Source organism: Pelophylax lessonae (assembly GCF_965119305.1).
Source record: "Pelophylax lessonae genome assembly, chromosome: 4".
In the NCBI taxonomy this organism is placed as follows: Eukaryota; Metazoa; Chordata; class Amphibia; order Anura; family Ranidae; genus Pelophylax; species Pelophylax lessonae.
Genome location: NC_138771.1, coordinates 128,687,265 through 128,755,133, shown reverse-complemented (window position 1 = coordinate 128,755,133; position 67,869 = coordinate 128,687,265). Strand labels below are relative to the sequence as shown.

Sequence of the window (67,869 nt, the reverse complement as noted above, 5' to 3'; positions counted from 1 at the left end):
TAAACAGAGCAGAGTAAATGTTTCTTGTGACTCTTATAGCACCCTCCTAGATAGGTGCTAGGATGTAGATAGTTTAGTATACTGTGGTCTCCTGCTTAACAGAAGACTGATAGGTAAAACCTAGCAGTTTGTCTGTGTAACAGAAAAGCTACAACTGTTTGGAGAGGGTATCCTGTGTGACTCAAAGTGCTGCTGCGATTGGCTCCTCTGTATCAGCTGGATGCTGGGATATATATTCAGTGAGCGCATGAAATCCGGGTCTTTTTCCACAGAGGAGAGGTCCAGTTGGCGAGGGGGGGCCTAAAGCCTCTCCCCAGCAATGGCTGCCATGCAGCCTCAGATGGGCAACCTGAGGGCCTGAATGCTGAAATCCAGGGTTCTCCTGAGAGCTGACTGAGGGTGGATGTCAATGGATCCTGTCTGGTGTCACAGATGAAGGTGACCTGCAACCAGAGCCTTGTGATTACAGACCCTTCTAAAGGGATCCTAGAGACTGGTGCTGCTGAATCCCCCTCTGGGTGTTAGAAGTCAGCTACTGAGTGTAAGCTAAAGGGGACAAAATCAATTAGCTGCAGCCACCGATCAGCACCCGCAGCTGTCAGATTATAATATCCCAGTGGAAGATCCTTTATCCACCTCATTTGTGTGGTCGGAGATATTTATTCCCTTTTCATTCGGCCTGCTAGCTGCACAAAAAAAAAAAATTAACAGTGTATAGAAAGCTTTAGAATAGTATCCAAACAAAAATATATCTAAACATATAATGGCACAATTGTGTAACAAACCACACCGAAGTATCAAATGCACTTATAACAATATAGTCCAATACAATCCATAGATATAATGGGCTTTTGAACTTAAAAGTATATTCCATTTCTTGGAGTCCATTGAGGTACACAGGAATTTGTATACAGTCAGGTTATACTGCTGTCTACAGGAAGAGGTTTGGAAACTGGCAAACAGAAATTTTTAAAGCGGACCCTGTATAGCCCCTCCTCTACGCAAGTATGCCTCGGTTTGGTGGAAAAGCAGTACCAGGGAAAAGAGCAAAAAAGTACAAAAATCTAATTTTCTTTGTCATCCATTGAAGGACACATGTATTCAGATACAACAGGGGTGTCTAAAGCAGTCCAACTGAGAGGTGGACAACTGCCACTTCCTGGCCCACAGGAAAGGTGTTGGGACTGTCTGCAACTCAGAACCACCTGAAGGATCAACATCCAAATGTGAAATAAACGAGGAGAAGCCCCTTTAAGATAGAATAAGCTGCCAACAATCAAAGGAATGACAAAGAAGAGCCAGCCTACACAGAAAGGCTCAGTGCTGGTGATATTCTCTTACTTAGTTCAGAATCAATAGCTCATAAAAATTGTGAAGTGAATCCTGACACAGATAAAGAACTAAAAAGAGTACAGTCCCATGAACTCAGACTGACTGAAAGGAGTAGAGTGCATGGGGAACACATTCACAAAAGGTAGGAAGGGATGGAAGTTATACCTCAGAAGGGTAAAAGGAGCCAAGATAAACAAAATACATCCACTTTGACACTAAGAGGTGTCTCTCAGACTTGGCAGAAATGTTTTGTAGGACCTATTTAACCCTAACCAGAGAACATGGGTATTAGAATCCAATCATGGTCCAGCAAAGTCTCCATAACCGACGAGTAAGAAGCAGGAAACTGAGCCTCACTACTAAGAACAACACCCGATGAAGGGTAGAACCAGGGAAAGTATCTGGAAAATCTTTCTAAAAAGGGTGAGGATCAGCCTGCTGACAATCCAGAGAGGCATAGAACCCTCCAGTGATATTTTCTGCCTGCCAAGCGAGGAGTGAGGGGCACCCAGGTGCCAAATCTCTTCATTCAGTATGGAGGCTACCGGTTGAGGAGAGCTAGATTCCAATGCATTGTCTTTAGGGCAGACAGTGTGGCCAAGAGTAGTATTCTTAGCGTTATCCAACCTAGAGACTAAACTGCTTGTCCTGTCACATAGAGGACTCCCATTCCTTCCTGGGGGTGAAGGGCCTGTAACACCTAGGTAATGTACAATGGAGTCCTGAAATGAAAACTGACCCAAGGCAGGGTTTCCTGAAACCCAGATTGTAACCCCAGGAAGAGAGACACTCCAGAAAGTAAAGTCCTCCAGAAAGGGGGAAAAGACTACCCCTACCTGGTTTAGAGAGACAATTTGGTTGTCACTCAGAACCCAGACCCATAGCCATGGAGCAGGGTGGAGGGGGGACCAACAAGGACTGAAAGCCAATTAGGAAAGGAAAGACCATGTCAATCTACATTGACCTGGTCACTTCTGGGCACCAAAACCATCATCAGCACCAACTGCCCAGATACCTGAGGCCTTGCTTCTCATTTCGGCCTAGTTGCATGATTGGTGAACAGTGCAGAGGAGTTTTCTGTCACGGGTGGAGGGAAATATATTGTGCTGCAGTAGGATATCTTTACCTGATAAATGCAGAAAAGGACATATCTACAACAGGTTATAATGTTATAAGTGCATTTGATACTGTGTGGTTTATGTTAAAATATAACTGCTATAGTTTTATATATATATAAGAATGCATATACATACTAAAATCATATGCATTCTAATTTAAAGTCAGTTATCACCTCATTCACAAAATGATGTCTCAATTTAGTACTGGATTTCTGTAAGCACTAAAAAGTACACACAAAAATTGTGCTGTTATAGGGAAAAGGGCTTTTGATGCGTATGTGTACAGTAGTGAAAATAGTTTGTGAACTGAAATTTCCTGCTTGTCTAATTGGCAAACTGATTTTCCCAGAAGTCTGCACCAAGATTCATTTGGGTATCCTATCACATGACGGCTATGTCCCATCACAGCCGTCATGTGATGTCAATACAGCCGTTGTAACGGCGATCGGCTCTGCTTCTCCTCACACAGCCGGGGATAAGTGAGTATTAAACTGTTTTACTGATCAACCAGCTAGTGTCCCCAACTCAGTAAAAAACACCTGTCACACATCTGTCCCAGTAAAATACTCTGTTACAGTGAACATCTGCCACATCTGTCCGTGATCATCTGGCATACATCATCTGCCAGTGATCATCTGCCACACCTGTCTGTAATCATCTGCCACATCTGTCCGGGATCATCTAGCGCACATCATCTGTTCGTGACTATCTGCCACATCTGTCTATGATCAACTGCCACATCTGTCCCGGTGAACATTTACCACATCTGAGTGATCAACATCTCTCACAGGGCCTTCAAAAATGTGATAGGTACTCAGGAAATTAAATGTGTAATTTATGCCTTTAGAATGCCTGACAGTGCTACTTGGATCAATATAATTATGCGGGTGAAGGCGTCTGGTTCTACTCCCTGGCAGTAATATGTTAGTACCTGCTGCCCCTTTTTATTGTGTATACCACAAATAAACCCAATATTAAAAAATGAAGAAGGCGCTGGCATTGGTGAATCTCTTATTTTTTAGGTAAGTATGTAGTTATATTTACTGGATGTGCACTACTGGTGTAGGAAAATATATTCAAAACCAAATTCCTAAAATGTGATTTGAGACTTACTAATGACGCTTCATAGCGAAATGCATTGTGGTCTAGATCATACCCGGAAACACTGAGAGCCAGCGACGTCACTTCCGCCTATCGGCTGGATCGCACGCCGACCGCTGCCACGCTACAAGGGCGGCACAGTTTTACATGTACAACTGCAGAGGGATACAGAACTCATATTACCATCACCCTTGACAGGTGGGCACAATAAAATGTAAGCAGCCAATTTTTTTTACTTTATTTTACTTATTTAAATAAAACGGTATTACACTATATTCTGGCTTCCTACTGTCTTTATATATACGGTATATACCTGCCTAAGACCAACACTTAATGGCTCGGAGATAAGGAGGAGTGAGGTAAAGGATTTATCCCTGTGGCAATATCAAGTCCCATTGAGATCATTAGCCAGAAGAGATTTGATGTGGAGGAGATTGGTGGAGGATTGATCCATCCTAATTGAATACGGATCAAAAGGCTTTATAGGTCTGTGTGACCTGATGCTATTTGGTAAGCAGGATTGATTACCACTATATCACAAGAGAACAAAGTAGAGCACCCGAATTGAAGATTTATTTATATATACATTTTTTGTGCTACATTATTGTACGGACTAAAAGTCACCATTTGCACAATATATTGTCATTATTGCCCATTTTTTGTTAAATTTTTTCAACACGAATTATAGTCACCTATTTGCACAAATACTGCTATATATTGTCCATTTTTTTATTTTTTTGGCCGATTATAGTAAAAAATTGCATATATTATTGTTATATATTGGCCGCTCTTGAGCCATTTATGTGACGAGTACAGTCACCTATTGCACTATTTCTGTTATATATTGTTTATTTATTATTTGGATTTATTCATTGACTTTCTCACAAAGATTGGGCCACTGTAAATATATGTCATATACAGTGCCTTGCGAAAGTATTCGGCCGCCTTGAACTTTTCGACCTTTTGCCACATTTCAGGCTTCAAACATAAAGATATAAAACTGCAATTTTTTGTGAAGAATCAACAAGTGGGACACAATCTTGAAGTGGAACAAAATTTATTGGATATTTCAAACTTTTTTAACAAATAAAAAACTGAAAAATTGGGCGTGCAAAATTATTCAGCCCCCTTAAGTTAATACTTTGTAGCGCCACCTTTTGCTGTGATTACAGCTGTATGTCGCTTAGGGTATGTCTCTATCAGTTTTGCACATCGAGAGACTGAAAATTTTGCCCATTCCTCCTTGCAAAACATGGATTCAGGTCTGGACTTTGACTTGGCCATTCTAACACCTGGATATGTTTATTTGTGAACCATTCCATTGTAGATTTTGCTTTATGTTTTGGATCATTGTCTTGTTGGAAGATAAATCTCCGTCCCAGTCTCAGGTCTTTTGCAGACTCCATCAGGTTTTCTTCCAGAATGGTCCTGTATTTGGCTCCATCCATCTTCCCATCAATTTTAATCATCTTCCCTGTCCCTGCTGAAGAAAAGCAGGCCCAAACCATGATGCTGCCACCACCATGTTTGACAATGGGGATGGTGTGTTCAGGGTAATGAGCTGTGTTGCTTTTACGCCAAACATAACGTTTTGCATTGTTGCCAAAAAGTTTGATTTTGGTTTCATCTGACCAGAGCACCTTCTTCCACATGTTTGGTGTGTCTCCCAGGTGGCTTGTGGCAAACTTTAAACGACACTTTTTATGGATATCTTTAAGAAATGGCTTTCTTCTTGCCACTCTTCCATAAAGGCCAGATTTGTGCAGTATACGACTGATTGTTGTCCTATGGACAGAGTCTCCCACCTCAGCTGTAGATCTCTGCAGTTCATCCAGAGTGATCATGGGCCTCTTGCCTGCATCTCTGATCAGTCTTCTCCTTGAATGAGCTGAAAGTTTAGAGGGACAGCCAGGTCTACATAGATTTGCAGTAGGGATGCACCGAAATGAAATTCTTGGCCGAAGCCGAATAATAATAAAATGTTTGGCCGAAGGCCGAAGGCCGAATACCGAACGCGGTGTTTTGCATTTTTTCCATTTATTTTGCCAATTTTTTGTCCTCTCTCTTGTCCTCTCGTGTCTCTCTCTCTCTCTCTCTCTCTTGTCCTCTCACTCTCTCTCTCTCTTGTCCTCTCTCTCCCTAAATGTTACTGTAGGGAATGGGATTCAGTGCACACTGCAGCCTTGTACCATAGGGTTAATGTTAGTGACACTGTAGGGATTGGGAATGATGCTGGGAATGGAAATCAGGAAGCATGCAGGCAGCCTTGTAAATTTTAATTGCAGATACAGGGCACTGGGCAGGTCAGGGTTAATGTGGTAACATCAATTACTCAGTGACAGTCAGTCAGTGTCAGTGTGGACTCGATCAGATTATACAGTGACAGACAGTCTCTCATAGTGGTGGTAGTAGGAAGCTGGAGGTGGACTAGTAGTAGCCTGGAAAGGAGCACAGCCGCATACATACATTACTCACTCGTGCACTGCAGCCCGCCCCACACATTCAGTGAGTCTTACTCTCCTCCCTAGTTTTTTCAATGGCACATTCAGGAAGCCAATCACGCCGTGAGTAGCGGCACAGCGGAACCAATCAGGTGTGCAGGCACGCGTGATTGGTTCGCTGTGCAGCTAATCACGGCGTGATTGGCTTCCTGAATGTGCCATTGAAAAAACTAGGGAGGAGAGTAAGACTCACTGAATGTGTGGGGTGGGCTGCAGTGCACGAGTGAGTAATGTATGTATGCTCACCGCTGAAGTGTCCCGGCTTCCCCTGCCTAACACGGAAGTCTGTGAGTCCTCCTGTCCTCCTCCGAGTCCCTTCCCCCTGTAAATATCGTGACCTCGGCGATATGAATATCGCCTGCGGCCACAGAACGATAGTCAATATCATATCGACTATCGTTCAGCCCTATTATTCGGCACAAAATTATTCGGCCTTTTGACTTATTCGGCCGAACACCGAAAGTGCTATTTTTTCTATTTTCGGCCGAATAATGTTTGGCCGCCGATTATTCGGTGCATCCCTAATTTGCAGTGGTCTGATACTCCTTCCATTTCAATATTATCGCTTGCACAGTGCTCCTTGGGATGTTTAAAGCTTGGGAAATCATTTTGTATCCAAATCCTGCTTTAAATTTCTCCACAACAGTATCTTGGACCTGCCTGGTGTGTTCCTTGTTCTTCATGATGCTCTCTGCGCTTTAAACGGACCTCTGAGACTATCACAGTGCAGGTGCATTTATACGGATACTTGATTACACACAGGTGGATTCTATTTATCATCATTAGTCATTTAGGTCAACATTGGATCATTCAGAGATCCTCACTGAACTTCTGGAGAGAGTTTGCTGCACTGAAAGTAAAGGGGCTGAATAATTTTGCACGCCCAATTTTTCAGTTTTTTATTTGTTAACAAAGTTTGAAATATCCAATAAATTTCGTTCCACTTTATGATTGTGTCCCACTTGTTGTTGATTCTTCACTTGTTGTTGATTACAGTTTTATATCTTTATGTTTGAAGCCTGAAATGTGGCAAAAGGTCGAAAAGTTCAAGGGGGCCCAATACTTTCACAAGGCACTGTATATCATTTTGAACACACCCAGATGTGTATTCATCGGGCACAAACTCACATTTTAGGAATTTGGTTTTGAATATAATTTTCCTACAACAGTAGTGCACATTCAGATATACCTCAGAAAATATAACTACATACTTACCTAAAAAATAAGAGATTCACCAATACCAGCGCCTTCTTAATTTTTTAATACTAGTGCTACTTGGATGTTGGGCCTCTGTATGTGGCCAGGTTGTGGAAAAGTCTCACACACGTGGTATCGCCATACTCAGGACGAAAAGCAGAATGTATTTTGGGGTGTAATTCTTGCTATGTAAATGCTATGTGTTTGAAATATCTTATAAATTGACAACTTTGTGTAAAAAAAAAAAAAAGTTTTCATTTTCTTTCCACATTTTCCAAAAACTTGTGGAAAAAAATGACATGTTCAAAAGACTCATTATGCCTCATAGAATATACATTGGGGCGTTTTCTTTCCAAAAATTGGTTCATTTTGTGGGTAAATCCATTGTCCTGGTGCTCCAGGGCCTTCAAAAATGTGATATGTACTCAGGAAAAAAAATGTGTAATTTATGGCTTTAGAACGCCTGACAGTGCTACTTGGATGTTGGGCCTCTGTATGTAGGCTGTGAAAAAGTCTCACACATGTGGTATCGCCATACTCAGGAGGATTAGCAGAATATATTTTGGGGTGTAATTGCAAGTTTATCTATGCCTTGTGTGAGAAATAACTTGTTAATATGACAATTTTGTGGGAAAAAAATACATCTTTATTACCCAAACTATTGTGGGCAAAAAGTTGCAACTTCAAAAAACCCACTATACCTCTTACTAAATACCTTGGACTGTCATATTTACAAAAAGGGGTCGTTTGGGGGGTATTTGTAAGGTCCTGACATTTTAGGGGCTCAAAAAATGAGATAGATAGTCAGTACATCAGGATTGAGCAATTTTCAGTGACACGTAGCCTAGCTTGTAGACTCTATAACTTTCACACAAACCTATTATCATACACTCATCAGGATTTTTTTTACCGAAGACATGTAGCAGAATACATTCTGGCCTAAATTTATGACGAAATTTGATTTTATTGGATTTCTTTTGAGACAGAAAGTAGAAAAACTGGATTTTTGACTTACTGTAAAATCCTTTTCTCTGAAGTTGATTGACAGACACAGCTTCCTATTCTTCTTACCCATTGGGTTATGCTGCCCCCTACAGGAGTAGGTCACTAGGCAGGAAAAAACTTTTCCACGCCTATAGGGCAGTCCCTGAAGGAATACACCCACTCACTCTGCTATAGGATTCAGTTTTGTTGCAAGCAGTGTCAGAAATAAAAAAAAACCCAACCCACTCAGAAATAGAGGGGCGGGTGCTGCGTCCGTCAATGAACTTCAGAGAAAAGGATTTTACGGTAAACCAAAAATCCAGTTTTCTCTATCGTTCATTGACAGATGCAGCTCCATATTCTTCTTAACCATTTGGAAGTCCCTTAATCACAGGGAAAGGTGGAACCTGGCCCTTAAGTGAATACGCCTGTACCACCGTCTGCCTGATCCATCTGGAAATGGTCGCAGCAGACGCAGCCAAGATCCTTCCATGAGGACAAAAAAAGAGAGTCTGATTTCCTGAAAGACACAGTAACCGCCAGGCAAACCCTAATTACCCCAACCACAGCCAAAGAATGTAAGGCAATTTCCCTGGGATGCTTGGGCTTGGGACAGAGTTAAGACAACACAATGTTTTCATTCAATGGAAATCAGAAATCCCCTTAGGAAGAAACCACTGATTAGGTCAAAGTACCACTTAATCTCTATGGACCACCAGAGAAGGAGAACGGCAGGACAGCGCTGCCAATTCAGACACTCTGCGGCAGAGGTAATAACCACCAAAAAGGCTACCTTCTGTGACAGTGTAAGCAGAGGAATCTTCCTAAGTTTTCAAAGGGAGGTTTTTGAAGAACAGACAGTACCAAGTTAAGATGCCACAGAGGTAATGCCACATCGGAAGAGCCACATGACGAACTCCCTAGATAAAAGTGCGAATCAAAGAATGCCTAGCTAAAGGGCGTTGAAAAAACATCGCCAAAGCCGACACCTGGCCTTTAATAGTACTCAAGGCTATCCGATGCTAAACCCCTCTTTAAAGGAAAGCCAATATCCTAGGCACTGAAAAGGAGCGTGGATGCACCTTAATCAATTCACACCTTCAGATGTACGTTTTCCACGTACGATGATAAATCTTCCTGGAGGTAGATTTTCTAGCCTTCAACAGTGTTGGAATCACTGAGTCAGAAAGACCCCTATCCTTCAACACCTGGCTTTCAACAGCTACGCCTTTAAGCCAGCGACTGTAAAGCAGGATGGAAGATCGGCCCTTGAGACAACAAACCTTCCCAGAGAGGGAAGTCTCCAAGGAGCATCAGCAACCAACCTTACCAGATCTGCATACCAAGACTGGTGAGACCAGTCTGGGGCCAACAGAATGACCAGAATAACTTCCACCTCTATTCTTTGCAGAAGCCGACTCAAGTAATCCGCCTGCCAGTTCTCCACTCTGGGGATATGCACGGTGGAGAGGGCTGGAACAAAATGTTCTGCCCATATTAAGATCTTGGCCACCTCCAGGGCCGCCAGGACTCTCTTGGTGCCCCCTTGATAATTGATGTAAACCACAGCCGTGGCATTGTCTGATTGAACCCAAACTGGACAACCCTGCATACGATTTATCCAGTGACTCAAGCAAAGCTTTATCGCTCTGAGTTCTAGAATATTGATCAAAAGTCTGGACTCTTTCAGAGTCCACGTCCCCTGGACACACAGCTTTCTAAGTACTCCCCCCACACACCCAGCCAGACAGGCTGGCATCCGTGGTTAGCACGGTCCAAAACACGGTCCAAAACAATGGAAGAAAAGACTTGCCCCGATGCAGGGCCAAGGAACAGAGCCACCACCGAAGAGCACTTCTGGCATTTTGACTCAACCAAATCAGATTTTCCAAAGATTTTGGATCCTTGTTCCACTTGACAAGTGGTACCCTAGTACCCCAATCCCCCACTGTCACAGTAATGCCAATACTGGAGCCAACACATTGGTGAAGACCCTGGGGGCGGAGACGAGACCAAAGGGTAATGCCACAAATTGATAATGTTCCTCTCCTACAGCCTAGCGAAGAAAATGCTGGTGTCCAGTGTAAATAGGGATGTAGATATACATCCTCGATATCAATAGAGGCCAAAAAGTCCCCTTGGAGTAGAAACGCCACTACCGTGCGAATGGACTCCATTAGAAACCTCTGTACCCATGCAAAGCGATTCAGAACCTTGAGGTCAAGAAATGGACGCACTTTCCCTTCTTTACTGGGAACAGTAAACAGGTTTGAATAAAAAATCCCAAGAGGGAAACGGCACAAACACCCTTTGCGACAGCAGATCTTGTACCACCTCTCGTAGATCCCTTAACCGATCTGAAGATAGGCGTAGATTGGGGGGGAAGAATCTGTCCGACGGTCGGAACCTGAATTCGATCTTGTAACCCGATCGGAGCAGCACATGGGCCCATGCATCCTGAATAAAGGAGGTCCGGACAGAAAACAAAGACATCCCCCCACCCCAGATACGGGTGAGGCCGTCTCTTTATGCAGACAGAGATTTGTCCGCAGATCTGGAGGGGCCTGTTTTCGGTGAACCCCCAGATGACCTAAATGGCTTAGGCCCTTTCTCCTGCATGCCGGAGGCACCAAGGGGCCGCCAGTGTGCTCAAAAATAATGGCCCAGTCTATTACGCGGTGACTTGCCCTTGGCGGACAGAGGAAGCAGAGTACTCTTCCCACCTGTGAGTCCTTTGATCAGTTCATCCAACAAAGACCCAAATAGGCGGTCCCCCATAAAGGGGAGATCTGATAGAGCCTTTTTAGAAGCCTGATCCGCAAACCAGCTTTTTAGCCACACCATGCATGGTTACAATTATTGTTTTAGAACAATTCCAATGACTCGCGACAATTTTGTTACAGTAGGCGGGAAAAGGGAGTACCTTTTCCGCTTTTAGGGGATCTTCGGCCCAGAGGGGACCAGCGCCCCCCATATTAAAATTTTCTGCACCGATACAATCAGTGCATCCACCAGTGCCCTTGCAGGTGAAGTAAAAAGGGAATCATCCTCACCACAGAGCAACCGAAATGCGTGGACGCAGACCCAGTAGAGTCGCTTTATGCTAAGCTTACCCTGAGAACATAAGCAGGGGAGGTCACCATTTTAACAAAGGTTCCCTTTAAAATAATAATAGCAGAGTGAGTGGGTGTATGCCTTCAGGGACTGCCCCATAGGCGTGGTAAAGTTTCCCGGAGCTCAGCTGATGGGGATGAGTGCCTATTGGGAAATCCGGCCCTGCTGACAACTCCCTAGACCTGCCGTCACGGGAAACTGGAAGCTCGCTCTCCTTGGGCTCACGTGACGTATTTCCGAGGTCCCTCTGTCTGTCCGGGTGGCTCTTCCCATTGGCTGCTGATAGCACAGATACAATGTAACAAGGGAGTCCCTGCTGCCTCCGGATGCGGAGACAGTAATGGCCTTGGAACTGGAGGAGGACTCGGGATCAGTGCTCTACACAGTCAGGGAGCAGCCAGTCGGCCACAGGACACAAAATGCTGAAGAAGAAGCCAGTCCCCATCCAGCGCCTCAACTCCACCCCAGACGGAAAGGACCCTCATTGCAGAATGTCAGGGAGGGCCTTAAAGGGGGAGATTCCCCAACTCTGTCCTTAAGAATTGCAATATTTCCTGGTTTCCCCTGGTGTTCTCCTTGTCTCCCTCAATCAGAGATGCTGCCAGTGACACGCCCCCCCCCCCCATCCCCATGCCTATGGGGTGACATCTCCCCGCCTGCAGCACATGATAATACAGACATTGGGAGTTATTGCCATTGACATCCCACTGTAGGACAGTGACACCCCCACCCACCACCATGGTCATCCCTTTGGGGTGACATCTCCCTGCCTGCAGCAAATCATAATATAGACATGGGGTGGGGGGACTGCCAGTGATACCCTACTCCAGGACAGTGACACCCCCTATCCACTGCCATGGTTATCCCTATTCATCACAATGGGGTGGCATCTTCCTGCTTGCAGCAAATAATAATATAGACATTTGGGGGGGGGGGGATTTGGGTGAATGCCAGTGACGTCCTACTGCAGGACAGTGACACCCCCCCCCCCTCCACAACCATGGTCTTCTCCCTAATGCATACTCATTGCACTCTATGTGGGGGGACATCTCCTGCTTGCATAAAATAATAATACAGTCATGGAGGGGTTTCTTATCTGTGCAGGAATTGGGGGTCCTGTTCCATTTTCTGATGGGGGGGGGGGGTTAATACATGGACTCCTCAGGTGTCATCCACACCACTGCCATGGACATCCCTATTCATCTCTATGGGGTGACATCTCCCTACCTGCAGCAAATATTAATATAGGCATGGGGGGGGGGGGGATTCCAGTGACATCCTGTTGCAGGACAGTGACAGCCCCCCATCCCTCAGATATCCCTATTCAATACATTCATTGCACCCTATGGTTTGACATCTTCCCCCCTTCCCCATAATAATACAGACATGGGGGGGTGTGATTGCCAGTGACAGATCACCTCTCCACAGAGATGGGAGGGGGGCTGTGGTCACCAGAGCTCCCCCCTACTATAGTGCAAGGGGACCTCTGCAGATCCTGATGTAAAGGGGAACGCTGATGTAAGAGGGAACACTACGGATTGTGATGTAAGGGGGAGGACTTTGGTTATCACAGACCCCCTTACATCAGAGTTTCCCCTTTACTTCACGGTCCACAGTGTCCCCCTTACATCAGAGTTCCCTTTACATCAGGGCCTGCAGAGGTCCCCCTAGCATCGTAAGGGGGAACCCTACAGTGTCTGATGTAAAGGTGAATTCTGAAGGGGTACTCTTGTTTAAGGGGGTGAAGTCTGTTGACCAGAGACCCCCCTACATCAGAGTTCCCCTTTACATCACAATCTGCAGCGTTCCCCTTTACACATATAAAACATATTTTATCATACAAATTGTCTGTTTTATCTCATGCTCAAGATAGTAATTACCAAATATTGTCTAGGTGGTACCGCTGTCCCACAATCTTACATAAAATAGATCCTTCTATCCCAAATACCTGCAGGCGATGTCTGCAGGCCCCTGGCACTATGACCCACATTTGGGGCACTTGCCCATGGATCACCCCGTTTTAGAATGCTATACTGCAACTACAGTATCTCACAAAAGTGAATACACCCCTCACAATTTTGTAAATATTTTATTATATCTTTTCATGTGACAATACTGAAGAAATGACACTTTTCTACAATGTAAAGTAGTGAGTATACAGCTTGTATAACAGTGTAAATTTGCCGTCCCCTAAAATAATTCAACACACAGCCATTAATGTCTAAACCGCTGGCAACAAAAGTGAGTACACCCCTAAGTGACAATGTCCAAATTGGGCCCAATTAGCCATTTTCCCTCCCCGGTGTCATGTGACTCGTTTGTGTTACAAAGTCTCAGATGTGAGTGGGGAGCAGGTGTATTAAATTGGGTGTTATTGCTCTAAATCTCTCATACTGGTCACTGGAAGTTCAACATGGCACCTCCTTGCAAACAAACTCTCTGAGGATCTGAAAAAAAAAGAATTGTTGCTCTACATAAAGATGGCCTAGGCTATAATAAGATTGCCAAGAATCTGAAACTGAGCTGCAGCACAGTGGCCAAGACCTAACAGCGGTTTAACAGAACAGGTTCCACTCAGAACAGGCCTCGCCATGGTTGACCAAAGAAGTTGAGTGCACGTGCTCATTGTCATTTCCAGGGGTTGTCTTTGGGAAATAGACGTATGAGTGCTACCAGCATTGCTGCAGAGGTTAAAGCAGTGGTGTATTTTGGTTTTGTGCTGCCCTAGGCAAGACTAATATTGGGCGCCCTCCTTTTGACTCTTATGTAAATTTGCCCCACTCCTTCCTTTTTAATGGATGTGACTCCCTCCAAAATTGAAGGACTTCAAGTCCCAGCATGAATCCCTGAGAGGGGGGTGGGTGAGGGAGGGAGAGAGAGAAAGGGGGGTGAGGGAGGGAGAGAGGGGGGATGAGAGAGAGGGGGGTGGGTGAGGGGAGGAGGGAAAGAGAGAGGGGATGAGAGAGAGGGGGGGTGGATGAGGGGGGGGAGAGAGAGGGGGGTGGTAGAGGGAGGGAGAGAGCGGGTGGGTAAGGGGGGAGGGAGAGAGAGAGAGAGGGGATGAGAGAGAGAGGGTGGGTGAGGGGGGGTGAGAGTGGGGGGGATGAGAGAGGAGGGGTTGAGAGAGACGGGGGTGAGAGAGAAAGAGAGGGGGGTGTGTGAGAGAGAGGTGAGAGAGAAAGGAGGGGTAAGAGAGAGAGGGGGGAGAGAGAGAGGAGGGGGGTGTGAGAGAGAAAGAGAGAGGTGAGAGAGGCGACTCTAGCAACCAGTGGCCAAAAGAGTCTCCGGTGGAGGGGGGTGGCTTTTTTGCTGCCCTCCTGCAAAATGCCGCCCTAGGCCTGGGCCTTGTTGGCCTAGGCCAAAATACAGCACTGGGTTAAAGGGGTGGAGGGTCAGCCTGTCAGTGTTCAGACCATACACCGCACACTGCATCAAATTGGTCTTCATGGCTGTCGTTCCAGAAGGAAGCCTCTTATAAAGATGATGCACAAGAAAGCCCGCAAAAAGTTTACTGAAGACAAGAAGACTAAGGATATGGATTACTGGAACCATGTCCTGTGGTCTAATGAGACCAAGATAAACTTATTTGGTTCAGATGGTGTCAAGCGCATGTGGCGGTAACCAGGTGACAAGTATGTCTTGCCTACAGTCAAGCATGGTGATGTGAGTGTCAGGGCTGTATGAGTGCTGCCAGCACTGGGGAGCTACAGTTCATTTAGGGAATCATGAATTCCAACATGTACTGTGACATACTGAAGCAGAGCATGATCCCCTCCCTTTGGAAACTGGGCCGCAGTTATGATAACGACCCCAAATACACCTCCAAGACGACCACTGCCTTGCTAAAGAAGCTCAGGGTAAAGGTGATAGACTGGGCAAGCATGCCTCCAGATCTAAACCTTATTGAGTATCTGTCTGACTCAAACGGAAGGTGGAGGAGTGTAAGGTCTCTAACATCATCCACCAAAGCTCTGGTGAACTCCATGACCAAGAGGGTTAAGGCAGTGCTGTAAAATAATAGTAGCCACACAAAATATTGACACTTTGGGTCCAATTCGGACACTTTAACTTAGGGGTGTACTCACTTTTGTTGCCAGTGGTTTAGACATTAATGGCTGTGTGTTGAGGTATTTTGAGGGGACAGAAAATTTACACTGTTATAAAACCTGTACACGCACTACTTTACATTGTACCAAAGTTTAATTTCTTTAGTGTTGTTACATGAAAAGGTATAATAAAATATTTACAAAAATGTGAGGGGTGTACTCACTTTTGTGAGATACTGTATATGACAGGCTTGTGGGTGATCAGTTCCCCAACTTTCCCCAAATGACTGTGTCTATGCTGCCAGGTTCCTATAAACAAATCAAAAAGAGCTTGATTAGACATTTCTTTACTGCTGCTCGATCTGTAATATCCAGACATAGGCAACAACCACCTTCGCTGGCTGAATGGGCTAGTGAAATGGACAGAATTTACCATCTGGAACAAATGAAAGCCCAGGAAAAAGACAAAAAAGAGTCATACCGGCTCTCATGAACATAAGGTCATATTTTCGCTAGTCCTCTGATTTTACATCTTTCATATCAGGCGGGACTTGAGTGTTTGGCCCCTTTCTGTATCTCAGCGTTTGCGTTCCTTTTTTCTTTTTTTATACTTTTCTTCCCCTTGCCTTCCATATCTATCCATGCTTCTTCCCCCTCATCCAACAATGTGCTGACTGCCCCATAATGCCCACAATAGTCAGGATAAATTTTTTGAGAGGGGGTCTCCCCTACTTTACTCTTCTTTTTGATAAAATCCTGGGCTACTGCATATTGGATAAAACTTTGTGTTTTTTTTTAAATTCATGATCTTGAATATCCTTCTCGGTCTCATGATTCTAATGTGCTATTTGGAATTACAGATACAGTGCACCCGGAAACTATTCACAGTGCTTCCCCTTTTCCACATTTTGGTATGTTACAGCCTTATTCCAAATGGGATTACATTCTCCTCAAAATTCTACAAACAATACCCCATAAGGACAACGTGAAAGCAGTTTGCTTGAAATCTTTGCACATTTATTAAAAATAAAAAACATCCCATGTACATAAGTATCGCAGCCTTTGCTCAATACTTTGTTAAAGCACCTTTGGCACCAATTACAGCCTCAGGTCTTTTTGAGTATAATGCTACAAGCTTGGCACACCTATTTTTTGGCAGTTTCTCCCATTCTTCTTTGCAGGACCTCTCCAGCTCCCTCAGGTTGCATAGGGAGTGTTGATGCACAGCCATTTTCAGATCTCTCAAGAAATGTTCAATCAGGTTCAAGTCTGGGCTCTGACTGGGGCACTCAAGGAAATCCACAGAGTTGTCCCGTAGCCACTCCTATGTTATCTTGGCTGTGTGCTTAGGGTTGCTGTCCTGTTGGAAGATGAACCATCGCCCCAGTCTGGGGTCCAGAGTGCAGGTTTTCGTCAAGGATGTCTCTGTACATTGCTGCATTTATCTTTCCCTCTATCCTGACTAGCCTTCTAGTTCCTGCTGCTGAAAAACATTCCTACAGCATGATGCTGGCACCACCAAGCTATACTGTAGGGATAATGTTGGCCCGGTGATGAGCGGTGCCTGGTTACTTCCAGACATGACGCTTGCCATTCAGGCCAAAGAGTTCAATCTTTGCTTCATCAGACAAGAGAATTTTGTTTCTCATGGTCTGAGAGTCCTTCAGGTGCCTTATGGCAAACTCCAGGCAGGCTGTCATGTGCCTATTACTAAGGAGTGGCTTCCGTCTGGCCACTCTACCATAAAGGCCTGATTGGTGGGGTGCTGCAGAGATGGTTGTTCTTCTGGAAGGTTCTCCTCTCTCCACAGAGAAATGCTGGAGCTCGGTCAGAGTGACCATCAGCTTTATGGTTACCTCCCTAAGAGGCTTCTCTCCCCCCCCCCCCCTTCCCAATCGCTCAGTTTGACCAGGCTAGGAAGAGTGCTGGTGGTTCCAAACTTCTTCCATTTGCAAACGATGGAGCCCACTGTGCTCATTGGGACCTTCAAAGCTGCAGAAATGTTTCTGTACCCTTCCCCAGATCTGTGCCTCAATACAATACTGTCTCAGGGGTCTACAGACAATTCCTTGGTTTGTGCTTTGACTTGCTTTGTTAACTGTTGGACCTTATATAGACAGATGTGTCCCTTTCCAAATCATATCCAAACAAATGAATTTACCACAGGTAGACTCCAATCAAGTTGTAGAAACATCTCAAGGATTATCAGTGGAAACAGGATGCACCTGAGCTCAATTTAAAGTGTCATGGCAAAGGCTGTGAATATTTATGTACAGGTGGATTTCTTCATTTTTTATTTTTAATAAATTAGTAAAGATTTCAAATAAACTTCTTTCACGTTGTCATTATGGGTTATTGTTTGTAGAATTTTAAGGAAAGTAATGAATTGAATCAATTTTGGAAAAAGGCTGTAAGATAACAAAATGTGGAAAAAGTGAAGCACTGAATACTTTCCGGATGCACTGTATGTGCTGTACCACTGTACTTTTACATTTTCTTGCCCACTCTGTTGCTCTGTGTACTTAGTTATATTGTATACGAATACTGTCTTTGACCTGTATGTTCCGAAACCTTAATAAATAGATTAAACATAAAAAGATTTTATTAAAAAAAAAAATCTGAAATCTGAATTCTTCAAAAGACTGTGCCGATAGGCTCCTGAGATGTAAATCTGGCCCTGCTTACAAGATAAGGTAAAAAAAAAAACATTTCTAAAAACTCAGGATTCCATCATTCCAAAGTCAGACAGTTTACACATGGCAGAAAGAGAGCTATGTGACATCTTACCCTAAATGGGTGCCATATAAGGATCACATGAAGCTCTAAAATATATGTTTAGTTCTAGCCTGCAACTGGAGTATGTCATTTTATTTCTGTCTGCCTCCCTATTAGGCCCAGCTTCTTATCTCTTTGGTGGTGATTACCGAGACAAAAAGTAAAGGCAAGATTGTCTGAAAGGAACACAGGCAATAATAAATAAATAGAAAAAAAACACTTTTTTTTTTTTTAGTAGAGTGGGGAAAGGGTTAGCACTTTTGTCAGCTTTTAAGTGCTGCCTGTGGTCCTGTTGATTGGATTCTCTTTACTTTCCTTCTATGTGACAGTAGAAGTGCAGGAAAATCTCAAAAAAGGATGCAGAGAACAATAAAATAAAAGCACCTACCTTCTAAACTTTTTTCCATTCTTTAGAAAATTAAATTTGACTGGAATTTGTACCTTAATCCTTTGCTTGCCAATAACATATCTCATGCGCCATGGCTTTGTATTGGATATTTATTTGAAATTAATAGCCTAAAAAAAAAAAAATCACAGACGAGCTTGTTTTAATGTAACAGCTCACCAATTTCTGCTGGAAGTAATACAGAGGACTGTAAAACTGCCTGGTCAATTTTGCCCACCAACAAAACAACGCCCCCCCCCCCCTGTTGTCTTTACAGTGTTCCTGTGCCCAGATGTCCTTTAAGATCGTCTTTCGGATCAAAATGAAAAACTGGAGCGGGGCTTTAAGAAAGAAAAAGAAAAACATAACATAATAATTCATACAGAAATATATAAAAAAAACTTTAAACCTTTAACTACATAACCAACCCATACACAACTTACACATACACTATAAATACAATACTAGCAATGAGATGAATATACCTTGTTGTGTTTGCAAGACACTTTTCCAAACTGCGCCAAAGTTTGAGTGTAAATCTAAACCCGACTGAAGTCAATAGGGCCAAATCTTTGAAATTGCACGTGGAATCATTTTGTTTACTTTTACATTATTATTTGGCTTACATACAGCGGCAGCAGCCTAATATAGATTGATTTGCACTCAAAAACGCTTTTGTTAGTTATTTCTTGGCAAGACAACGGATTTTGTGTGTAGTATTGACAAGCCAAAATTGAGAGATGGAAGGAGTAGACAAAATGGGATTGACTTAAAAAAGGTAAATAGGCTGTTCACTTTCCAAGAGAAGCTGCACTTTGCAAGGGAGAATGCCCAAGAGAGTAGTCAATGGGTTGAAGCTCTGCTGACTTCCATCCTCCGAACATGCACATGGAAATGCTTTTTTTTTTTTTTCCTTGCATGTAATATAAGATATTCTTTGCAAAGTGAAACTTGACCACATTCACTATGATCTAGGGCAGGGATATGCAAACTGTGGCTCTCCAGCTGTTGCAAAACTATAAGTCCCATCATGCCTCTGAGTGTCATGCTTGTGACTGTCAGAGTCTTGCTATGCCTCATGGGACTTGTAGTTCTGCAACATCTGGGAGGGCCACAGTTTGCATATCCCTGCTCTAGTGCAACTTCCATTGCATAGTGAACATCCTATTTGTCTTTAGTGACTCAATCTCAAAAATCTATCAAGACTGCAAAACTAGTTTCATGGCACAGTTTGTGATCCTCTTTTCAGTAACGCACTGTACTGTGTACAAAGTTTAAAAAATTGCCAATACAGCATCAATGAAAAGCTACTATTTTCTCCAAAGGCTCGGCTCTGGGTGGCTGCTAGTCCCAACTTAATAACCTACAACTTGTTCAGACCACTATCTCTTACTCTTTACAGCTTACTTTGAGTTTGGGACAGGTAGAGAAATAGAAGGGTTTCAAACACACTCCTCCCATTCCTATCTTGGGCAATTCTGAGTTTCATCCTGGCACAACCCACAACCCTTTCACTGGTGGGATAATAAATGTTTCATATGTATGGAGGAGAAATAGGAGAAGATGTCCATAAGATTACTTTAAAAAGGACATTTACTCCCATCTTTGGAGATCTTTCGCCACTAACAGACCACTTCCTAGATATAGACCAAGCCTAAAGAAGCCATACATAACCACAACATTCGGGTCTTCTGTAGGAGCCTCTACTGCGTCCACCTCACCCTCCTTGATATTTTCTTCAAAGAGGTTAGGAGGCTCAGGTCTATACTTCTGAATAGATTCAGGTGTTGGAGAGGCAGAAATGCACTTTTGGCTCTGGATATAGAAGTCTGCAGAAGTGCAAAGAAATTCAACATTATTGCAGTAAAATCTGCCTTAGTCATAAAAGCCATTTGCTGCATCCCTTAAAGTGAGCTACAACTTGAGGAGGGTGCAAGGGAACAGTTATCACCATGAGCATATTTCTGGTTTTATTTGGTGTTGTCTGGGTTACAAGTGCTATTAGGTCCTTTTCCCAGCTTCTCTGTACCTTGTTTCCACTATTGTGGAGTGAGGGGATCCCTTGTGGAGGGGAAGAAGAGGATGCAGAAGAGAGGGTATATGCATGTCCAGGAAAGGGGCCGCTATAACCCAGGTGCTGACCGATGTCCTGTGTGTCTATCTCCGGTGAAGCAAGTAGCTAGGAGCAGACTGCTTCTTGCATTCTCGGCAGAAATGGCGGGTGGAAATAGCTGGAAGACATTTGCAAACATGTCACCAATTACGTCTCCACCTAAGCAGCAATGTTGCATGGGAAAACCCCAACAAATTCAATAGGGTAAACGTTACTTACCAGCAATGCAGCAGAGACATTTACCAAGATGGGTAACCCACTAAGTGTTCTAATGCCCCACATGTAAAAACAAGACACAGTCACAATTACAGGCAAAACCTGCCTTACATTATCCACATGGCAGATTCCCAGGGGGGACCAAATTTCACCCATTAAGGTGGGCATAGCTCCAAAAAGGATTTACGGTTCTGGGTGCCATAGGACTGGGACACAGCCCTGGACCTGCATAGCACCCTGTAGCTAAATAAACTTATTGCATCATGTGCCAAAGTGAGTGCTGGAAGCAGAATCCAGTGCCTAAAGCAAAGATTACAGGCCGGCCTCACTATTATGGGGTCTGGGTATGTTTATCAAGATGTACATTGAGGGCAAACGATCCAGAAACTGATAGTGAGCCTTGAGGCAATGAGAAACTGTAACTTGATAATAGTGTCAGTCAAGGTACAGTAGTGAAGAAAAATAGAAAAGAAAGAGGAGAAGAGGTCTATCATCTAGGTACATTAGCAAAAAACTGGAGTCCCACATAGTGTGTTGGGTTATATGAGAGTGTACTGGGGGCTATTCCCAGCAAAGCTTTTGCCACTGTCCAATCACATGAAGGTAGCCCTTATCATATAACCTGGTCTGTGACTACAAGTCCCGTGTCCTGTTGTGTCTTTTCACAGTGAATACAGGTGGGATAACACATTTCACTCGCTCTAGCCCCCAAACTGCAATTCAATGTAATGTATAAGTTGCAATATACAACACAGAATATAGCACTTTATAGCTCTGTGGTAGAGCACTAGTACAGTACATTAGCTCTAACTGCCTCTCCATTGAAACTCTGTCATTGGTCGCAAACCAACTCAAACACACACTGACAAGGGCTGCTGGGAGAGCTGTCTTTTATAGTGATGGGGCTGGCACATTGAGCATAACACATTACTGACCACAGTATTGCACCCGGCCACATTTCAAAGTGTACTGCAAGTCGATATCAAACATTAGTTTTGGTGCTCCTGCTAAATGTCCATGAAAATGAGAAATTTGGGGAAATGCCGAACAGGAAACGTTTGCACTGAATTTAACATCAGTTCAAACCAGAACCTCATACAATACATTAACCAATTCAGCTCTGGAAGATTTTACCCCCCCTTCATACAAAGCCATTTTTTGCTTTTCGGCACTGAGCTACTTTGACTAACTGCCGCTGACATCACCAGTGACATTGATACAGTAATCGGTGATAATACTATACACTGTCACTGTACTAATGACACTGGCTGGAAAGGGGTTAATATCTAGGGCGATAAAGGGGTTAAATATTTGGCTACTATGTGTAATGTGTGTAAAGCGTGCTGCTTTTACTACTAGTTGATATCTAAGGTCCTCATCTATGCTTTGCATAGATAAGAAACAGAGAGATCGTTCCCTGTGTACAGAGCTCTGTGTTGAATGTCAGCACAGAGCTCTGGGCTGTGAATGTACATAGCCGATCAGCAGGTCAAAGACGGGACATGATAACAGGTTCCCGCTGTGACCAGCCATTTAACATCGACAAGGGTGCTTACAATGATGAACTTTTGTCCAGTTAAAACCTTTATCCTGAAAAGAAAAAAAAAAAAAGTTTTGATAACTTAAAGCGGAGTTCCACCTAAAAAAAAAAAAAATACATAAAAATACCCTCATGACAGTCAGGGCTAGGGCATTCCACATTGGATAGCCTCTGAACTGTCCCGGGTTGCACTTACCTTTTAGAAAAAATACTTACCTTGAAAATGTCTTGTCCAGCGCTGCCATCTCAGGTGTGGGCAGCTTGAAGCCAGCGCGATCCTCTTCTGCGTCCTCTTCGGTCCCACGATGCACTGCACCGGCCCCGCCGTCACTTCCAGGGCTGCAGCGTCATCCCTGCACAGCTTCTGGGCATGCCCAGAAGCTGTTTAGCAAGGTATGACGGCGCCTGCACCGGAACTGACGTCGGGGCCGGTGCAGGCGCATTGATTCCTGGGAGTGATGACGTTCAGCTCCCAGGAATCATTGCAAGCCAGGAAGTGACGACTCGCCGTGGCCACCGAGGTTAGGAAGAGGAAGTAAGGTGAGTATACTTTCTTCTAAAACAAGGTAAGTAAAAAAAAAAATTGAGATTATCCATTTGTGTTTCAGGTGACCCGGAGCAAGAAGATGGACCAAACTTCAATTTTAGGGTGGAACTCCACTTTAACAATTTTAGCTGGAGTTAGACACTTATGCAAATCCACCTACAGTAAATCTACCAGTTCATCTAACACTACTTATACCACAGGATGTCAATGCTGCTGTCCAGTGATGTCTATGTTGCTCCTCCATAGATACAGTGCAGGGGGGTGAGTGTAGCCACTCTAAGACAGGAAAGGTGTTACTGGCAGGATCACCAGGTAAAGTAATGAAAAAAAAAAAACAAACACAAAAACAAATGTAGCCACCACATCTAAGACCTAGTAAGCTGCAACATATATTTTTTATTTTTGGAGTTTAGAAATGCTTTAATCTACCAAGGGACAAACAAAATCACCAGTACCATATATTCTACGGCTATATATAATTTGTGGAGGTTTTATTCAAGTCTGTAATGTGCAAATCATCAATGCTACCCACAAAGAGACAGAATATGGTTTAGCCAACTGAGGCCATCTGAGGTACAAAATTTGAGGCAGTCCACAACAGTGCAAGGGTTAATAAATGGGCAACATTGGGGTTGATTTACTAAAGGCAAACAGACTGCACACTTTGCAAAGTGCAGTTGCACTCTGCAAGAGCAGTTGCTCCAGAGCTTAGTAAATGAGCAGAAGCTCTGCTAAATTCCATCATCCAATCATGTGGTAGCAAAAATGCAGTTTTTCTTTTCATCTTCCTTGCATGTGATTGGGTATTTATTTTTAAAGGTGAAGCTTTACCTCATTTACTAAGCTTTGAAGGGACTGCGCTTTGCAAGGTGCACAGTCTAGTTGTCTTTTGCAAATCAACCCCATTGTGCCTTATTTAGCAAAGTGTCTTAAATAAGACTAGCCTGTATTTCTCTATTACCACCAACCCAATTGAATCGTCTGTTGAAAAATGAGAAGAAGTTGTGAATCTGACTGGAGGGTACAGAGTGACACAGACAGTGCTGCAGTATGCATGTTGATAAATAAGGCCTATTGTATTACCTATCCATAAATGAGTTCTTTGTGTCTTAATTATAGTACATTTTTGCCAAGATACAGATTTCTACTACTTCTGATATAAAAATAAATGTAGAGCTTTGTTTTACAAGATAAGCAGCAACCCACAATTTAGGAATGATTTCACAGAAATTTGCAAATGTCTGCTCTCTACGATTATTAACTGTCTTGTTCAAGAAAACAGTTTGTATGGATTTTCTGCACTGTTAGTTACAGTTCACAGACCACCACATATTTGCAGTTGACATGACATGCGATAATAAGCTGTGACTCCAGTGCAGAAAGGACACTGACGGAGAACTTAACAAAGCAGTTATGACACTTTTCCAGAGTTATGGTCCCTTTACAAAGGTCTGTCCTCTTTGCAATGGTAATTCATAAAAGTATTATGACAGTTGTTAGGAAATCCAATATGCGGGTCTGATTCAGGTAGTTATTTTTTCTGCTACATTAAGAATCTGCCACTATGGTTGTGACAGATTAAAAACGAATTTGCACAAGTTCACAGATAAGCAGACTGACAGTTGGTGTTCAGAGAGATGCCAGTGCTCAGAGAAAGGCATTTTGTATTGGGTAGGTATCATGCATGTGACAGCTTCCCACACAGGACTCCCTGGTTGCTAGGAAGCTTGCGGCCGACTGCGTCATACTAACCAATACCTAAACCTGGACCACATACAGCAGCTGGCTGTGAGATTCCCCAGCCAACAGCTGAAAGTAAACAAAAGGGCGGTGTTACTGGTTGACACTACTCAAACATGGCATTGGCCATATTATGACAACTATGTCAGACAGCATTCCCACTCCTTTGTTTACTTTTATCTGTCAGCTGGAGAATCTTCCAGCCTGCTGCTGAATGAGGCCCATGTTTAGTCATTTGCTTCTGGGACACTGTTAGCTGTATAGCCATTGAAATTGTAAAGAGTGTCTACGAATTCCAGGGTAAATGTCTTAATCGAGTGGTTCTCAACCACCAGGCCTCAAGCCAGCTCCAAATCCCCTAACCTGCCACAGTGCCTTCCAGTTCCCATAGTACTAACCAACCTCTCAGTGTGGGTTGCAGTGCCCTTAATCTACAATAGTGCTCCCAGGCCCCCTGAGATTCCTCAGCCCCCACAGTGGTACTCAATCACTCACAGTGCCCTCTAGCTTGCTGCAGAGCATCTAGCCCCCAATAGTTTCTCACAGAGCACCCCAGCCTTCACAGTGCCCTCCTGTCTCCCACAATGCCCCTGCAAAGGCCTCCTAGAAATAATAGCCTCCACATTTGCCCCTAGGGCCACTAAGTCTGCTGCAGTTACCTAACCCCCTTACCTTGCAGCGCAATCCAGCCCCATCCAGAGCCTTTCAGAATTGAATACATATTTTGTTTCCCCATACTTTCATTGCACAAGTGGAAACTTTTTTTTTTATTGGGGGGCCATGGAAGGTTTTAAAAGAATTTACCAAGCTCTGGTCTCAATACGGTCTCAACCACTGTCTTAGTCCCCATTAGGCTGATAAATTGGAGTGCATCCAAAACTAAATGACAGCCAAAAAGTGCACCAATCCTCTCAATTTAGTGTATTCATTTTCATGCTTTTCACGTACTCTATCTTACAGCCATCCTATCATCACATAGGTGCACAGCTCCTATTGAATGCATATATGTGTTCTACAGGAAAGCATGTTACAACCCACACATGAACTGCACTGACCTAATATTTTAATCTTGTGCAGGTTCCTCTAGTAATGTCAGGGAGTCTACTGAAGAGTTTGGTGCTGTGTAATGCTGTGTGGTTGTCTCTCTTACCATTGCCTAGCTCTGAATGGATTGCATTCTTCATGGGTGACATCACTCCCTCCGGGGCACACACAGTGTGTGCGTGTATGCAGGCAGATCTATACAAACACTGACTCAGTCTACACCCTGCCCATGACACACAGTCACACCCATCACTTCTGGGGCCATTGCGTTCCACTGGCTGAAAATCTGACTGCTTACAAACCTAGTTCCTGGGACACACCAGGATGAGAATATACAATACCTTTGAAAGGACTGCTTGTACCAGAATACAGGGCCATATGCCTGAGAAACAAATATATTATTAAATACTGTCACACAAAAATACACAAAAAAACTGTGAAAGTAATTCATTATTGTATTATAAATGTTTTCATGTTCAAAATGAAATTTAGATTGCATTGAAATTTGAAGTGATTTCATCACATCAGAAGCAGCCATTCTGTAAGGTGCTCATCTTAATATTAGACTTCAGGCAAATAATGCACATTAGATCGCACTAAGTACCAAACCGACATGTTTATACATGAGTAATAAGCATGCCAATATACACTTTCTGAACTGTGGAACTGCGGGAGGTATATTTGCAGGAACTGCTGGATGGGAATGGGCAGTCATCTACCACAATTGCAGAAAGGAAATGGAAGACTCTGCATATTGTGTAATATGCTTGGAGAGGCTTCCAGTGACCCCCACAGCCCACACATAGCAGAAACATGCACAGAGACACTGGATATAGGCAGGCTATCACTTTCTGCAGGCAACGAAGTTATCTCACCAAGGGGCTGGATTGAAACACTAAAACTCTGAATTTTGATCAGCGAAGAGAACAAAATAGAGAAGATGACCACAACAAGCAGCCATATACTCTGGCTATTCACTATTAGATTGTTATAGTTTTGGGCATACACAGTCATCTCCAAACTGTGGCCCGGGGACCAGATGTGGCCCTTTGCTTGCTTTTATAAAACCGTTGGGGTACTATTCCTCCCACTGACACCAATGAAAGGGCATAATTCTTCCAATGACGCCACAGATGGATGGCAATTTCTCCCAACGACACCAACAATGGGGCCCGATGACATGATGAGTCACAATTACTCCCAATTACTTCAATGATGAGGCATAATTCCTCCCATTGACATAAATGATGGGGCACTATTCCTCCCACTGACACCAATGACGGGGCAGTATTCCTTCCATTGACACCAATGATGGGGCACTATTCCTCCCACTGACACCAATGACGGGGCAGTATTCCTTCCATTGACACCAATGATGGGGCACTATTCCTCCCACTGACACCAATGATGGGGCATAATTCTTCCCACTGACACCAACAATGGGGCCCAATGACACCACTGTTGGGGCTCAATCCCTCCCACTGACACCAATGATGGGGCACAATTCCACCCATTGACACCAATGATGGGGCACAGTTCCTCCCACTGGCACCAATGATGGGGCACTATTCCTCCCACTGACACCAATGATGGGGCATAATTCTTCCCACTGATCCCAACAATGGGGCCCAATGACACCACTGTTGGGGCTCAATCCCTCCCACTGACACCAACGATGGGGCACAGTTCCTCCCACTGGCACCAATGATGGAGCACAATTCCTCCCACTGACACCACGATCGAGCATAATTCCTTCCGCTGACACCAACGATGGGGCACAATTCCTCCCACTGACACCAATGATGAGGCATTGTTTTTTCCAACTGACATTGGGACCTTTTCTACTCCTAAACTCCCAATGGCCACAGTCTGCACACCAACCCCCCCCCCCCCAAAGTTTGAAGGACAGTAAGTCGGCCGTTGTTTAGAATGTTTGGAGACCCCTGTATAATAGATATCTTTTATTCAGCCTGTGGCCAGATCACTCCAACTCCAGCCACACAAATGGCATTGATGACTGATTCCTCCACTCCCCCCCCCCCCTTTCCTTCAGGCTATTGTATTCTAACAGTCACTAATGCCGGCTGTCTGAATACCCAAACAGTGTCTGCAGTTGATTGGCTGCAAGCACTGTTTGGTCAACAATTTTCCAACCCAGCTCTTTTGACAAAAGTCGATTAAGTAATCAAGTTTAGTTGAGCTGACAGGGCCAGCCACTGTTAGAATTTTGGCCCATTCTACTGTACAAGTTGCAGTTCTAACAGTGTATGGCAAGTTTACCAGAGTCTTCCATTGACACTGTTCTTCACAGATGGATGAATCTCTCTGCTGGGCTATTGTACCCAAACAGCAGCAGCTTCAGACTACATGCAGCGGCTATTCATTTGACAATTTTCTTCCAGGCTACTTCAATTTTTCAACTGAAGAATGTCGGGTTGGAGGGCACCAATGGGGCCACCCACAAAACACATTTGGGCCAGTTCATTAGGTGTACAGCTAGCTTTACATTAATTATCTAGCCCACATTTAGGAAACATACAGTCCAAAGAACCTTTACTATCCTTAAGTCCAGTTTTCATACATGAAGCCCTCTAGTCTTAGTCAGGTGAAATGTTTGAAGCTGAATGTTAATTTAGTTCACAAAATGTCTGTAAGTGATGATTGCACTTCATTTCCAATGACACTGTAACCACAAGTAAGATCCTAGCAGTTTGTCAGTGATTCCCTTATCCTCCATCGTAAATAGTTGACCTCTAGAAGTATAGGATAAAGCTTTGATTTATTTTTGCTCTTTTACATAAACAGCAGCACCTTTTCAAACATATATTTTTACCAATATTTTACACCTGCTAAAAATCACATTATTTTTAAAAGTTTTTCAAAACTTAAAGATATTCTCTAAATTCCATCGATTTTAGTTAGTTCCATTCATTGTAAAAGGCACCCAGGTTTGTACATGGTAATAAAAAAAGATGGCGTTTGTAATCAGGAATGTATCTGCTGGACAATGCCGAACCAATTGTTGGCTAAAAAAAAAAAAGCCAAGGCAAATTCCCAAAAATAAGAGAGATGGTGTCACATGTTTTCATACAACTGTAAAGTCTTCTCTAGCTCCTGGCTGACCCTCTGATAGAAGAGAATCTGTTCCTTTATATATTGTTGGATTGTCTGCTTGAAGTCCAGCAACCTCCTCTGGTGAAAATGGTTAATCTCTGCTTGCAAAGCAAATCCCACTACACGGCACCTCTTCCGGATTCCGTCGGCTTCTTCCTGCTCCATTTTCCCTTCATCGCTTATTCGCTGGCTGTCCTTCACCTTAGCAAATGCTCCTGAGTGAGACAGCCAAAAAAAAAAGGGTAAGCAGTAGTATGAAGCTCGTCTCCCTACAGTCACTCCCATTAAGCCAAAAGAAAACCTGTCCTTTTATGAAAAGATTTTAATCTGCCTACTTTACTTTAAGGAAACCTGTAACGGGGGACCTGGAATCTGCCATTGTTGACGTCTCCTGCTGAAGCCGACTGGCCTGTAGGCTGACCCTCTATTATTAATACCACGGGGCCCAGCAAAAGTAGCACTATGTCCTGATCACAGTCATACCGCTGCTTAAACAAATAACTGTTAGCTTCAGAAATTGGAAACAAGCAAAGCTTCATTGGATGTAATGAATAGGGGAAAAAATTAATGTGACTGAGCTCTTCTCCTATCAAGAGGTGTCCTCTGAAGAAACATGTAGAAAACACTCCCACATAATCCACCTGATACAAAGCACAGCCTGCAGTATGAATAAGGCCAAGCTAGGATCCAAACAGTAGCTCCTCTGAAAAGCCATCTGAGTTTGGATCACTTTTCAGAGGTGATTGACAGGCAGTGAGGAGGCAATGTGACCCCTCCTCACTGCCTGTTTTAGCCCCATTAATGCCCAACAAATATTTATGGTAGGGATGCACCGAATAATCGGCGGCCAAACATTATTCGGCCGAAAATAGAAAAAATAGCACTTTCGGTGTTCGGCCGAATAAGTCAAAAGGCCGAATAATTTTGTGCCGAATAATAGGGCTGAACGATAGTCGATATGATATTGACTATCGTTCTGTGGCCGCAGGCGATATTCATATCGCCGAGGTCACGATATTTACAGGGGGAAGGGACTCGGAGGAGGACAGGAGGACTCACAGACTTCCGTGTTAGGCAGGGGAAGCCGGGACACTTCAGCGGTGAGCATACATACATTACTCACTCGTGCACTGCAGCCCACCCCACACATTCAGTGAGTCTTACTCTCCTCCCTAGTTTTTTCAATGGCACATTCAGGAAGCCAATCACGCCGTGATTAGCTGCACAGCGAACCAATCACGCGTGCCTGCACACCTGATTGGTTCCGCTGTGCCGCTACTCACGGCGTGATTGGCTTCCTGAATGTGCCATTGAAAAAACTAGGGAGGAGAGTAAGACTCACTGAATGTGTGGGGCGGGCTGCAGTGCACGAGTGAGTAATGTATGTATGCGGCTGTGCTCCTTTCCAGGCTACTACTAGTCCACCTCCAGCTTCCTACTACCACCACTATGAGAGACTGTCTGTCACTGTATAATCTGATCGAGTCCACACTGACACTGACTGACTGTCACTGAGTAATTGATGTTACCACATTAACCCTGACCTGCCCAGTGCCCTGTATCTGCAATTAAAATTTACAAGGCTGCCTGCATGCTTCCTGATTTCCATTCCCAGCATCATTCCCAATCCCTACAGTGTCACTAACATTAACCCTATGGTACAAGGCTGCAGTGTGCACTGAATCCCATTCCCTACAGTAACATTTAGGGAGAGAGAGGACAAGAGAGAGAGAGAGTGAGAGGACAAGAGAGAGAGAGAGAGAGAGAGACACGAGAGGACAAGAGAGAGGACAAAAAATTGGCAAAATAAATGGAAAAAATGCAAAACACCGCGTTCGGTATTCGGCCTTCGGCCTTCGGCCAAACATTTTATTATTATTCGGCTTCGGCTTCGGCCAAGAATTTCATTTCGGTGCATCCCTAATTTATGGCATTTGTGGTGCTTCCCCATTTGCTTGACAGGGTAATATTAGGCAGGCTTTCCAGGACAGGGTAATATTAGGCAGGCTTTCCAGGACAGGGTAATATTATTAAGCAGGCTTTCCGGGACAGGGTAATATTAGGCAGGCTTTCCAGGACAGGGTAATATTAGGCAGGCTTTCCAGGACAGGGTAATATTAGGCAGGCTTTCCGCCCACCGACATGTCGGATCATTTTTGCTGCTAAAATGAAGCATCGTGACTGGCATGTGAACACCCCTGTTCGCTGTCTAAGGGGGAGGTGATTGGGGGCTAAAAACGCAGCTCAACTGTGGGTTGATAACACTCCCAAAAGCTTTTCTAAACAAAGCCTAACTTGTAAGTATGAGAGCCGGTTCACACTACCACGACCAGAAAGTCGCCCCGTGACTTGAAGAGACTTGTTTAGAGACTTGTTTAGAGACTTGGAAGAGACTTGGAAGAGACTTGGAAGAGACTTGGAAGAGACTTGGAAGAGACTTGGAAGAGACTTGGAAGAGACTTGGAAGAGACTTGTGCACTACTTTGAAGAGACAGGCGACTTTGTCTGTGGGGAATGCCTGGCTAATCTCTTTCTTCTTCCTGGAAAGTCTGATAACAAGTCGTGTCAATTAAGATAAGGAGGCGACTCCCATTGAAGTATATGGGACAAGTCGGATCACAGGTGGCCTCAAAGTAGTACAGGACCCTTTTCTGAAGTCGGAGCGACTTCAGTAGTGCCAATTAAGACGGCACTGATTGATTAACATTGCTTTTGTTATGTCAAGCGACCTGGGGCTACACAAGTCGCCTCACAAGTCGTGCTAGTGTGAAGGGGCTCTTAAGGCACAGTGTTGGAAAAAAACAACACTGCAGATTGTAGTATGTGCTTTCTATTTTAGATTGGGCCCTAAGCTAGCCATACACACACATGTAATACAGTATATCTAATAGTTTTCTCTATCCATGCTAAACAGTGTGGATGGAGGAATCTCCCTTGTCAAACAGTGACGGTTTGGATGCAATCACAGTTTAGCCAACAATTTTCTACCCAGCTGTCGAGTCATTTGGTGCCGACAGGGCAACCCATGGCTCAAATGCTGGCCAGTTGAGCAGAAACTGGGCGAAATTCAAGTCTGGTCAAGTATGGCCAGCTTTGGTGTTTTCAGATAAGAATGTCTGCGTTTCCTGATCTGCATACATCTTACAGGGCAGGTATTTAGAAAGCGCTGGAGCCATAAACTCAGCACAGCAGCCAGGCATCTAGCATTTTCAGAATGAAGTTGGCAATGGCAGGCCCTTAGTGCCTTCATGAAAAGTTTATTTTACATTCCACTTTAGGTTCCCATGTGCATGCCATGATGCAGGCCTAGGCATCTGCTCGGACTCCATAGTAATGTCCCACAACTCAGCGAATGTGTCATTCTTGGAAGTTCTCTCACTGGAGAGCGTGTTGAACGTTTTTGGACATAACAGGAGTTGAAGTCTCCATAACAGCATGTGTCTAGGTTTGGGGGCTTCTTGGGTGTACAGGACAGGATTCAGAACCTAATGTGAAGTTGTCAGCCATGATAAACTATCAAAAGTAAAATTCCTGCCTTAGATTAAATGTCACACAATGGGGTTGATTTACTAAAGTCAAACAGACTGTGCACTTTGCAAAGTGCAGGTGCACTCTGCAAATGCAGTTGCTCCAAAGCTTAGCAAATGAGGTAAAGCTTTACTTTTCAAAGAATATCCAATCACATGCAAGGAAAATAAAAACACAGCATTTTTGCTTGTACATGATTGGATGATGGAAGTCAGCAGAGCTTCTGCTCATTTACGGAGCTCTGAAACAACTGCACTTTGCAAACTTTATTTGCCTTTAGTAAATCAACCGCAATGTCTGCTATTCATTTTTACAGCCAATAAAAATAAAAAATAAAAATGATTTACATTTCTCTCAAATTTTATTTTGCTTTATTACGGGTGTCTGACTTCTAAGATAAGCCCCACCCACTTGCCTGCACTCTGTCCAACAGAAATGCTCTTACTGACCTGTGAAGTACCCTCACTAGCTTAGGGGACGGTAGTTTGGCATGATTTATCCCAGTCATCAGACTCCTCATTGCAAAACTAAATAAGAGAACACAGGATGATATGATCTGATCGGATGTCAGCGGGCGTCATAAGGCACCCGCCGCTCCATAGAGGAGACTAGAGGGTCAGATTGGGTCCACCTAAGAAACTGACAGGTGGACCTGCTCGGTCCGCTAGTGAGAAAGGGGCCTAATACAGTAGTTTGATTTTTACATCTTTAAAATGGCGGTCCAGAGGGTACCTGTCCTTGGAGTAAAATGTTTGGCAATGCCAATGAGTTAGGCTTAAACCCAAACAATTAACTTTCTTTCATTTGTTCCCTTTTAATCTATTAAAGCTGAACTCCAGCTCTTTTCTCCCAACCCTGACTGTCCCTGGCCTGCCCCTTTCATTCATTGGATTTCAAGTTTTTTTTTCAACCATATAGGCTCAGCATCACATGTGGATAGTCTGTATGGAAATGCAGTCTGCTTAGGAAAGCCCACATCTCAGGATTGACATTCACCCATCAGGCATGCAGTCAGTAAAGTCTATAAATTGATATCCTGTATATTTATTCCAACTCAATGTCTTGTTAGACTGGTATATTTATTCCAGCTCAATGTCTTGTTAGGGCCCTTTCACACGGGCGTTCCGTATGTCCGCAAATCATCCTATTTTTTTGCGGATGATTTGCGGACATAATGTAAGTCAATGGCATTGCGGATGTCAGCGGAATACCATCCGCTGACATCCGATTTTCTTCCTTTCAGTTCTGTTCCGTTTTTGGAACGGAACAGAACCCTATTTTTCCTCCATTCAAAAAACGTTAAGGAAGGAAAATCGGATGTCAGCGGTGTCATCTGCTGACATCCGCAATGCCTATAGACTTACATTATGTCCGCATATCATCCACAAACAGATACGGACACATTTGTGTCATCCGCTCCGTGAAAAAAAAAAAAAAAAAAAAAAAGTCCCGCAGCGGAGCAAAACATCGGAGCACTGTGTGAAAGAGGCCTTAGACTGTAAAGCCAAGATCAGAATAGCCCCAGAGCCTGTATGTTTAAAAAGAAATCAGCAGTAGCTTAAAAATTCCCTTCAGAAGTCCAACTTTGCTTTATCTGGCAAAAGAACATTGTTAGGCAAGAAAAAAAAAAATGAATAGCTTTGTTGTATTTATCATCTAAAATTGTTCCCCAATGTGAATTATTCAAACTGTGCTTGTTACACTGGAACCTGTAAACGCATGAAATGAAGCCATAAGTAAAACATTAACATGTCACCGCATGTGACTGATAATCTAAGAGCCATATTAAATAACAGAACAAGTATGGACTTCCATGTTTTCAATATGTTTACAACAGCTTTAAAACTGATAAAATATATAGTAAAATAAAGTCATTTATTCTGTGTTACATCATACTCATTTTCTTCTGCTTCTTCTTTTCCACTACCTGTTTTTGTACTAGCCTTGCTGTATTTTTATGCTTTTTAGAGCATCATTTTCTATTTAATGAAGGCAGCTTGCAAAAACAAAAAACAAAAAAACAAATAAACTGAAAATAGAAGTAACCACAGCATGTATATACAAAAAAACTCCAAACCTCATATGCAATTACCAACACCAACAAAAGTCAAACAAGCCATCTATTTTACTGTGTGTGTGTGTAGGAGACCTAACAAATTGTATTTATTCTGTTACTGCTGTCCTATTTTATAGTACTAAAATGGTCAGAAATATCATAGGTTTATTCTTTCAAGATTCAGCCAAAGAGACTCCTGTGGTTTTAGCCTTAAATAAATTGTAATTTCTTCTCAACACCTCTATTATATTTTATTGGCTTCTCTCTCACCCTCATTAGTTTCCCAAGTGATTGCTTTACCTTCCTTTATCTGTTTTTATGTCCATTAAGGGATGACTGTACAAACAAAATAAATTTATCATTAGCAATAAAAACTTAATGATGGTGCTCTTATAAAAGCAGAGGTGAAGGAAACGCGCTTCATCATATAACTTGCAAGAAAACTGTTCTGAACATACCTTTCTGTAGGTGGATGATGTCAGGAAAGTTAGATAGCAATCCTTGGTACAGAGAAAGAGTATCAAGAAATCGAAACTGATCGTTCTTGGGCTGCTCAGCAAACATCTCCCCAACCTTTTCATAAGTTTGCCCTGTGTGAGCAATAGCACCAACGAGTGGTTCTGTGCCATACGGGGGGTCTAGCTGGAAGGAATAACTAAGACCCTGAAGAGCATTTCCAAGTTTCTGAAACTCCTTACGAAAGCCACCCATGTGTTTACGTGCCAGTTCAGACACCACACCGGTTAACTGCATAACGCTCTCATCCATCTTTTTTGAGAAGGCTTTGAAGGCATCTACACGCTCTTCCACATCCTGCAGGTCCTGGTGTTCAGTAGGTATCTGCAGAGTCAGCAGGAAACTGGCACCAACCATCTCATCTTTCTCTGCCCGTCGTTTGCCTGCTTTCCATTGTTTTTCATCTTGACAGGTTAAGAAGTGCTGAAAACCATCATACTGAGAAAGAACTGGGTGGCTGGTCATATGATCCATCCACAGGATTAAACGACGTTTGCGCTTTTGGATGAAGTCCTCTTCAAAGCGTCCTGTAGCTTGCTTTTCGGGCAAGTGTGGAATGGAGATTACTGTAAACTTATGCAGAAGTCGGTTGTATAACCAGTCAAAATGCTTGTATCTTCGGTAAACTGGAGAGTTGGTGTGCCCTGGTGTAAGCCTGACAAAATAATAAAAAAATTAATAAAATTAAAAAAAGAAGTTAAAGACAGGAGAAAAAAACTACAAATAGTGAAAATCACTTTAACATAAAAAATGGGATTTTTGCACTTACCGTAAAATCCATTTCTCTGAGTTTGACGGACACATCGCTCCATAAATTATAACTACTGGGTTATATTGCCTCCTCCAGGAGTAGGACTAGGCAGAACAAAAAACACCTGGCTATGCCCATGGGCCGTCCTCAGCTTGGTATATATAACCCCTCGCTCTCTGCTCTAGGTAATCAGTTTAGTAGCCAGAAGTATTAGAACTCCATGGGTGGGTGCTGTGTCCGTTGATTAACAAAAATCCAATTTTCTCTGTTGTTCATCGATGGACACAGCGCTCCTTAAATCATAACTACTGGGACATCCAAAAGCAGTGCCAAAAGGAAAATGAGGGCTGGGGAAAAATAACCCAAAGCTAAACATAAGAGCCCTTAACCAGGTCACAGGAGCCCCATCTGAATAAATAAAAAATGTAAAGAAAAAACACCCCTCAAGAGGGAACAGCCCCTCTTAAACAGCAGTCTGCAAAAGAAGCATCAGCAGATGCCAAAATATCTACTTTGTAGAATTTGTGAATGTATGCACCGACAACCAAGTGGCTGCCTTGCAAATTTGCGATATTGATGCTTGATGACGGAAGGTTCAAGAAGTACTCAGCGCCAGTAGAATGCGCGTGACAGGGAAAGGTGGAACCTGAGGTTTAATGGAATAGGCCTGAGTCACCATCTGTCTGATTCATCTGGAGATAGTAGCCAAAGAAGTGGCCAGCCCTTTCCTTGGTCTGTCCGTAACCACAAAAAGCCAGTCTGACCTCCAAAAGGATTCCGTAGCTGCCAGATACATCTCGAATTGCACGAACCACATCCAAGGTATGCAAAGCAAATTTCTTGGGATCAGCCGGGTTGGGACACAAGGAAGGCAACACAATCCCTATTCAAATGGAAGTCAGAGACAACTTTGGGCAGGAATGATGGACAGTGATGAAGAACTACTTTATCCCTATGGACCACTAAATAGGGACTATGACAGGATAGTGCCGCCAACTCCGATACCCTATGGGCCGATGTAATAGCCACCAAGAATGCCACCTTCTGGGACAACGTAGGCAAGGGAATCTCCCCAATATTCTCAAATGGAGGTTTCCTGGAGAAACGAGTGCACTACGTTTAAATCCCATGGTGGCTAAAGAGACCGTACAGGTGGAGCCACATGTCAAACCCCCTGAATGAAGGTTTGAACTAAAGAGTGTGTGGCTAGGGGTCACTGAAAGAAGATTGCCAAGGCAGACACCTGATCCTTGATGGTACTCAAGCCCAACTTCTGATCAACGTTGAAGAAAGGCTAAGGTCCGAGCCACAAAAAGGATCGAGGATGAGTGCCAATCGATTCACACCAAGAAATTTACGCTTTCCATGTACAATGGTAAATCTTGCTGAAAGAAGACTTCCTCGCCTTCACCATAGTAGGGATCACTGATCCAGACAAACCTCTATCCCTCAGTACTTGGCTTTCAATAGCCAAGCCAATAAAACCAGCGACTGTAAAACAGGATGGTAGATCAGCCCTTGAGCTAATTGGTCTTCTCTGAGAGGAAGCCCCCAAGGGATGTTTGCGGCCACCAGAAGGATTGGAAGATCCTCTCCCTTGATTCCTCAGAGGAGCAGCAGAAGAAGCAAGAGCGGAGGATGATGCTGGCCTTACAGTGTCCCTTGGATGCCTGCGGCATCTGCCGGAGGAACCCATGACCTCGCCATGAACTTCAGTATCCTCCTGTGGAGCCGAACCTGCTAAAGTAACTGCATGTAGGACTGTGCAAACAGAACTGTCTTGAAGGTGGATACTACCAGACTCATAACCTGTATGCAAGTCAGGAGAGAAAACTGTCTGTGTAACAGCAGCCGGTTAATCGCGGCCTGTGGTTCCTGAAGATTGTGCAGAGGAAGGACCACCCTGGTCAGAATTAAAATCAGACCTAGGAAATCCAATTCCCTGGACAGCCATAGGGGACTATAGGTAGTTCAGACGTCACCTGAACCTTTGCAGGAATTATATCCTCACAAGAAGACTCAGGGCCTAAAAAAACAAAAAAGGACAAACTTTGCCCCCATTTCTGGGTACCCCAAAAGAAACATTTTGTGGATCCCCTTGACGCTCACAAAGGAAGTCCACAGGGCCGGAAACCAGCGAAGATGTCCCCCCACCCCAATAATGGGTGAGGGCAGAGCTTCATGCTGAAGGGGTCATGTCTGTGGGTCCAGAGATGCTAGCTCTAGGCTTACCAGACCAAGGTTGCTTGAAACCTCCCAGGGAAGATTTGAAGGATCTATTTCCCTTATTCTTACTCCCAGAAGCACAAAATCATTTTCTATGGGCTGAGAAGGAGGGCCCCCATCTGAGGCTCCTTCCCTTTCCTTGACTGTGGCAGGAAGGTACTCTTTCCCCCGGGATACCCTTAATGATGTCGTCCAGGGTAGCCCCAAACATGCGATCGTCTTAAAAGGGCAGATCAATGAGAGCTTTCTTAGAGGTTTGGTCTGCCGACCAATTCTTAAGCCAAAGTACACACCTAATCTCCACTGCTGAAACAAAGTTTGGCCAGCAGAGGAGCTGTATCCAAAGCTGACTTACAAATAAACTGCAGCTCACAGACCAACTGGTCCAGAAAATCCACATAAGCAGCGGAAACCTACTGATTCCCCAGATCCTGGCGCAAAAGCTTGGCCCGTTCAATTAGTGTCTGAGACACCAGGAGTGAGGCAAATACTGGCCACAATGCCGAACCAGTCATAGTAAACATGCTGCGTGCCATAGCCTCTGCTTTTCTGTCAGCCGGGTCCTTAAAAGGACGGGGATTCTTCTACTGGGATCATGGTTGCTTTATTTAACCTGGAAACAGGAGGGTCCACCACCGGTGGACTAGTCCACTTTTTTAAAAGTGACTCCTCAAAAGGGTAACGTACAGCAAAACGGTTGGGGTCCACATAGGGTAATTTTGGTTGTTTACCTTCCTTACGGGAAAACCTGTCAAAATAAGGCACATAAGAAAACACCTTTGGAGTGCGAGGTGACTTATGCGTAACAAATGACACATCCAAGTCCATGGCTACATCAGCCACATCCTCCAATTTTAAAGTCTCAGGCACTGCAGTGATAAGTAAGTCTACCAGCTCTTTTTCATTCGCTACTGCGACCATGGAGGAATCACCCTCTCTATCGGATGGATCTGGGGGTGTGATTTTAAGCACCCCTGGGCGAGCCGCATCAGGTTAAGAATCAGATGAGACAGACTGAGCAGGAGAAGGTGGGGGATGCTTCCTCCTGGGCCGTTACCTACATGCCACTTCCACATGGGACACTAAGGACTGCAGGACCGCCGTCAGCGCAACCATGGGAAGCTGGGGTTCTGAGGGACCTGCTACCTCCATGAGATGTCGTGAACGACCTAGCGCATAGCTGAGGTCTGCAAGTGCTCGCTGGCTGGGCTGGGGGGGACCACTGGCTCTAGATTATCCAGCCCATCGCCCAGCCTGGCAGTTGATTGTAGGGGGGGAAAAAAACAATAAAGATGTACAGAAGAAGAAAAAATTGCTATGATCAGAGATCCCAGCTGGGAGTCTAGGTCCTTACTCCTAACTAGACAGAATAAAACTGATAACCTAGAGCAGAGAGAGGGGTTATATACCAAGCTGAGGACGGCCCTTGGGCGAAGCCAGGCATTTTTTTTCCTGCCTAGTCCTGAAGGAGGCAATATAACCCAGTAGGTATGATTTATGGAGCGCCGTGTACGTCGATGAACGAAAGAGAAAAAACACAAGCCTGGCAACTGTAAAGAGCAAGTAGTGCCCTGATGCATTTGGCCCCCACCTACCGGGGCTTAGTAGACACTATGACTAAGCACCAGTGGGAGGCGAAATGCATCGAAATGAGTGTATGGTTTGGAGACATGTAGGCCCGAGGCTACTCCTTATTGTTTATTCACCTGGGGTGGGCAGGAGTAGCAGCGATCCTTTCCTATTTACATTGGATCTCACTTCCTTATCCAGCCATGTGCTCAAGCTCTGTGCTCCCTCCCACAGTCTGCGATCAGCGCTGCCACTACAGAGAAGGCATCGGGTATCAATGCACACTGCCAGTTTTGACTGTCAGCGCATATAAAGAACAACACTAGAAACAAAATTGGGCGGTATACATCCGCCACAATATTGATTTGCAGCAGAACTTCAGGGGACCATCAACATTTTCTCATGGACCATCAGTGGTCTACGGACCACTGGTTGGTGACCGAAGCTCTAGGACACAGGGATATGCTTTGACCTCTTCTTTGAGCAGCACCAAAAGCAATATAACAGGTAGTAACGAGGCTGACAACTGTTGAGAATATTACTGTAACCAAGTATGACCTCAAATTGAATCTCCCTGGAAGAGAATATTACTTTACCCTCATGTATGCCATCATAAAGTGTACATCCCTGAAAGAGGAGGAAGGAATGTTCTTCTGCACAGCTCATGAGAGCATTCTCAATGGATTTGGGATGCTCGGCTTTCCCAGGATCCTGTTAATAATTTTCCTTTGGGATCAAATAATAAAATTTCCCTTTGGGATTAGTAAAGTATTCTGAATCTGAAAGGCTGAATGTTGTCACCCTCGCCTAGCAACCATGCTGCAAACTGGGGTGTTAGGTGATTACTTTTTTCTCCCAAGGTTTTATTTTTTGCTTTAACCTAGTATTTTCTTTTTTATTTAGGGTTTGGAGGATGGGTAGCTAATAGGTGGACCTGCATTTTAATGCAAACTCTGCTTTCATGAGCACTTAAATTGACATGTGCAGACAAAATGTGTTATGATAGGACTGTCTTAAAAAACTCAAGTTCAGGAATACCCCCCCCCCCCCTTTCCCCATTACACTTAGCGGTGCCACCTTGCAGGTCCTTAATTTCCTACTCCAATGGCTGTGGCAGGCTGCCTGCACCACAGCATCAGCATCTTGCAGACTTGAAAGGGAGACTTGCAGGAACAATTAATTCTATGAGATGTTGGTGAGCAGGCCTGGAGAGCACAATACTACATGTTTACCAGCTAGACTGCAGACAGTTTGGAAAGGCCACAGCCATTGGAGTAAGGACATGCTGGGATGGGAGTGGATTGCAGAGCTGTGTATACGGAAAGGGCAAGGGAGGGGGTAAGGGGTATTTTTTATATATCACAATACTTGACCTTTACAACCCAACACCAGGAAACCTAAAAATTCTCCCTTGCAGATGTTATGTGCCCTCACTGCTGTTAACTGCTCACTTAAAGTGATTGTAAAGTTATTTAAAAATAACACACATGTTATACTTACCTGCTCTGTGCAGGGATTTCGCACAGAGCAACCCAGATCCTCCTCTTCTCGGTTCCCTCTTCAGTGCCCCTGGCCCCTCCCTCCTGTTGAGTGCCCCCACAGCAAGCAGCTTTCTCCATTCAGACACAGAGCCACGACCTGGCCCTGCCCCTTTCCCTCTTCATTGGCTAATTGACTTTGATTGACAGTAGCGAGTGCCAATGGCGCTGCTGCTGTTTCTCAGCCAATCAGGAGAGAGAGAGTCCCAGACGGCCGAGTCTTTCCTGCAGTGTCGCTGGACAGAAATGGGTCCAGGGGAGTATTAGAGGAGCTGAGGGGGGCTGCTGTGCACAGAAGGCTTTTTATCCTAATGCATAGAATGCATTAAAGTGGAGTTCCACCCTATTTTTATACTTACCTCCATCTTCTCGCTCCGGGTCACCTGAAAAAGAAATGGATAATCGCATATTTTTTTTTTTTTTACTTACCTCGTAGCGAAGAAAATATACTTACCTTACTTCCTTCTTCCTCCTTCCTCGGCCGCGGCCCGTCGTCACTTCCTGGCTCTGCAATGATTCCTGGGAGCTGGACGTCATAGCTCCCAGGAATCATTGCGCCTGCACCGGCCCCGACGTCAGTTCCGGGTCGCGCTCGTCATCCCCTTCTAAACAGCTTCTGGGCATGCCCAGAAGCTGTGGAGGGATGACGCGCGCGACCCGGAAGTGACATCGGGGCCGGCGCAGAGCATCGTGGGACCAAAGAAGGCGGAAGAAGACGCCGAAGAGGACGCGCTGGCTTCAAGCTGCCCACATCTGAGATGGCAGCGCTGGACAAGACGTTTGCAAGGTAAGTATTTGTCCTAACAGGTAAGTGCAACCCGGGACAGATCAGAGGCTAGCCATTGTGGAATGCACTAGCCCTGACTGTCCCAGGGGTATTAAAAAAAAAAAAAAAAATCCAGGGTGGAACTCCGCTTTAAGATAAAACAACCTTCTGACTTACAACCAATTTAATCTCGGTTCACAGTAAAAGCACTGTTACATATGAGATCCTCTACTCTACCAGCAGAGGACGTTCCTCCATGCTCCCTCAGCTATGGACCCTGCATAGGTCTTTACAATATCAGAGGAACTTAGGCCACTGGAGCATGGGTGAGAAGAGGCTGTGGTTACTAGTCTAACAGCGCAGGGGAGTCTGCAGGAGCAATGGATTGGGTAGATAAATCTGCTTTTCTAAATCCCTTAGACAAGCAGTTAAAGGATAAGTTCACCTTTCATAACTCTTATATCGATATTCAGGGTGTAACATGTTATGAAAGGACCAGTCCCAATCTGACAGCGAGTGGGGATCTTCTCCCTCCTGCCTGCCACGTCATTCATTTACAGTGTTATGTGAACAGAAAACTACAAGCTCGACAGCATTAGCAGCTGTCAGCTTGTAGTTCTCAATGAACTATCACAGCACTGGGTTCGCTGTGGTAGTTCACTTACTCTTCTGGTCAGAGTGTATCGACTTGGTCGTACGAGGTACAAGGAAGCAGATGCACTGACAGGTCTGCAGGAGACCTGCATGGCAACAGTAATCTGCTGATCGCTGGTGCAATGCTTTACAGGCTCCTGCAACATAAAAAATAATAAATTACATTTTTTTTACCTGCAACAAAAATGGGCATTTATAATTTAAGGTGAACTTTTCCTTTAAATTAGAACTATAGGCAAACGTTTTTTAAAGAAGGGTTATCACCCCTGTAAGGTTTATTTTTGCCATCTTTGTCCCATTGGGGAGATTTCCCTTCACTTCCTGTCCCATAGCCAAAACAGGAAGTGAGAGAAAATCCCTACAAATTAAGGACATTTATTGGAGACCCCCAGGTCACCTGAACTAGTATTCCCATTGTAAGATTTCCCCTCTATTAATTTTTCTGGGGACAACCCAAAATTTGTCATTTTCTTTTACTTTCACTTTCAATGATGAATAAATAGAACACATAGAAAAGGTAAAACTAAAAAAATAAAAAAAAAGATTTTACTTTAGTTATACTTTAATCTGTGCAGTGCAGGCACAGCCCTACCACAAGGGAAACTTTTTAGGTTTTCTGGAGTTAGCTTTAGATTTTTGTAGATGCTAACAATTTCAACCACCTGACAGCTTTTGAATCTCCTAAAGACTGTCCAAGATGTCAAACTTTTTTATTTTATGCTACACAGAATGCAACAGCAGATGGTCAACTCCCCCGCTCACACACACAAAGGTGGACAGGAACACCCCAAAACTTCCAACTGGATAGGAACAGGATCAGAAACTATGGCAGGTATCTTTATTGCAGTATCAACAAATACACAAAACTAGGAGCTGACATAGCCCACCAGTTTCTGTCTACAACCAAATTATTAATTTTGGTGGACTGATTCTAGTAAAGCTGCTCAATCACCCAAAAAAAAACCAAAGACAGATGGAACTTGTTACTGAGTCTGCAGGGTTACAGAGAACCGATTCTGTTTTTCTTGGAATCACACCCTCCCACACCCTTTGTTCACTCTCCTTAATGACAGAGTGACCTGACGGCACAAATAACGCACAAGCAAATTGCAGTTCATTGTTTATCGCACATACTAGTGTACATTACGGTTGTGTACACTGACATCCGGACTCCTCTTACTAAAAACGAATGACAAACATTTTCCTTAGTTACGCAAAGCGACAAAACATAGAGTATGTCACATTTGCAGATTCCAGACATTGTTCAGAAAATGCATGTTTAAAAATAGTTGATTCTGAGTAAACACTGGTTTGAGCACTTTCCTTAAATACACATAGACCTTTTACCAACACTACAAAGACTTTGCTGACTGTATTTTTAAAGACTGTTATACCTCCATATGGGAACACAGTTTCTTACCTGTAGGAAATGTAACTTTTGATTCCTTTGAACTTTGTCTGTTTGGTGGGTGCCTCCACAGAGCAACCGAATGGATTACGATCGGCCTGCCACTGTGGACCCATGGGTCCCATTTCAATACCATTAGTCTCAGGCACTCTGCCCAGCTGGGGAACATCACCAAGTATAAAAGCTTCGACACCTGACCTTACAAAGCTAGAAAATCTGTTTAAGTTCCTCCCCACAACACTTCCCCTCTTCGAACTTGCCACACTGTCCTGACGTTCTAGTTGAGGCCGTGGTCGGTGGGTATATTCAGCTCTTGGGTAATGGGGGCGTGGGGGCTGATTGTATGCAACACCATTTGGACCACTAGGTTCTTCTGCAACAGACTGTCCATCATCCCATTCATCCCAGTCATCATCATCCTCCTCGTCATCATCGTAGCTCCCATGATGTGTAGTATCTGGGTAGTTTTGATGGTGGGCTGGGTAGTCAACTTGTACAGATCCAGAACGGGGCGGATGAATGATTTCAACGTATGATGCTGGAAACAGCCCAGTCTGACCACGGCTATTTGTGCCCTGAAGCCACCCATCTAGCGAATCACCACTGAGCAAACGCAGCTCTTCATTCTCCAGGATGTCTATTTCCTCTTTGTTCTCGCTCTGGAAGCTGTACAGAGCTCGAGCTTTCAGTGCCATGATAAAGACGACAGGACCAAAATGCTGCAACGGTAAAAAGCAATATGATGAAGGGATCCATCAACATTTACATCACATGAAATATACATTAAAGTGGTTCTAAAGGCAGAAGGTTTTATGTTAATGCATTCTATGCATTAGGGTAAAAAAACATTCTACATGTAGTTTCCATCCAGCCTCCCCTATCCTTATCTGAGCTTGATCTAGCGATGTGCGCAAGAACAGAGGCTCTCTTTGCTCTCTCCCTGCCCATTGGCTCAGAGACCGCAACTAGAGCCATTGCCTCCTATGCTGTCAATCATAGCCAGTGACGAGGGAGCGGAGGGCAGGGCCGAGTCCCATTGTCTGGGTCAATAGAAGCAGACAGCAAGGCTCGGGAGTGAGCCCGCACAAGTGCCCCCATAGCAAGCAGCTTTCTATGGGGGCACTCGCAGGGCGAGGAGCCAGGAGCGTCAACAGGGGACCTGAGAAGAGGAGGATCAGGGGCTCCTCTGTGCAAAATGATTGTGCAGAGCAGGTAAGTATAACATGTTTATTATTTAAAAAGAAAATTAGAATTGCTTAAATAACCAAAGATCCCTTTCTTTTTAATTTTTTTTTTCCATTTTGAATAGAGTAAGGGATGGTTTTAAGCTGTCAGTTTTTCTTTTGTCATCTGTGTCCCATAGGGGAGATTTCGCTTCAATTCCTGTCCTATAGTCAAAGTAGGAAGTGAGAGAAAAATCACTCCAAAGTAAGGGAATCCCTGGTTTTCACCGGAACTAGGGTCCTCATTGGAACATTTTTCCTCTATTACTTTTAGTTTCCATGATAAATGGTCAACAGGACAAATAGAGAGGAAGAACCTCCCTAACAGGGGCACAGACAGCAATAAAAACTGAAAGATGTTCCAATCCCTCGCCACTCTATCCAAAACTAAAAAAGAAGTTTTGCCTTTGGTTACACTTGGTGACACTTGTATTTAAATACAGTCAAGCTGCAGACTGGCAATTATGCCTTTGCGTTTAGTATTGCTCACGGTCTAGGGATAGGGTTAGGCAACCTCAGTACTCCAGCTGTGTTGAAACTACAAACCACACGAGACACTGCAAGACTAACAGCCACAGGGATTACTCTCAAAAGCATGATGGGATTTGTAGTTTCACCACAGCTAGAATGCCGAGGTTGCCTACCCCGGGTTTAGGATCACATAGCAGTTTGACACGGTTACAGAAAATTGGTCAATGACCAGTTTCCACCACCAAAATAAATACAGCGCTTCCTGTTATGTTAGGAGAAGACAGAGGCATAAAGGTTAACCTTAGGTTATTATTAATGCAGTTGCTCTGCCTTCACTGAAATCCTGCAGCCAATGAGATGACTTTCTATGGTTATAGCTTGAAAAGTATTCTGTATGTACTGTATAGCCAAAACTTTGTATTTGTTTAAAAGGCTGAAAGGTTAAGAACCCCTGTCAAGTTTTTCTTATTCAAATGGTTTATTACAGGTTTCCAAGAAATTAGGACAATGCATTTGTAGTTCTATGCAAGCACTGACATTCTCTCCGCACAGGGAGTAACATTGGATGGAATATAAGAAAATATAAAAATCATAGCTGTAAAGGAGGTCACACAGAGTTGCCCTTGTAAGAACTTTTTAACATTTTCATGAGCAACCCGATATCACTAAAACCCAGGGTACTGCACTATGCAAATTTGGGCTCTGGTCTTAGCCATCTATCACACCACACTACTGGTCAGTGGGACAGTCTATCACAAAGGTCTTCAAACTATGGCCCTCCAGTTGTTCAGAAACTACAATTCCCATCATGCCTAGTTATGTCTGTGAATGTCAAAGTTTTACAATGCTTTATGGGATGTGTAGTTCCGCAACAGCTGGAGGGCCGTAGTTTGAGGATCCCTGGTCATCACAATGAGGAATAGTTATGTACCGGAGACAGAAAGGAGCAAGTCACAGCGTGAACCCGTCAGACATTTAAAGGGTATGTCAGAACAAAAAGAAAAAAACATATGCAGTACATTTCTCCTTGTTTAATCTGTTTAAAGACTCTGCAAGTACATAAAATGCCTTTTGATCACCTAGAAATGCATTAACTTAGAATTCTTGTTGTGGGCTAACAAGACACATCATTTTTGTGGACTGAATGGTGTCAGCCCTGCTCATTTGTCTATTTCCAAACTACTAAATCCCTCCCACTCTTCTCCTCTCCACACACATATAATGGTGTGTTCCTTTTTAAAAACAAAATGGGGTTTTGCTGGAGTTCGGTCCAGGATATATTCTTGATCCTTAGAAGGAAAAAAGCACTGCCAATCTGCAATACGGTCAACAAACTTGTTTTTAACTTGATCTGCAAGCACCATAATCTAATGCAAATATAACCATGTAAGTGCCTCAACTAACTATATCTTTGTGATAAATGTATATGCATATGAATACTATTAATATGTACATCCATGTATGCAATTTTCAAGTGTACAAGTCATTACATGTATAATTTTGTGATCATGTTGTTGTTTCGTTGTTAGAGCACTTCAAAAGAACCACCCCTGAAGAAGGAAAAGGTTTTTTCCGAAACATGTTGGGTCTCAGGTTCTGGAACAGTCACGGTTATACTATTTGTCATTATATTGCTGCTTGCCGTTTTTAATCTTGGATTTGTATTTCTTGTATTTTGAATAAATTATTTTTGTGTATATTTAAACTTTTAGTCCCGGTTCACACTAGGGCGACCTGTGAGGCGACCTGGTCGCCTCACAGGTCGCCGCAGGTCGCCTCCCATAGGGAAGCTGCGGACCCGTTCTAATAGGAGCGACACAAGTCGCTCCGACCTAGAAAAAGGGTCCGGAGCTTCTTTGGGGCGACCAGGAGGCGACCGCCATAGACTTCAATGTTATGAAGTCCGTGGCGGCCGCTCCGAGGTCGCGGCGCGCTGCTCGCACCATGACCTCGGAGGTTGCGGTGCGAAGTAGCGTCGCCCCTATGTGAACGGGGCCTTACCAAATTTTTGTGCCTATAAAGTCCCAAACCCAGGGGAACCTTTCCCAAGCTTTTTAAAAACAATTCATCTTTTTTTTTTTTTTCTTTTTTTAACCAGTCAGGCATGGAAGAGGTTGACTTTCTGTATTACATTTGTGCATCATGCGTGATTACTGTTCCAGTATTGTACAGAGCGAGCCATCTGTATGAGTCAACACTCTTCCAGGGAAATCGTTATTTCGCCATCGTACCTAAAATCATGTTTCTAAGACTGCAAAAGGGATAAGGGATTAGGAATATTTGCAGTAATACATTTCTAAACATGCCATTCAAAGAGGCCCATGAGCACCTATGCTAAAATCTATGGTGCAGTATACCATGTAGCATTAATGCTGTACTGCACTAAGTAAATAGTTCATACTGGATCCTTGATGCCTTTCCCTTTATGAGCAGCAAACTGCGCCTTTCAGGTGGGCATCTTTCACAAGCTAAAGTCACAGGCCTTATGTGGATTTCTACATTTCTTAATACATTAATATTCCCAAGCTTTCTTACAGTATAGTGTTTTTTCCGTGGGTATGACAAACACTTTAAATATAGTGTAATTTGAATAAACAAGCTCGTGATTAGCAACAAGGCGGAGGTAATTTAATATAATCTGCAGGCTTCTGAATAGGTAACAGGTGCTGCACCTGCTCAAGGCAACAAGGGTTCTAGTGAGTAATTTATTTAAAAGTGTAAAAAACATTAATAAAAGAAAATCATCAACATGAACCAATGTACATCTAAAGGAACTTGTGGGAATTAAAATTTTAGGAGCTCCTATTGTGGATAGGTTTTTAAAAGGTGTAGGCTCCAGGGCTGCGTTTTAGCCGACTGAGCATTTGATGGTACCTGAATAATTCTATGTTACTTGGCAGAGCCAGCTGCATGATACCAATGACTTTTTTTTAGCTGTGTGTAAAGCCATGTTCACACTGGCAGCAAAGAGGCAGTAAAAACGGTTGATCTGCATTCTTAACCCCCCCCCCCCCCCCTCACAGCACCTACATAGAAGTTTACACTGCAGCCTCTCAGGCATGTCCACAATTCCTTGGCATGTTGCCTGTGGCAGCATTTCTAGTAAAGTCAGTGGGACCCTGCGGTAACCCTGTGCCAACTCCTTGGCATGTGGTTGCGGTGCTGTGTAGCAACATAAAATCACCATTGGGACAAAAAAAATAAAAATTGGCATCTAGGAGGTGGCCTCACAAACACCTTCAAACCCTCACTCAACTGCCTGTGGAAAATGACCCGCTATGGATCATGTAACGGAACCGCCGACCCACACTGTGTTTCTGGACTTCCATCAGTATACGACTTCCTTGCAGTCATGAACATAGATATCAAATCCTTGCCGCCCCCATACAAAGCTAGCCGACAACTTAGCTTGTACAAATTAAGGAACCGTCTCCTCTATTGAACAGTTTCACACTCAATTTATACACACATCAAATAACTACACACAGGTCAGGGGTTGCCTGACTACATTATCCTATGCAGATGAAATTGTATACAGAAATAGAATTAACATATCTAAAGAAAAACCAACACAAATAGTATATTTCCACTCAGCAACTAATAGATGACAGTAATTCAATCAACCTGAGGCAATTAAGTAGCAGACGGCTGTCCTCGAGCTCCTGCACTACAATACACAAACAATAGGTGTAAATACAGAACCTATTGTAGATAACAGGTGAGTACATCAGCATATTCAACAATGTCTGGAAGACAGGTGGTTGAGCTGATGATATTAGCATATTGTCTGTCTTTCACTCCCAGGGACAGTGAGTACTGTCATAGATCACTTTCAGAGAGTTGGTAAACACCACTGCCAGTGTAAATTTAGCCTGAAGGGTGTCATTCCAATAACCACTGAAAGGGGCATTTCTGACACTGGACACCAATGTAAAGGAAATTGATTGACAATAAATTGTTTTTTGCAGGGATTCCTTAAGACCTGAAAATTATTTTAAGGTTCCTCAGGGGCAAAAAAGTTGGGAAAGACTTAACTGGGGGGGCGGGGGGGCTAAGGGTCACTGGCCTAGAAAAACTATACAGGCTTATATTTAAACTGTAGACTCCACTGTCAGAGTCTTGGTTTGGGGCACTAACTCACCAGGTAGTGAAGCCACAATGAAGAAGACAGTCCTGAAGCCGGCATCTTTTAAAACAAAATGCTAATAGCAGTTTAAGTGACTAAGCCATCATTCAAACCATGAAATCCACCCTGTATCTAGTTGTGCAATCTGTATTTTTATAGATGAACTTTTGCATACCAACAGCTTATTTAAGTAGTTAACCTGGCCACAAAGCATAGGCAGTAATGAGCTATTAGGAAACTTCTGATGGCTGAATGTTTTTCCTCAACTCATTGATCTTCTCCCTTTTACAGTCATATTAACATGCATACGCACAACATACAAGTGTGCAGGTTTGAATGAATTGCAGACACCCACAAACCTAGTTTTATCTCAGGGGATCAATAAGCTATCAATTAAAAAATATTGCAGTCTGGATTCTGGAATGCTGATGCTGAGTGCACCTCAGTAGAAACCGTAGTTGTCATGTAGCAAAATTCAATGATAAACATTGAACATATGTTAAATTTGTACTACAGGAAAGGGCCATTTCACACGGGCGGACCAATCGAGTCGGTCAGTTTATTTAAGTGGACCAGATTGGACTATCTATTGCCCTCTATGGAGTGGTGGGTGTCAACGGTCCATTGATACCCGCTGACATCTAATTCAATCCTGCCTGCTAAAAACAGACATATTTGTTCCCCATCTGTCTGGTGGATTGGATCAGATGGCAGTCAGGTGTAAACGGACAGGAAGTCAGCTTTCATCCCACCGACTAAAGAGGAGAGCAGGCTGTGTCTGTTCACACTGCATAAGTGAGCGGACACAGACTAGCAATCTACCTGCTCAGCGGGGATCAGCCGACAGATTCCCCACTGAGCTAGCAGATTCTATTGAAGCCTGCTCCGTATGAAAGGGTTAAAAAAAAGCCAAAAACCTTGTGGTGGGGCTGCTCTTGCAGCGCAGAGGTTAATTGTTAAAGTGACTGTAAAGTCTCGTGGTTTTTTTTTTTATAACAAACATGTTATACATACCTGCTCTGTGAAGTGGTTTTGCACAGAGTGGCCCGGATCCTGCTCTTTTTGGTTCCCACTTCTGTGCTCCTGACACCTCCCTCCTGTTGAGTGCCCTCCACACCAAGCAGCTTGCTATGGGGGCACCCAAGCCAAGCTTCAGCTCTGTGTGTCCATTCAGACACGGAGCTGCCATTCTGGCCCACCCCCTTGCTCTCCTGATTGACTAACTGACTTTGATTGACAGCAGCAGGAGCCAATGGTACCACTGCTGTGTCTCATTCAATCAGGAGGAAGAGTCCTGGTCAGCCGAGGGACTTAAGGACATTACTGGATAGTGATGGGGCTCAGGTAAGTATTAGGGGGTGCTGGGGCGGCTTCTACAAACAGAAGGCTTTTTATCTGAATGCATAAAATGCATTAAGATACAAAAACCATTTGCCTTTACAACTTCTTTAATCAGTTAGGTCTAGGGGGATGGGGTACAGCAGTTTTAACTTACCTGATCCCCTGCTCCCACAGGCCCTTCCGTGCTGTTGGTCGTGAGAACACCGAGGAACAGTCCACTGCCAGAGTATAAAGGACTACCTTCTGACGGGGCAGCGTAGGACCGGGAAAGTAAAAGTGCTCCCCCCCCCCTAGAAAAAAACAAGCAGTCAACCCAAGGGAGGATCTTTATTCTTCCCAGAGTTGGGCTTTAAAGCATATGTAAATCCTAACAATAAACTTATTTTCTTTTCTCCATTTTGGTCTGTTAAATATACTACTGAAAGCACATTTTTAAGCAAAAAATACCCATGGGACCAGAAATTCGGAGTACTGTGCATGCTGTGTTTATCTCAGAAAATATTCAGCCCTTCCTGTTCTTATCATGAAACACAAGTAATCTAGTCCCTATGCTGCGGATAACAAAACATTTATATTGGTTGAATAGTTTAGCAAAAGGCATCGGGAGGGCTGACCACACTCATTTCACAAAACTGTGTATGCTGTTAGTCCACAATAGGAAATTAAGAGTTGAATGGATTTCTGGCAAGTCAAAAGATAATTTTCTATACTAGCAGGATCTTTAAAAGTTTAAAACAGAGGAAATGTGCACATATTGAAGAAATGTACTGCATGTGTGTCTTTTTTTTTTTATTCTGCCCTGACATACACTAAAAGGCTACGTTCACATGTTAGCATAGCGGACCGGAAATCATTGCAAATCGCGGGGTGCCTGTGCTTTGCCGTTGATTTGCAATGACACCCCAAACGCTGTGCGATATTGTCGCGATTTCCGCTTGCCGAATCACGGTAACATCGCGCAAACAAAATCGCGGGTCGCATGACGCCCCAAAGAAGCTCTTGTACCTTTTTTGGGCGTCATGCGACCCGCGTTTCTGTTTGCGCGATGTTACCGCGATTTGGCAGGCGGAAATTGTGGCAACATCGCACAGCGTTTGGGGTGCCATTGCAGTTTGGGGTGCCATTTCAAATCAACGGCAACACACAGGCGTCCCGTGATTTGCAATGATTTCCGGATCGCGGGCGGAATTCTGTCGCAGTAACATGTGAACGTAGCCTAAAAGATACAAATGCAAAGTTCTTACAGTAGCTTCCCTATGCGTTTTTTTTCCTTTGGAATATTATGTAAAGCTTTAAACACAATTAAAGTGGCAGGAAAAGGAGGCTGGTGGAACACATTGTAACAACCGTGAGCTTACTTCTAGTGACACTAATGAATTAAAATTTTCGAAAAACATTCAATGAAAAGTCCATTAACACATAATTTAATGTCCCTTTATCACATCACAGATCACACCAACTCTTAGCTTTTTCATCAGTGTGACAATTTCAAATAACACATAAATGACTTCTGTGAATGTACTGGTGGTGCTTTTATTTGTAGTCTCAGACAGTAAAGACTGGGGGCTGCCCTAGTGATCTTTCGGGCAGTGAACTGGATTTAATATGCTGAAAGAAAAGGCATTCCATAACAGAGGGTTGCTCTCTGATGGACACATTTCAAAATCACATCTATAGAATTTGGCCTAGCATATGTAGCACATTGTAGGCCAAATATGATCAGCCACATAGCATTACATGGAGGGGAGATTTAGAATGGGCCCCCAAATGAAACTACCCCATCCACCCCCTGACACAAAGCGCAGCCGCAGACATCACAGGCTGTGCGTTTTGTGAATGGCAAAGCAGAGGAAGCGAGCAGAGGGAAGGGTGCATTCACACCAGCTGTGTTGGGCAGAGTTGCCCAATTCAGTCTCAATGTAAGAACAAGGCAATGTGCCTTATGCCCTATGGATTCAGTTCACATTAACGCACAGCATTGGTGTGTGTTAAAAAAATGAGTTGCATTTTTGTGCAACATGTTCCAGTGCTCTGTAATGTATCAAAGCACACGGTTAGGCATAACAATTACATTAGTATGGGGGGGGGGAGAGAAGCATGCACTGCAATGCATTTATAAGAATGCAGTGCAAAACAGCATGCATTCACAACGCAGACACATTATGCGCTGCAAATGAGAGCTTAGGATGTGGCTGGGAGTTGGAAGCACCGTTACTGATGTACATTCTGGCAGGTATTTGGTGAGGATTTTAAACTTGCAAACTAGAACTTGTTTGGAAGAGGTTACATTATAAAATGTAAAACAATGCACCCCAAGTTGGGCTTTAACATCAATGCCATGAGTGTAATATCAATAAATTAACAGTACCCAGGTGGTTGAGAGGTTTGTCATGGCAGGTATTTAATCATTCAGTACCTGTCACAATAAGCTTCCTGACCTCACCAGCCACCAGGCTGCTGTTATTTATCAGCGAAGACACTAAGTAGGGAGGCAAATGAATACTATCTAATGTACATCAAGCCGTATGCAATATCAATTTCCAACTCTTACCTTACAAAAAGCAATGCACTTTAAAAACGCTCTAATTTTTCCCCATTTTGTTTGTCAGAATCTCCACAACATAGTAACTGCACAGTAATTAGCTTATTTAATGGCATACTACAAAAAGTAATGGCGCACACTAATTCATGACAACAATCAGCTTTCAGCAGTTTAGTGGGGGCAGACTAATGAATAATTAAATTATTACATAGGTTACTGCACTGCACATGAAACAGTTTTGTGTTTTATTACTATTGTTGTTATTATTGAAGTTATGCTGTTAACCACTTAAGCCCCGGAAGATTTTACCCCCTTACTGACCAGGGCCTTTTTTGTTTGTGATTCGGCACTGCGTGACTTTAATGGACAATTGCGCGGTCGTGCGACGCTGTACCTAAACTAATTTGACGTCCTTTTTTTCCCACAAACAGAGCTTTCTTTTGGTGGTATTTGATCACCCGTGCGATTTTTACTTTTTGCGCTATAAACAAAAAAAGAGCGTACATTTTGCAAAAATAACAATATTTTACACATTTTTTAATATGAAATTCCCCCAAAAAAATGTAAAAATCTAAATTTTTTAACATTTTTGGCCAATTTGTTTTCTGCTACATATGTTTGGTAAAAAAAAAAAAAAAAAAAAAATCGCAAAAAGCGTATTTTGATTGGTTTGCGCAAAAGTTATTGCGTTTACTAACTAAGGGAAAGATTTCTGTCATTTTTGGTGTTTTATACTTTAACGCATAATGGCGGCGATCTGCGATTTTTTTGATCGGACCCTTGACTGACATTTTTGACACTTTTGGGGTTACCAGTGACATTACTGCAGTAATCAGTGCTATACATATGCACTGTTACTGCAAAATGACACTGGCAGGGAAGGGATTAACTTTATTGGGGAAGGAGGGGTTAAGTGTGTCCCTAGGGGCCTGCTTCTTACTGTGATTGGACATGATCAACGGTCCTACATAGGAGAATGACAGGCGGCTTGTTTACATCAGCCGCTTGCCTTTCTCCCTTCACGGCGGACGATCGTGAGTGACTGGCGGACATCGGGTCCGCCGGTCACACGCACGGACTTCCCAGGGAACGAGCCGGGGCGGGCACGCGCTCGCCCGCTATTGGCTCACAAGCAAGTGGCAGGCTAGTGACGTACCGGTACGTCACTTTGCCCGGCTGGGGCTGACTGCCACAGTATATGTACTTGCGGCGGTCGGCAACCGGTTAACCTCCCTGGCGGTAACCCCGAGCGTGACTCGGGGTGGATTTTTCATACCAGGATCGGTATGAAAGATGTGCAGAGAGCGCAGCGGTGTTCTCTTACCTTCTCCTGGCGATCCAGCGATGATCTCTCATTGCTGTGACCGCCAGCCGAGATCCCCGCCGCTCTGTCGGTCTGATCACATCCTAGATCCGTTCCCTGCAGCAGCAATGCTGCATGGGAGCGGAACTAGGGAGGGAAATTCAGAAAAAAAAAAAAGTTGCACAAACACATTTTATATTATATATATTATATATATATATACATATATATATATATATATATATATATATATATGTATATATATATATATATATATATATATATATATATATATATATATATATATATATATATATGCACACACACACACACATATATTTATATAAAATTATATTATTGATTCGATTATAATTCATGCGTTATATATATTATATATACACACACACACATATATCTATATATAATATATAACGCATGAATTATAATCTAATCAATAATATAATTTTATTATATATATTATATAATAAAATTATATTATTGATTTCATTATAATTCATGCGTTTGTGTTTCAAATTTATCCCATCTGGGATGTCTACTAGAGTCTTGTTTTGGTCAGGTTTAAGTCAGTAATTACTAAGAATTGTAGGCCTATAATACATAACGCCAAATTTCCATGAAAAGAATTGTACCGCTTTTGGTACAGAATTCCTGACAGAATCATACCGCCAGGGAGGTTAAGGTGGACTTTAACTAAAAAAAAAAAAAATAGGAGATACTGGGGTTAATTTACTAAAGCCAAATAGACTGTGCAGTTGCTCCAGAGCTTAGTAAATGAGGTAAAGCTTCACTTTACAAAGAGTATCCATTCATGTGCAAGGACAATTAAAAACACTTCCACATGACTGGATGATAGAAATCAGCAGAGCTTCTGCTCCTTTACTAAGCTCTGGAGCAGCTGCACTTGCAGAGTGCAGTTGCACTTTGCAAAGTGCACAGTCCATTTGCCTTTAGTAAAATAACCCCAATGTGCTCACCTCAATAAATATATATAATATTTAATAGATAGAGATACTGGGGTTGATTTACAAAAGGCAAACAGACTGTGCACTTTGCAAAGTGCAGTTTTTGCTCGCATGTGATTGGATGATGAAAGTCAGCAGAGCTTCTACTTATTTACTAAGCTCTAGACTATAATAGGAGGGCCTCTGGTGAAAAGTGTTATATTGGAAAGTGTGAGGGTACCATCATCCCTAAAATAGCAATTACAAAGGGACTGGAGACAATTCCCCCATATATCTCCAAACAAATGATCCATTTGACTATCTCGGTACCCAGTGATTGCACATGCATTTAAAACAAATGTTTTACTAAATACAAAATATAAAAATTAGGTATTCATATACAATGTTTAAAAAAGCAATGGTCACTTATCGATCTCAATAATTACTAAGCTCTGGATAAACTGCCCTTTGCAAATTTGCCGCTGGTAAATCTACCCCATTATGTCATAGGGACCAATATTTTTATTTATTTTTTCTCAGCCAGTAGGCTGATAAAAAAACGTATTCCTCCATCCACACAAGCAAGGTGGATAGAGGAATTCTCCCAACTGATACATTACAACAGGGACTCTCTGCTGTTAGAATACACTAATCAGTGGATGCCACTGCTGTGCTGATCATTGTACCCCTTGCTTGAGGCTCTGATAGAAGGAAGCAAAACCCTTCCTCTACCAAGAGGGCAGCCTCCGCACAGAGACACAGTACAGAACAAGGCATGGTAAGTCAGTATGGGGAAAGGTCTACTACAGGGAGACCAAATGCAATTAGGCCCCTTTCACACATGCGGACCGTTTAGATCTGCCTGTCAGTTTTTCAGGCGGATCTGAACGGATGTCCCATGCATCTCTATGGGGCATCGGATGTCAGCGGAGACATGTCCGCTGACATCCAATCCGATCCTGTCCGTCAAATCTGGGCGGATGGAAACCCTATTTTCCATCCGTCTGGTGGATCAGATTAGAACGGAAAGGCGGTCCGTTCTCATCCGATTTCCCCATAGAGGACAGCTGGTATCTGACACCTCCATCTCTTCACACAGAGCGGAGACTGAGCTGTCATCCGCCTGCTCAGTGGGGATCGGCGGATCGATCCCCCGCTGAGCAGAACGGCTCCATCGATGGAACGGAGCCATGTGAAAGGGGCCTAAAGGTAACCAGCTCTGTGCCCTTGACCTGCCTCTTTATTGGCACAGCTTCCAGGGTAAATTCCTATTTATTGTCTCACTTGAATGGATAAAGAAATTGAAATATAATTTCTGAATTCCTTAAAATCCCTAATTTCCCTCCATACTCCCTTCAATGCACGTTACATGACCAAGCACCTAGGTTTTTGGTAATGTGAATTCTATTTATGGGCATTGCCAAAGTTCATATAGTCTGATCCTCCTTTAGGCCCCTTTCACACAGGGGAGTCCGTCGGCTGACTCTGTTTTCTCAGCAGGGGATCAATCCGCCGATCCCCCAATGAGCAGGTGGATGGCTGCTCTGTCTCCGCGCTGTGTGCGGAGACAGAGCTGTCAGGTCCCCTCTGTTCTCTATGGGGAAATCGGATGGGAACGGACCGTTTGTCCATTCTCATCCGATCTGATCCGCTGGATGGATGGAAAATAGGGTTTCCATCCATCCAGATTTGACGGATCGGATGTCAGCGGACATGTCTCCGCTGACATCTGATGCCCTATAGAGATACATGGGGTGACCGTTCAGATCCGCCTGAAAAACGGACAGGCTGATCTGAACGGTCCGCCTGTGTGAAAGGGGCCTTAAAGAGAAGTAAGAATAAAACCAAGAAAAACATTTATACCTGCCCACATTTCACTGAAAACAGGTCATAGTGTAATCCCCAGGAGAATTATCGCCAAAATAATCACCAATGATTAGGCACAGCAGTGTGAATCACATTTGTTGATCTCTTGGGAGCTGTACGTGTATGTCTTTGCTTTTAATTAATTTACAAAAAAGGATCAATTTTATATGCTGGAAGTGCCACCATCTCTCCTCTCTGATTGCCAAAACAGCTTTGGCTATATTTCTCTTTAAGTTGAATTCTTATACATCAAATGCTTAGGCTACAGATCATGTGATCAAAACTGTAGGGAGCCTGGAGCAGCATTTTTTCAGGAAAAATGCAGGTATTTAACCCCTTAGGTTATTCTTTTTTTTTATCTATGTCAACAAGACCCCTCCTCTGACTGTCCTAAACTGCTGCAAAATCCTCTGTGATACTTACAGTATGTGTATTGGGCTCCACGACCCTTTCAGGTTCTGGTGCAGGAAGTCAAAGGGGACATCTCTGTCCAGGCAGCCAATCAGTGGCTCTTCCTGCACACAAATTCCACCTCTCTATTCCAGGTCTAACCCATCACTACAATAGTCTAATGACACCAGTCTGTTACAGTTATTGTCTGTTGTGCTAAGGCAGCCCATTCATTTAATAGGGTTACCCAATACCCAATGCACAACTACTGACCAAAAAACATGAATTTAGCATTTTCAGCAGTTTAGCACCTGGTAGTACCTTGCCATACATTGCAAAGTACAGGTGCACTGGGAAGGTACCATTTACAATGAAAGGCACTGGGGTAAAGTGTGTTACCTCAGCACACTGGTGTGAATGGGCCCTTACTTGGCAGCAGCCCAAACCCGCACACAGGTAGATATATCAGAAATATATCAGAAATTGAAGCAGCAGCTTACAGTTTATGGCTGAAAGGGAATACCTTAGGTGTAGTACAGACAGTAACGGGATAAGGCCATCCAGCGCCCAGGGCAAAGATGCCAAACTGTGCCCCCCCTCCCTTAGGGTTAGGTTCAAGGTGCCCCCATCCCTGCAATAAACCACTGCGCCCTGCCCACCCCTTGTCCTGGCCCTGCGTACAGAGTTTAGGTCTGCTTTAAATTGTACCCTCAACCAAAGCGTTATTTTCTTAGTACTGGATAGAATGGGAAAATGTTAGAATCACTGGAGGTCTATGCCCTCGCTTGGATGATTTCTTTTCACTTCCTGTCCCAGAAACAAAATAGGAAATGTGTAGATGTTTCTGCAAAATAATGAGGGGAAATCCCACCTTTGATAGCAGTTACCATGAAAAAATGTGTCCGTATTGTAGTGCATTCTCCCCATTACTGTTCTGGTGACAACTGTAAAATGTTATATTCTTTCTCACTTTCTCTTCCAGTGACAATGGTCACCAAAGCAAGAAGTGCTGGTAAATCAAATGGGACACAGCAATAAAAAAACTAAAAAAAGGCCCCCACACTTCCCAAGTCTTTCGGAAACTAGGAAAAATATTGTTTGGAGATATTAAACCCATTTTTTCTTTAATAGATGCTGAGGGTAGGGCTTACATTGTCTTCAGTTTCTTTGGCACGATCATTTTTTTTTTTTTTCAACACTGCCCCCCAACTGCTGGCTTTGACTACCATTGCAAAAGTGGCTCCTTGGCTTGCAGGGTCCAACACAGTTCCGCTGAAGCCACCCTTTTGAGCACATTCCCAAAATATGTTCACCCCATGCCTGTACTGGACATGCACAGGTAAAAATGATGTCATAACTGACTTACAAGTGCAACAGCACTATTAGTGATAGAACATGTGGTCTCACAGAGATCAATCAAAAATCATTTGTCTAGATTAAGTCTGCATTCATACCTGTAAATGGGTCCAACTTAGTTTTCATATGACAGTCTGCATCCAGGACCAATCACTCGCAGGCGATCACTGCATGAGCAATCACATGCGAGCGGCAGCGATTAGCTGCAGGAGTTGGCAAATTCCCCTTGGTTTTAACCACTGGGGTTCTTGCATGTAAATGGAGCTGGACCAATTTGCAAGCCTGAATGAACCCGTAGAGGGCTTTCTCCCAACCCAGACGTTCAGGAACGCAGAACAGAAGGAGCTGGACGCTGAGCCATGAAAAATCCATCTCAACTCTATCTAAAACTAAAAAAGCTTTGCCTTTAGTGACAGTTTAAAGGCTAATATATTTCAAATAAAATTAATAAATGCACAATTTTGTACAGGCATGGGGTGAACATATTTTGGGAATGTGCTCAAAAGGGTGGCTTCAGCGGAACTGTGTTGGACCCTGAAAGCCAAGGAGCCACCTTTGCAATGGTAGTCTAAGCCAGCAGTTGGGGGGCAGTGTTGAAAAAAAAAAAAATGATCACGCCAAAGAAACTGAAGACAATGTAAGCCCTACCCTCAGGATCTAATAAAGAAAAAATGGGTTTAATATCTCCAAACAATATTTTTCCTAGTTTGCGAAAGACTTGGGAAGTGTGGGGGCCTTTTTTTAGTTTTTTTATTGCTGTGTCCCATTTGATTTACCAGCACTTCTTGCTTTGGTGACCATTGTCACTGGAAGAGAAAGTGAGAGAGAATATAACATTTTACAGTTGTCACCAGAACAGTAATGGGGAGAATGCACTACAATACGGACACATTTTTTCATGGTAACTGCTATCAAAGGTGGGATTTCCCCTCATTATTTTGCAGAAACATCTACACATTTCCTATTTTGTTTCTGGGACAGGAAGTGAAAAGAAATCATCCAAGCGAGGGCATAGACCTCCAGTGATTCTAACATTTTCCCATTCTATCCAGTACTAAGAAAATAACGCAATAGAATGTGAGTGATTAGTGCAATAACTTTATAAGGATAAGTGCCCCCGTTGTCACTTTTTGAAAACAGCACGACCACACAGCCGCGTCATTCATTCACAGATCTGTGAATAAAATTCACATCAGTGAACAGTCCCATCTGTCAGCACGGCACCTGTAGTTTGAATTGGCTGCAAATACAGTGTTCAGCATGCTGGTAGTTTATTCATTCTTCCTCTAGCTATGTAGCAGAAAGCTCATAGATATGGGCACAAAGCTAGAGAAAAGACTGAGCAGGAGGCTGGCATCGCACCCATGATCTGCTGAATACAGGTGGAATGCTCTGCAGACTCCTGTAAAAAAAGATATATATATATGCACATTTTTTAATTGCAAAATTGTGCATTTATTAATTGTATTTGAAATATATTAGCCTTTAAAGTGTCACTAAAGGCAAAGCTTTTTTAGTTTTGGATATAGTTGAGATGGATTGGAAACCCTGTCAGTTTTTCTTGCTCTCTATGCCCCCGTTAAGGAGATTCACTCTATTTGTCCTTTTTACCGTTATCAAAAGTGAAAGCAAAAGAAAGTCTCAAACTTTGGGTTGTCACCAGAAGAGTAGCAGAGGGAAAATCCTCCAATGGAGACACTAGTTCTGTTGAAACTCTGGGATTTCCTCTTACTTTGTTTATTGTTTGTTTTTTGGGACAGGAAATGGAGGGAAATCTCCTCTATGGGACACAGATGGCAAAAAATGAAAATAAAAAAAAAGAAGTTTTGCCTTTAGTTAAACTTGAATTATCATTACTTGTGCAGTGAAAAGTTTGTAATTTAATTAAATAAGCAGAGGCTTTAAGTACTACTTTAATAATACTTAGCGTATAGAATCACTTTAGATAAACACAATTATTTAACTGCGCAGACCAAGAGTTAGGATATCCAATCCAGCTAATTCTAATTGGTCAGGGTCTACTACTGTGAAATTATTTACACCAAATTATTAAATTAAAACCCCTAACATACAGTTGTTAATCATTTGAGATTTCTGGACATTTTTCTGCAGCAAGATTATGACCTCAACCTAAGAAAATAATCTTTTTGGCTGTGCAAATAATAAAGCATGATTTGCTTCCAATATGGCCACACATTGGACTGATCTAATCATTAAACCCAAACAAAAAGCGCACCAATTAAACAGCACAGTGGCTTATGGTTATCACTTCTGCTTTGAAGCAGTGGAGTCTTTGGTTCGAATCCCAGCCAGTTTACTATCTGCATGGAGTTTGCATGTTTTCCCCTCATTCTTACATGGATTTCCTTCAGACTCCAAAGACATGCTTGTGGGTTAAAAGGCTCCCAAAGGCAGATATACACAGGCCGAATATTGGCAAGTAGTAGCTGTTTGAACAGAAACTGGCCAACATTCGGTCCATGTGTACAGCAGCCTGGCTGACAGAAGCTGATCTAACGATCGGCTTTCATCAAATGGGCATGCTGGAAAACCAACTTTCGATCAGCGCTTGCAGCCAATGGCTGATCAGTGTGTTCTGGCGGTAGGCCAGTCCCTTTCAAGACAAAATAGCTTAGCGTGGGAGATCGCTGCACTAACATCGCAGTACAATGATGTCCCTTCAGCCCACTGGGTTGAACAAAAAAAGAGCTCCATGTGTGTGCCCAGCATAAGTGGTATGTCCAGGTGAGATAGGGAAGTTTATTCATATGGTTGATCAATTTACTATCTGGGAGAAAAATCTGATTGGAAGATTAATTGAAAAGATGAATGATTCTATTGATCTGCCTACAATCAGTTTTTCTGTCCAGACAGATCAGATAAATTTAAATGAAATTCATTGATTTTGAGCAAAAACAATTAATAACACTGTGTGGTGGATTGACTAAAATTGGTGCACACAGAATCTGGTGCAGCTGTGCATAGGAACCAATCAGCTTCTAGGTTTTATTTGTAAAGTTTTTAATTGAACAAGCTGAAGTTAGATGCTGATTGGTTACTATGCACAACTGCACCAGATTCTGTGTGCACCAGTTTTAGTAAATCTCCCTCACTAAGTCCAGTGGAGTTGACTGGAGTAGCAGCCACCTAGCTTTAATAGACTATGTTTTGGAAGGAAGACACACAAGCTACCTTTAGTGCCGGTTCACACTTTGGCATTTGCGGAGATCGCATGTAATTCGGAGCGCACTGCTTCTAATTACATGCAATCTCATGTGCGGAGGCGAGTTCAGCCATACACTTTGTATGGCTGAATTCGCACTGTATCCGCACCAAACACGCACAGGAGGCTTTTTTTTTTAGCCGCAGTAGAATCGGATCGCACAGTGCTTCACACTTGTGCAATCCGATTCTGTGCGAACTTGCAGATCGCACTGCGATATGCGATCGCAACTGGGGGGTGTCGTTAACTTTTAATTAACACCCCCTGCGTATCGCATATGGCAGTGTGAACTGCCAGATGTGCGGATGCGATGCGGGAACACGCTGCATACCCGCAGCGTTCCCGCATCGCAGAAGTGTGAACCGGCACTTAAGGACTGGTATGATTAGCGCAAGGATGGTGAATATCACCTTGTGTGTATATGTTATGTTTTATTCTTCTATGCACAACTGCACCAGATTCTGTGTGCACCAGTTTTAGTAAATCTCCCTCACTGAGGGGGAGATTTACTAAAACGGGAGCACTCCAAATCTGGTGCAGCTTTGCATGGTAGCCAATCAGTTTCTAACCTCAGCTTGTTCAACTAGGCTTTGACAATGAAACCCGGCAGCGGATTGGTTACTATGTAGGGCTTTACAAGGTTTTGCACACTCCGGTTTTAGTAAATCTCCCCCTAAGTCTCTTTTTAATAATTAATAGATTCAATTACAATGTCTGATTCTGTGAAGAATCATTTGATCAGATTGTTACGTTTATGGCTATCATAAGGGTTACCACAGTTTCCTACAAACACATTTTCCATCCAGACAAATCAAAATAATTTAGATGAAATTGATCATTTTTGCTCTAAATTGATCAATAGCATTGCATTTCTCTTTTTGATAATTCATAGATTCAATCATAATATCCGAGTTCTGCAAAGAATCAGATTTACGTTTATGGCTAAAATAAGGATTACCATACAAGTTACAATCTAGTTGTACAATCAATTTAGGATTTACAAAAACTTTGCAATATGAAATCCTACCCAATCTACCTAATCGGGCAGGCCATTGCACTACATATTTGTTGGTAGATCTAAAGGAGATTGCACAATTTCATCATAATGTGTGTGGCGAGTTTTAGATTGTAAGCTCTTTGAGGGCAGGGTCTGATGTGAATGTAAAGCTCTGGGTAAATTGTCGACGCTATATAAATACCTGTAATAAATAAATAATAGCCCACGGTGTTTATGGGAACGCTAACTCAAACACATCTTTTCACCGAAACAGAGAGACAGACATTTGTTTTTAACATTATATAACATCCGTCTCTGTGCTCCAGGCTCATAAGTGCACCGAACAATGACGTGCATTAAACATACTTACCAGTGAGCATTAAGCATACTTACCAGTAAGCATTCCCAAGCCTATCCGACAAACAGGTATGGCGTGAATTTCAGCTCCACACCGAGGCTGTGTTTAACAGATCCTACCACAAACAAATCCAAACAATACAAGAACTCACCCCAGCAGTGATCCGCCTGAAGAATCAACTCTGACTCTGCACTGTGCCAATATTCCAATAATTCAGGATCTGCCCCACAGTTCCGACCACATTTTCTACATCACTCTGTAAAGATAATGCAACATCCAAATGTAAAAAAAACTTAAAAGATTGCGCTTCTGAAAATCCAAAGGCATTCAAAGTTGGGCTGCAGCTGGAAAAGGATCAAGATGCACAGGAAACAAGTAAAACCCTACTTTGCTGATTACAGATAAAAACATGTCAAACTTCCCCTGTGATGTAAGAAGTCAGAGCCTCAGGAATCCAATCCTTAAAAAAAAATCTATTTCCGTTTGTAGGGAAAAAAACAAGGCAGAGAGAGGAACATCCATGTGCCACCAGGAGAAGACGTGCAGTGGGATTTCACGTCACTTCTAGGCGATCATTACTGCAGCAAAGGTTTAGGATCTAGTGGATTCACAAAGAGAGAGTTTGGAGGAGGAATAAAAAGAATTCCTGTGTGCAGAGTCCCAGGCAGGAGAGCAGTTGCTACATGTTGCAGCCAGTTCCTTCTCAGCAGACAGAAAGGGATGTGTGTTACCTTCAGCCTGGAGGTGGACAGAGGGTGTGACAACACCAAGCCTGCAGCCAAGGGGGATGGGAGATCTCTTTAATAATAGATCTTTTGGGATCTTAGGAAACCCACAACAGCCCCCCTGCTTCTTCTTACCCCAGTGTTATGTTAAACTCCTCCTTTTGTTCATCCCTCCTTTCCAGAGGAGGTGCTAACAGCATTTGTGGAGTGTGTTTTCACTCTGCTCTTCCACCTTTGACTTCTATTTTATAGGCACACCAAATACAATGAAGCCAGCTAGCTTACTTTTCAGCTATGTGGCACACCAGGTGTCATCACGCTTCCTGGTGTACAATTCTTATTGTTTTGTGGAATATTTAGTGTAATATATTTTGAAATAACTTTTCTTTTTAATATAACTTCTGATTTTAATTCTGCTGTCTGTTTTGCAGCATACTAGAGACAGCACGTTGTCACCGGTCATATATTTCTTTTTCCGTGATGTCAGGAATGGGATATAGATACAAAAGGGCGTGCAGAAGAAGCTAGGACTCTGGGAGAGGCGGCAGAACTGCCCCATGTGCCCTCTGCAGGGAAAGCATGAAAGCACAACCAACAACTCAAAACACTTATTGGAAGTTGCTGTCAAATGTTTACTGACCCTTCCTAGGCAGAACTGAACTACATCTCAGCCATTATTTAAACCTTTTAAAGCAGAACTTTACCCATAACAACTTGATAAAAAAATAATGTTATTAAGCAAGGAACATACATTCCACATTATTCAAGTGATTGTAAAGTCTGGTTTTAACCACTTAAGCCCTGGAAGATTTTACCCCCTTCCTGACCAGGGTTTTTTTTGCGATTTTTTACTGCATGACTTTAACGGACAATTGCGCGGACGTGCGACGCTATACCTAAACGAATTTGACGTCCTTTTTTCCCCACAAACAGAGCTTTCTTTTGGTGGCATTTGATCACCTGTGCGATTTTTTCATCATGCGCTATAAACAAAAAAAAAGCGTCAATTTTGCAAAAATAACAATATTTTTCACATTTTTTATATGAAATTCCCCAAAAAAAATGTAAAAATTTTTTAACATTTTCCGCCAATTTGTTTTATGCTACATATGTTTGGTAAAAAAAAAAAACGCAAAAAGCGTATTTTGATTGGTTTGCGCAAAAGTTATCGCGTTTACTAACAAAGGGAAAGATTTCTGTCATTTTTGGTGTTTTTTTTTTAACGCTTAATGGCGGCGATCTGCGATTTTTTTTGCGGGACTGCGACATTGCGGCGGACAGATCGGACCCTTGACTGACATTTTTGACACTTTTGGGGTTACCAGTGACATTTCTACAGTAATCAGTGCTATACATATGCACTGTTACTGTAAAAATTACACTGGCAGGGAATGGGTTAACTGTATTGGAGAGGGAGGGGTTAAGTGTGTCCTAGGGGCGTGTTTCTAACTGTGGTGGGACATGGCTACTAGTGTAAAAATAGAGATCAATGGTCCTACATAGTAGAACCGTCTGATCTCCATTTTTACACAGGGGAGAATGACAGGCGGCTTGTTTACATTAGCCGCCTGCCTTTCTCTCTTCCCGGCGAACGATCGCGAGTGACCGGCGGACATCGGGTCCGGCGGTCACACGCACTGACTTGTTAGGGAACGAGTCGGGGCGGGCGCGCGACTCAGCGGGCGCTCGCTCCCCCGCTATTGGCTCACAAGCCGGTGACAGGCTAGTGACGTATATATACTTTACTTTGCCTGGCCTGGGCTGACCGCCGCAGTATATGTACTTGCGGCGGTTGGCAAGTGGTTAAAAAATAACAAACACATTATACTTACCTCCTCTGTGCAGTTGGTTTTGCACAGGGCAGCCTGGATCCTCCTCTTCTCTGCTTCTAGCCCCTCCCTTCTGTCGAATACCCCCAGAGCAAGCAGCTTCCTATGGGGCACCCAAGCCAAGCTGCAGATCTGTGTGTCCATTCAGACACAGAGCTGTAGTTCGGCCCAGCCCCCTTTCTCTCCTGATTGGCTGAGTTTGATTGACAGCAGCGGGAGTCAATGGCGACGCTGCTGTGTCTCAGCCAATTAGGGGAGAGTGTTCTGGATGGCTGAGTCCCTTGTGGACATCGCTGGATAGAGAGGGGGCTCAGGTAAGTATTAGGTGGACTGAGGGGGCTGCTACACTCAGAAGGTTTTTTTAACTTAAAGTGATTGTAAAGGTTTTTTTTTTAAATAAACATTTTATACTTACCTGCTCTGTGTAATGGTTTTGCACAGAGCAGCCCTGATCCTCCTCTTCTGGGGTGCCCCAGCACCGATTCTGGCTCCTCCTTTTCATCAGGTGTCCCCACAGAGAGCCGCTTTCCATGGGGGCACCCATGCGGGCACGCTCCCGAGTCCTGCTGCTGCATCCATTGACACAGACAGCAAGACTCTGCCCCACCCCCCGCTCTTGTGTCACTGGATTTGATTGACAGCAACGGGAACCAATGGCTCCTGCTGCTATCAATCTATCCAATGAGGACCCAAGGTGGCTGGAGCTGCTGGGCTCGTGCTCGTTCAGGTAAAAATAACGGGGGGTCTAGGGGCAGCTGCAACCAAGAAGGATTTTCACCTTAATGCATAAAATGCATTAAGGTGAAAAACCTTGAGACTTTACAACTCCTTTAATTATGCCACCAATATTATGTGTGCTACATTGCTCCAGTTTCTTCTTGCTGGAGGCTGCCATTTTGCTGAAGCCCAGAGCCCCTAAATAGCTGTAAATCATAAAGTGGAACTAAACCCATCCATTGAACAGTTTCAAAAAACAGTTGAATTCCTGGAATACCATGGATTTGCTTGTGTCCTCAAACAAAACTGTGAAACTATCAAATAACTGGTGTCATAAATTATCACAAATGAACCATAGCAGTTGCAGATCAAACAGAAGCAGCTTCATTTGCTGTAAAGAACAGGAGAGTTTAATTCCGCTTATGGGCTGTCAGCAGATTGACCTCTACAAATTCAGCAGTGCCTAAAAACACAGAACAACCGAGCATGCGCAGAGCAGGGTGAGACCGTGTATTACTGGATTTTAACCACTTGCCTACAGGGCACTTTTACCCCCTTCCT

At 43.4% G+C, this 67,869-nt stretch overlaps 1 protein-coding gene across 1 annotated transcript; it reads right to left on the bottom strand.

The window, feature by feature from the left end:
* Positions 1-28,311: 28,311 nt before the first annotated feature.
* SNX33 (sorting nexin 33) lies at positions 28,312-64,942 on the bottom strand. The gene is made up of 4 exons (XM_082257127.1): positions 64,189-64,942; positions 43,892-44,598; positions 34,910-35,622; positions 28,312-29,082 (listed from the first exon to the last, which is right to left on the bottom strand). The coding sequence occupies exons 2-4, from the start codon at positions 44,572-44,574 to the stop codon at positions 28,829-28,831; spliced, it is 1,650 nt and encodes a 549-aa protein (XP_082113253.1). The 5' UTR covers positions 44,575-44,598; positions 64,189-64,942; the 3' UTR covers positions 28,312-28,828.
* Positions 64,943-67,869: the final 2,927 nt, after the last annotated feature.

What these genes read in the sequence shown, in the direction of transcription:
- SNX33 (XM_082257127.1), bottom strand. Translation starts at nt 44,574, where the DNA reads ATGGCACTGAAAGCTCGAGCTCTGTACAGCTTCCAGAGCGAGAACAAA. An exon ending in AAAAGTTACATTTCCTACAG is followed by an intron (nt 35,623 to 43,891) that starts GTAAGAAACTGT and finishes TTATTTTGTCAG; the next exon opens with GCTTACACCAGGGCACACCA. An exon ending in CATCATCCACCTACAGAAAG is followed by an intron (nt 29,083 to 34,909) that starts GTATGTTCAGAA and finishes TGTCTCACTCAG; the next exon opens with GAGCATTTGCTAAGGTGAAG.